General features: G+C 35.5%; 3 protein-coding genes across 7 annotated transcripts; 2 read left to right on the top strand and 1 right to left on the bottom strand.

The window, feature by feature from the left end:
• The first annotated feature begins 25,416 nt into the window (after positions 1-25,416).
• LOC145030897 (protein BUD31 homolog 2) lies at positions 25,417-27,723 on the top strand. 3 transcript variants are annotated; one of them, XM_078979340.1, is made up of 4 exons: positions 25,417-25,550; positions 26,259-26,360; positions 27,139-27,326; positions 27,424-27,723. In XM_078979340.1, the coding sequence occupies exons 2-4, from the start codon at positions 26,267-26,269 to the stop codon at positions 27,577-27,579; spliced, it is 438 nt and encodes a 145-aa protein (XP_078835466.1). In that variant the 5' UTR covers positions 25,417-25,550; positions 26,259-26,266; the 3' UTR covers positions 27,580-27,723. The 3 variants fall into 3 exon arrangements, with proteins under 3 accessions (XP_078835466.1, XP_078835467.1, XP_078835468.1); XM_078979341.1 differs by having other exon boundaries at positions 25,418-25,547; XM_078979342.1 differs by having other exon boundaries at positions 25,450-25,579.
• A 13,882-nt stretch (positions 27,724-41,605) lies between these two features.
• LOC145029666 (uncharacterized) lies at positions 41,606-42,940 on the top strand. The gene is made up of 3 exons (XM_078978160.1): positions 41,606-42,004; positions 42,112-42,573; positions 42,662-42,940. Exons 1-3 carry the CDS (start codon positions 41,606-41,608, stop codon positions 42,938-42,940), a joined length of 1,140 nt encoding a protein of 379 aa, XP_078834286.1.
• Positions 42,941-51,417: 8,477 nt separating this feature from the next.
• Positions 51,418-66,169, bottom strand: LOC145030896 (ABC transporter G family member 39-like). Of its 3 annotated transcripts, none has more exons than XM_078979337.1 (20): positions 65,864-66,168; positions 64,902-65,022; positions 64,700-64,788; positions 64,528-64,612; positions 64,076-64,366; positions 63,874-63,964; positions 59,216-60,119; positions 58,959-59,119; positions 58,751-58,854; positions 56,590-56,755; positions 56,423-56,494; positions 56,189-56,319; positions 55,691-56,023; positions 54,467-54,757; positions 54,257-54,340; positions 53,623-53,756; positions 53,275-53,502; positions 52,894-53,065; positions 52,011-52,265; positions 51,418-51,901 (listed from the first exon to the last, which is right to left on the bottom strand). In XM_078979337.1, the coding sequence occupies exons 1-20, from the start codon at positions 66,007-66,009 to the stop codon at positions 51,632-51,634; spliced, it is 4,128 nt and encodes a 1,375-aa protein (XP_078835463.1). In that variant the 5' UTR covers positions 66,010-66,168; the 3' UTR covers positions 51,418-51,631. The 3 variants fall into 3 exon arrangements, with proteins under 3 accessions (XP_078835463.1, XP_078835464.1, XP_078835465.1); XM_078979338.1 differs by having other exon boundaries at positions 56,189-56,316; XM_078979339.1 differs by having other exon boundaries at positions 51,747-51,901; positions 52,031-52,265; positions 65,864-66,169.
• Between the last annotated feature and the right edge of the window lie 5,920 nt (positions 66,170-72,089).

Raw genomic sequence — 72,089 nt, 5'->3', positions numbered from 1 at the left:
TTATTTGAAGACATCTGAAAGAGAAGAACAAGTTTAGTGTAGATATAAGAGAGTCCTTAATAAAACACCCAAATGTAATATTAAGGCTAGGATCCAATCACAATATAATATAACTTAGAAGAGGTATGCCGTAATCTAAGCTATACCATATTTGAAAGGTAGGTGAATGACGATTCACCAATTTCCACCACGAAAACCGAAATATTAGATATTAGGTTTTATTGGTTTTTAGAAATTCATAGATTCTTTGAGATTCAATGAACTTTTCAAAGGCATGTTTCAATCTCGAGAGTGCCCTCCAAGTTTTGTGACTGGGATACCGAGGATCACAAAACGAGGTGTGAAGTAACCATGCAAATCACTTGGTACACTTAAAGTTTATCACTCAATCGATGTGCCGGTAAACCACACACGCTCCACCGATACTATAATAAACCTTAAGTCACCCTTTACCTACCTTGTTAAGTCCAAGTTAGTGTGCCGGTTAACCACACACGCTCCACCAACGACTTAGACAAAGTGTAAAGTGTAATTTCATGGATTAGCACCTTATTCACATTTTCCTAAAGTAACTAAGATTGGGAATTTAATAAAACATTTAGTTACTTTATAATATTCATCATACTTTGAATGAGAGTTTATAAGTCCTTGTCTTACCCGTTCGGCTAACGACCCTCCACCAGTCAAGCAAGCGGTGGGTGAGAGTAGACACCCATTATGTCACCATTTTATAGGCAACAACCTTATACCCACCTTATAGACTGGCTTCGTGAATGAGGCGTACTAGCGGTAAGACGACTTTATTCTTATACATATATATATATAATTATTAAATCATCATAATATAAGTATAAGGGTTGAATTTTAACTTTTAAAATTCTAGGGGTTGGAACTTAAAGTTTTAACTTAACTTTTCTTGTTCCAAAACTTGAGGGCAAGTTTTGTAACTTTCAAAACTTTTCATTTCTTGTAACTTATGAGTTTAATAGAGTAATAAAATGAAGACTCTTCATTTTTCTAACTCTTGTGTTCTTTTAATGGTTTTAATTCAAGTGTGACTCTTGGTTTTTCATAACTTGAGGACAAGTTATGGACTCCATTAAAACACATTATGATCAAGAATTAATCTACCACATAGGTTACAAATAATTCCTATGATCATCTAAAACATCATAAGAACAAGAACATGAATATGAACACATTCATAAATTACACTTAAAACTTTGTAATTTTGATAACTAGTTGTTGTAAATGAATTAGCAAAGACATTACACCACCAAAAACAAGTTTTCAATTACCAAAACAATTTAGGGTAATGTTTCTAATTCATTTCCAGCAACTAAATCGAAATTCTGCAATCAGTCGACCCTACTCGCCGAGTGCATGAACTCACTCGCCGAGTTGGTTGAAGATACACATGAACTCGACGAGTCCCCCTATAGACTCGACGAGTCCACTCGCAGACAGCAAGATTTTCGACTTTTTTTTTCAACTTTTAAGCACAAATAAAAAACAAACAAGCCTAGGCTCTGATACCACTGATGGGTTTTGAGCATTCTAACACTTCCTAAGTGTACATGCAACCCTAATAACCTTGGATCTATGTTTGTCTAATTATCATGCAAAGTTGAATTCCAAGGTTATATTCCTATCTAGCATACATGGGGAACAATTTTAACTTAAAGTATAGATAGAATAACTTACCTTGTTGTTGTTTGTGTTCCTTGAAACCTTGTGAGCCTAGCACCCCAAGTGTGATGCCTCAAATGCTTCACACAACACCAAATGCTCTTGGAAGAACTTATGAGAGAACACACACTTCTCAAAAATCGGCCAAGCCCTCTTGTTTCTTAGTGTAGCCGATTTTGGTGGAGAATATGTTTCTTATATAGTGTTGACACATCTAGGGTTAAACCCTAATGTGTCATGACTCTTCATTTCCATGACCCATGGGTTTGTAACTCCCATGGAGCATCCATGGAGCATCCTATGGGTGGAACCCAACATGATAATCCATGGAGCCTCTTAGCCCACTATACAAGACATGGATGATTTACATAATCAACCCATATATTTAATTAGTTATCTTTTGATCACATAATTAATTCTAAATTAATTCTTGATCAAACTAATCAAATAATATTATTAATATATTAGAACTTATAATATATTAATAATCTCCAAGTGTTATTTCTCTCATTTAGTCTATCCAATTGCATGGTGCCATGCAACCCAAATGGACCATGCCGGGTCGGGTCAAGTACATACCAGAAATAGTTATGGACTTAGACACCTTATCCAACATTAGACTCTCGAGGACATGCTCCGGGCATGTGTCCTAGACTTCGGTGGCAGTTGGGATACGTATCTTCCGTTAGCGGAATTTTCGTATAACAACAGTTATCATGCGAGCATTGATCGACCTCCCTTTGAGATGCTTTATGGGAGGAAGTGCAAGACCCCGATTTGTTGGGGCGAGGTCGGTCAGTGAGTCATTGGGAGCACGGAGGTGGTGCTCAAGACGACCGAGTTGATTCAGCAGGTTCGTAGTAGACTGCAGACTGCGCAGAGTCGGCAGAAGAGCTACGCCGACAAGAGGCGTTCAAACTTGGAGTTCTAGGTAGGCGATTTGGTCCTTCTGAAGGTCTCACCTTGGAAGGGTGTCATCAGGTTTCGGAAGAGGGGCAAGCTGGGCCCCAGGTTCATTAGTCCTTTCAGGGTTTTGGCCCGGGTGGGTCGGGTTGCTTATCGGTTGGATCTTCCGGCAGAGCATAGCCAGATCCACAACACTTTCCATGTGTCTCAGTTGAGGAAGTGTTTGGCGGATGAGTCAGCAGTTGTTCCCTTAGAAGATATTCAGGTTGATAACAGCTTGAATTATATTGAGAGGCCGGTCGCGATTCTGGACCGGAAGACAAAGACCTTGAGGAACAAGGTAATTCAGCTAGTGAAGGTGCAGTGGGAGCACCGGAAGGGGTCTGAGTGGACGTGGGAGGCTGAGGATGAGATGAAAGAGCACTACCTAGAGTTATTTACAAATTCAGTCGAAGCAGACTTCGAGGACGAAGTCTGAGTCTAGTGGGGGAGAATTGTAACGACCCGTCTATGGTATGTTGTATTTATATTATTTATTTTCAAAGTTTACAGAGGGACTCGGCGAGTCTATGTCCTGACTCGTCGAGTAGAGACGGGATCTTGAGCAGCGTATAGATCGACGACTCGGCGAGTCCATATTCGGGACTCGGTGAGTCCACCAGCCAGGTAAAAACCTTAAATCCCCGGGTTTCCACCCTATTTAAACCATCATATGAGCCCCCAAACTCGTCTCCTTCACACTCAAAGAATCATTTAGCAAACCCTAACCATTTCCTTGAGTATTGAGCATTTCTTGTGTGAATCTTGAAGTTTTGAAGAGAAGAAGGAGGCTAGATCCAAAGGAGAAGAAGAAGATCCAAGGTCTTGCACCCATTTCAGAGTTTATTGAGGTAATAATCGGATTCCTTCTGTTTCTATGATTGATTCTCCTTTATAAGCATATTTAGCCCATTTTATCCATTCCTTAGCTTATTCATAGTAGAGAAATCATATTAGATTGCTTAGCCTTCAGATCTAGCCATGTTTCAATTCCAAAAACATAGATCTATCACCTTTATGGAGCCATTTTGCATGATAGCCCTAGATCTACTCTTCCAAGTGCCTTTTTAGCCTTTATATCCTTCTTCATGCATTTGTACACGTAAAGTTGGAAACTTTACGTGGTAAGCCAGCCTTAGGAACTCATATCTATAAATTGTATGCAATGGTTTTGAGCGGAATCGAGTTTTTAGTAACTGCATGCATGTGACTCGGCGAGTCGTTCTTCGGACTCGGCGAGTCGAGTCACGAGTCCCCGATCTTTCCCCTTTGAGTGATTCTGAGTGGGGACCAGTAAGTAGTAGCATGGACTCAATGAGTCGAAGGTTAGACTCAGTAATGGAGGGACTCGACGAGTTGTTCATACAACTCGGCGAGTCTAAGACAATCTTCTTAGATTCAAGAACAACTCGTCGAGCTGTTCGTACAACTCGGCGAGTCCGATGCAGATAGCCTGAGTTTTGGAATCGAATGGGAACTCGTCGAATTTATGCCATACTCGACGAGTAGCAGCGAGCAGGGTTGAGAAATGAGAGTAGGGACTCGGCGTGTTGGCGGCCCAACTCGGCGAGTCAAGTCAACTTTAAGTTGACTTTGACCAGAAGAGTTGACCTTGACCAAGAGAGTTGACTTTAGCCAGGGGTAAAAGAGTCGTTTTACCCCAATGCAGTTATTAGTATTTTGATTGAGTGTATTTGTGGAATTGTAGCTGAGGAGATACCGGAGCAGCAACAGATGGCTTCCAGAGCCATACACTCAGCAGCAAAATCACGAGGTGAGTTTCCTTCCAGTAGGAACGGGTCTAAGGCTACATTGCCGGCCTGTTTAGCTAGTAGTAGTTTCCGGACTTCGGTCCGATGCAGATGTTAGTATGTTTGATGCCTTTGTGGCTCAGACAGGATTTATGTGTTATGTGTTCCGGGTTACAGCCCGATGCAGTATGCAGTTCATGTATTCATCCTAGTTGATATGTTTATGCTATGCTATGTTCAGTAATTCCGGACTTCTGTCCACTGCAGTTAGTTCCGGACTTCGGTCCGATGCAGTTAGTTCCGGATTTCGGTCTGATGCAGAAGGCAAGGCCTCAGTAGTTCCGGACTTCGGTCCGATGCAGAGGGCAAGGCCCTGGTTAGTTCCGGACTTCGGTCCGATGCAGTTTCTGGACTTCGGTTCGATGCGGTGGGCAAGGCCTAGTATGTGTTTATATGTATTGTGTGGTATGTGGTAGTTTGGGGGAGCTCACTAAGCTTCGTGCTTACAGTTTCAGTTTTGGTTTCAGGTACTTCCGCAAGCAAAGGGAAGAGCTCGGGTTGATGGCATCGCATACACCACAGTTTCAGTTGTCCTGGGAGATGTTTTTAGTTTTTCATAATGTGATTTGATACAGTTTTGATATAGTTCTACATAACACTTTGCTGCTATTTTGAGATATTGACGTATGAGTTTTATTTTATGATATTATCTTAGTATTTTAGTAATTGTTAAACAAAAATTTTTGGGTCGTATTTTGGGATGTTTCAATCCTGCTACCGACTCTAGTAAAACAACGATGTAAGACGCCGTAAGAAATGACATTTGGCACCCATAGACTTGCAAGTCCCACTGTAGCGAGCAACAAGGTGTACGATAGTCAATCCAGCATAGATCTATACGTAAACTCATACGCTCCCCAATTAAGGAGATTAGGGATACAAGAACGGTCGTTGCAGGAAGTGCCAAGACCCGCTCAATGGTTCACATAACTGCATAAATGTACATGTAATGAATGTGCTAACTGAAAGTGAAATCTTTCTATGTCAAGCCTGTGTGTACTAAAATGTTATGCATGTGCTAGTTGTAATGTATGTTCTCTCTATCTAGCATGTATAGTGATGTACTGTGTGTACTATCTGTAATCTATGTTCTCTCTATCTAGCATGTATAGTAATGTACTGTGTGTACTAGCTATAATGTGTGTTCTCTCTATCTAGAATGTATAGTAATGTACTGTGTGTACTAGCTGTAATGTGTGTTCTCTCTATCTAGCATGCATAGTAATGTACTGTGAGTACTACTTGAACTGACTCATGAATGAACTGACTCATTGTATGTTTCATTGTGCTAGTAGTAGTATTTGTATCCTCCTGTGCTACCCCTATGGTAACTTACTAGTGATGTAACTGGTACGTATGACATGGAAGTATACCCTTGATACGCAAGGGTACCAAATGAACTGGAAGATTCTTTATGACTATATATGTACACATGATATGTAACAAATGTTTAAATGACTTTCGGACGGGTACCCGATATCCCACAAGACCACATCTCAAGCACGAAAAGGAAATAGGGTGGATAGCCTTCCTAAGTCCTTTAAATATTTCCTATATAACTATACATACATAGACATGCAATTGATAATAAGTAAAACAGTAGTTTAAGCAAATGTATTTAATAAGAATAAGAACTTGTAAAACAGTTTGAAGCAAAACAATTTGATAAACAATTTGAACAATAAAGAAATCACTAATTTTGTAGTTATTAATCACATGTGATTGATGTAATAACTATAAGCATTTGACTTGTATCCCCCCCCCCCCATAAAATCATTTAAAAACATTTAAACCGTTGTTTAAGGGGTATGAACTCACATGAGGTGAGCGGATTGGATTGAAGTGTCGGATATGGTGCTAGGTGACAAATGAAGACTTGCGCACACGCACGAGCCTAGTTATCATATAATGAACATATATATAACTAATTAACCAAAATGTAACTAATAAATTTAGTTGGGACACTCTAGAACATGAAAACACTTGTTTTCAAGTGTTAAAGGTCCCAAGGATTGCATCCAAGTGTTGGTAGGGCAAAACTAGGGTGTTTGGAGTTTAAGGGTAAACTCCTTTGGAGTTTATGGTTTTGATGACCTTAACCCATGGAGTTTACGGCAGTAAACTCAAGGGTTTACACTCGTAAACTCTACTCCTAGTAACCATGGGTTGTTTTGAGGTTCTACATGTCTTTTGATGCACTTGTACTTGGTGGTTTGGCCTTTGGAAAGGACTAGGGCAACAAAAACACTCCTTGGAGGAGTTTATGGCCTCATGGCCATTTCCCTTTGGGTTTACTACTGTAAACCCTTATGGAAAAGGGTATTGCCATGTTTTCTAGTCCTTAACACAACTAGGAAATTGTCTAGGTTAGTCTTTAGGCCTAAGGAAGGATTTTGACCCATTTAAAGTTACTTTAGGGTGTTTACGGTTTTGGGAGCTCCCCAAACCGTAAACACCTAAAAATGGTGATCTTTGGTGATTTTCAAGGCTTATACACATCCATGAAAGGTTTAAACATGTCAATGAAAGATTAAACATCAAACTAGGGCTTAGATAAAGACTTAGGCACAGTTTGGTGTCGTCTTTGGTGTTTACGGCCCAAGAACCTTCTTGGACCGTGAACACCCCAAGCCTTGTGTTCTTGGCATATTTCCTTGATGTTTACATGTAATACTAGTTAAAGAAGACTCAATGATGGAAGTACTTACTGTTAGGATTCTTGATTTGAGCTAAAAGTCCAAGAACACTTAGTGTGTGTTCTTGGTGTTTTTGGAAATCTAACCAAAATACATGAATGATTGGATGAATAGATGCACAAACCCTAGATTAAGCATTAAACCAACTTGAAATGGTTAGAACACTTACTAATTTGAAGATCTAGAACAAAATCTAGGATGATAGTTGAAAGGATATTTTGGAGTTTACTCTTTTGGGATCTTGGGGAGTAAACACATAATAGCTAGTCTTGGGGAGTAAACTCATACATATGATTTCACGGTTTTTGGGGGATTTTTCAACCCAAACGTAATAGTTTGGCCGGGAAATTCTAAGACACGGGGTGTTTGCGGTTTCTAAAAATCAAAACCCGAGACGACACTTTCTTTCACCCTTTCGTTTAAAAATAATATTAAAATAATCAAACGAACATTAAATTTCTTAAAAATAAGAAATAATTACATTAACTTATGATAAGAAGGGGGTTGACTTTTAGGGTTTGACCAAAGTGAAGTTTCGGGTTGTCACACTGTATTGCACCCGCATGGATGTCTGATATTATGTTGAGACTTACGTTTTTTATGACTATGTTTATTTCTATGTCTTATGGACTTTTTAAACAATTGATTACTCTAAATCTTTAGTGGAAATGTTTTTAGTATTGTTTAACTCTTTATTTTAAAAGAAAATTTTGATTGAAAATTTAGGATGTTATACAATGGACGAAGTATTGCAGAGGTTGTAGATCAAACTTATGTTGTTGAGCTTTGGGAGAGACTCACTGACATGTATCCGAAAGTGCCTAAGTAGTTAATCATTTTGATAACTTCAATAGTATCATATTGGATTTACAAGGAATTGATGTAAAGATCGAAGATGAAGATCCAGTTATGATTCTCTTATTTTCATTGTCGAATTCATATGAAAATTTGTTGATACCATATTTTATGGTTGGACAATGATCAATGTGAATGATTCTTTTTTGTCTACAAAATTGAAACAAAAGGTGTATGTTAGTGAAGATGTTTATGGTACTAGTATGTTCGCATGAAAGGGAAAACTAAATTACGTGTTACGTTTTTATCAAGCTAAATTAGAGCCCAAACTTTGATTTTTTTTAATTAAAACTAAGTGTTCTTAGTTTTTTTTTTCTTTTCAAAATTTCAATTTTTTTTTGTCAAAACTAAACTAGGTGTTATTTTTTTCGTAATTTATTTATTTTTATTTTTATTTTTTTTGTTTTAATTTTCAACAATTTGATAACTTTTTTTGATATTATCAAAAAATATAGAGTATATTTTAATTTGGGCATTTAAGTTTTTTTTTTTTTTGAGTAAATTACACAAACCGTCCCTCGTGCAGGTATCAAAATATACGTTCAATTCTTATTTTCAAAAATTAATTCATATTGTCGCTGATATGTTTAAAAGATATAGGTTTCATCCTTGGTTTCGTTAACCATACCTAAAAAGACAAAATTGCCCTTTCTATTTCTTTTTTGGTTTCTTTTTAATTTGTTTATATTAAAAAATAAAAAATAAACAGATCAGATACTAAACACCCTTCACATTTAAACTAACCCCACCCATACCTTTAACCTCTACTTTAACCCAACCTACACCCCTCATTGTTTAACGTCTCCACCATCAACACCTGCATCACTTCCGTCATTAGAGATTGACCAATATGCAATATGGACTTCCTTAGCAACACTGGCAATCTATCTAGAAATACTAACAACACTTGTGGAGCTCCTTGTTATCACCACAATCTGTCAAACCCATTACTTGGTGATCAATTTGCTCAAAATCCATCTTTAAAAACCCTAAAAAATACAACAACGATGATACCTGATCTTAGAAGGGCTCCGATGTACGGTAATTATGGTTATGAATTTATTTCCCCGACCACCAATTGATACCTAGTAAGAACCAGAGTGATACGAGCACGACCCACGTACGACCCAAGAGAGACACACGTCGACCCATCCGTTACCATGACTAACAAAGACTTGGAAGTAAAGCTACAAATTCAGTAATGGTTGCAGTAGTTTAGGACCCACTAGTTTAGATGAATAAGTCTCCACCATCTTTTAGTCGGTTACTAGTTTGGTGGAAGCACGTTAGCTTCATTTCATTATTGTAACGTCTGTGTTTCTGGGCTTGCCACTTTTAGCAATGTAATAGTCTAGGTTAACCTTTGTAACCCGTTTTGAAATACTAGAAGTGTATTATTTGAGTATTATGTGTTTTATGCTTAATTGCTTAATTATGTGGTTTGATTAATTAAGAATAAAAATAAGCGTCAAAATTTAAGTGTATAATAAACTTGATATCTTTAGATAATGTTGTAGTAGTTGAAACAAGGTTTCCGAAGATATAAAGAATGCCGAAATCCGAGTTATAACGAAGAAGTTATGACCTGTCGAAGTTTCGTGACAGAACCGGCACCGCTGAATGACGTAAAAAGTGAAATTTACGTTAGAGCGATATTTAGCCTTAGTGATCTAAATGAGAATCAAAGATCTCGTTGTTAGTATCAAAGCGATAAAAAGTTAGGCGAGAACGGACGTCAAACGAAGAAGTTATGGATTTATAACGAAATTTTCTGTCCCGGCCTATTAAAAATAAATAATAAAAATAAATTCAAAATTTGCCGACGGAGTCTAAATGAAAGTTGTAGAGCGTAGTTTCACCTTCGCGTGGATATAAAGAACGTCGAAAACGGAGTTCGTATGAAGAATATATGAATTTCTGAAGTTTATTAAATAATTAATAATTTAATTTAATTATTAAATCCGGCCTTATCCGAAGGCGAGTCACCGGGCTCATCCGGAGTACGCCCCGCGTACAGCGAAGAGTGTCGACACTCGCACTTGAGGACTTCGGATGACGAACGCAGTGACGTTTCGGAGGCAGTACGCCCCGCGTACTGCTGTACGCCCCGTGTATTGCGAGGCATCAGCCCCCTATAAATAGGATGCGAGGGCAGCCGGCTCCTTTGCTATTTTTCTCCCTTCTCTCTCCCATTTTGCATCGTTTTGCGTGCCAGAAATACCCCGAAGCCCCGGTAATATTCCTGAGTCCCGAAGCAAGTCCCGAGATCCCGAAGATCCCGAGAAGTGCGGTTTCCGAGCCGAAGCTCTGCCCGCGAGAAGTTCGATTTTTGTAGAGATCTTCCAGATCTGCTGAGGATTAATACTTTTGCAAGTCGTAGTGCTGTCCGATCGTCTTCTGATCAAGTGAGTGTATACTACCTTTCATAAACACGATAATAATACAAGTATGATTTGAGTGTACTAAGTATATTGTTGTTTATATGTGTGAGTGCATAGTTACTTTCATCTTACACATAGATATGAAGTATTTTATATATTATGTGCTATGTGTGCATATTATCTGTATACTTGTTATCTATGCTAGATGAATGTTTTTATACAAGTTTTAAATGATTTAAACTGTATATGTATTTTATATCTACAAAAATGTTGGGGTAAAACAAGGGTAGATGTAATAAGACGATGTGTGATAAAATGATGAGAGGACTCAATGTTGTTGTTGTTGATCCAGTCATCTAGCGGAGTATAGATGACGACCACGGACTCTTCTAGACAGTCCAGTGGAACGCTGGCAGGCTCGCAACCTGTAGGTGTTGTGAACGATGTGTTCACCGGTGTACTCCATCCCCCCACATGGTTGCCTTTAATTAGGACATTTATTGCTGAGGAATCCCCTTAGCAGTAGTGTCCATCCCGATGATGATCCTTAGGCTAGGTCCCTTATGATAGGTGTTTAGGGACGTAAAGTGAGGATAACGGGAACGGGTAATCGGGTTATTGTTGATCGATGAAATTAATAAACTTATTTATTGTGGGTTGAAAACCCTATGCGCTCACCAGGCTCCCAAGCCTGGCCCACTCAGTTTCTTGTATTACAGGTAGTGGCGCATGAGCATAGGTGTGATGTTTTGGATGAGGGATTACGGATATAGGCCTGTAGATATGAAATAATGTAGTAAGGCTTATATTGTACTGTTTATGCTTTTGATCTGTACGAACATGACATCCCAAGTCTTTTAATGAAATACATTTCTATGGAAATGCTTTTGATAAATCTTTATCATATTTTGTTTTGGGACAAATTCCGCAACACTTTCATTTAAAATGTAACTCTGATTTTTAAACAAAGCATAAACAAACCGGTCTTTTCTGGCCGTGATTTTGGGGATGTCACAATTATTTAGTTGTAATTTGATTTTGAATGGATTATCAGAAAAATTGCTCCAACTCCCTTCCCTTCCTGCGTGAAAATTTTGAGGAGATTGACCCTCTCGAACAAGGTCACATCAATTGGTGCTTTCATTGTCTTTCATCATGCCTCCCAAACTTGAATCGTTGTCCTCCCCACCATCTGTTGAATCATCCATGGCCGCCATGGTTGACAAACTTTCCCATCTCGTTACCTCAACCAATACCAATCAAGCCACGACCCAATCCCACCTTGATGATAATTGAATATCTCATTAATAGGAGCTCAACGAAATAAAGATAGTTGAAAACGGACATCGGATGAAAACATTATGAATTTTTAACGGATTTTAACAATCTAAGTCTATTAAAACATAACTTTAAAAATAAATCAAAATTAGTAGACGGAGTCTAAAGGAAAGTTGTAAATCACGTCGGTACCTATGCGTGGATATAAATAACATCAAGAATGGACCTCGTATGCAAATGTTACGGATTTTAGAAGATAATTAGTTTTTGGAGCAACCAGCGAGCGACACGTGGTGCGATCTGAGCCACTGCTTCCACACCACGGCTTCGCACCGGATGATGACACCTGACCACGAACGCCAAGCGTTCATCACTGAAACCCCCGCGTTCGAATCAGACTCAACCTATAAATAGAGGTGCGAATTGTAACACCCTAAAGCAAGTATAACTTGAAACCCTTAAAGAAATTTCATTTTGACATGATTGGTACCTTTAGTACGTTGGGCGTACTTATGAGTACACTTAGCGTACTACACATGAATGATCGCGGAGGAGTTGTATGTACACTGGGAGTACGTTGTCACACCCCCGAACCAGATGGCAGAAATGTCCGGGGGCTGTTGTGACTCAATTGAATACCATCACAATGAATATACATGAAACATAACATCATACATCACCAAGCATTGGAATAATACAACTGGTAGCGTTTACATTTAGTACATTGTTCCCTAACATTACATGCCCAAAAAGTAGATTGTTAGGTACTAATTTAACAAGCAGCAAAACGTCACTGAGTACACTTATCCCTTCGACTTATCTGCTACCTGAGAATACAAGTATTTTGAAAACTGTCAACATATGAAATGTTGGTGAGTTCATAAGTAATGTTTGAAATCCAATGTTTGTATCGTTTCGAAAACCACCAGAAAATCCGATATTTTCTGAAAATAGTATGGTAAAAAAATGTGAAGATCCGTAAGTATGCTTGTTTGTTTTCTATAGATGTAAGCGTACGGGTTGTAAAATTCGGCATGAAATTCGTAAGTGTATTAGTTGAAAACCCTAGGAAAACCCGACGTTTTCCTATCACTTTGCTTTACTTAGTTTGTGTACTGTTATTTCGTTGCGTTAGAGGTATTCGTTGAGCTCCGGAGGCATTGAGTATACAGTGGGTGGTGAATTGTTGTGACGTACGTTGATGAAAACGTCCAGTCGACAACCTTACAAGTGATCCCTTAGGCGTCACTCGCAGTTATTCACACAACTCAATCCTCCCGGACTTGTGTAGTCCCACGACCGGAGGGAAGGAGAGAAGGTGCGAAACCCTCGGTATTTCCCTGCGTCGTTCAAGACCATTGCAATTGCGAAGGGCCCGAAGCCCAACCCGCAATCGTGAGTTACCGACTTTACTAGCAGCACTGAAGGACCCTTGGGGACCAGCAACATGTTTGCCATTGAAAGTCTTTTTACGTTATGTCGGATCGGTAAAACCCAACACTTCGTAAGAGAGAGGTCTTCGGGCCTTAAGATCAGGTCATTGGGCTAGCTAGGCCCAACAAACAAGATTTTACACTTTGGGGCCCAAAGATGGTGCGTAGACGTCTGTGCACACTCGCATGTATAGTGACTTCCCAATCGTTATTAGTTATGAATCGTAATGTCGTAATGTCATAGTGTCGTCGTGTTAGTAGTTTCGGATTTTTATTGATTCGAGACCGAACCAATTTGTTTGACAACGACTTTTGGTATTGTAATGTATTGTATTTCGTCGATAGTCGTGGTACCATCATTTGGTCAAATTTCATGTATTGAACTAGCCTTGAGAATTTTCTATTTTCAGTCCCTCTTTGATTGTAAAATTTACTTTTTCAACCCCTTTATTTAAATACTTTACGGTTTGGTACTTAAATCAATTTTCTTAACATTTTAATACCAAAAATTTTTGAAATAAATATTTTCCATCATATTTTTCATAGAAAACAGCTTAAGCCCCTGAAATTTCAGTTTTCTCGGTTATAACCCATCCTTTTCGCAAGTTTGACAATTTTGGCCCAAATTGTAAAATTTTTGCAACTTTAGTCCCCTTTAAATTTAAAAAGCATTTTAAACCTTTGAAAAGGACTTGGAACACTTATAGTCCACTGTTTTACAGAAAAATACAGTTTTGGCCCTCCAAAACAGAAAATTTCGCATAATGGGCCTCATTGGGCCGAAAATGTCATTTTTAGCCCATTAAGCTTGGAATTTATGTTTTTAACCCTCCAAATGGTATATTTTCAGAAAACACATTATGTAAACTGTTTTGACTCATCTCACCCATCAGATTTCGAAATATTTCATTTTAGACCCTTCAACTTTGTATTTTTAACATTTTATGTCAAAAAAATGAGTTTTTAGCCCAAAATAAGTGTTGTCAAGCCATTTGGCTATTTTTCTTAGTATACTTTGCATGTAGTAGTATATTTTATGCTAGAATAAAATATATATCTCGGTTTTTAGCATTTCATCACTAGATCTAGCATCAAAATCATACAAAACATACATATAAGCATAGAAATCAACCACAACATACACATAATGATGGATCTACACCTTTGCTTGTATTCTCCCCCACAAAAACTTATAAAAACCGAAAATAAGGGGGTATGAAACTCACCTTGGGGTTTGGTTTGGTTTTGGTGAGAAGATGGAAGGAGAATTCGGCATAGCTTGCTTTTTGAGAGGAGTTTTCGAATTCAAGAAGGATCTAGGAGTCATGATCCACGAAAATGCATGAGTTAAGAGAATATTTTTGAAGAAATCAAGAGGCTAGACCATGGATCTAAGCATAAACTTACCAAGGATGATGATTTTGGTGAAGAATCCTCTTGAAAACACCCTAGATCTTCGAAATTTTGGATGGAAGGAAAGGAGGGTGTTCTTGATGGTTGAGAGAGTTTTCTTGAAAGATTTTTGAGAGAATGAGGTGGTGAGAAGATGTGTTGGCCGAAAATAAGAAGAGAGGGGGAGAGAGGATGTGATGGTTACTTAGATGTATGAGGTTTGGATATTACTTAATGGTTAATTTGCATTGAAGTCCACCATGCAAATGTGATGTGTCCATTGCTCATTAATTCCCTTCTTTCTTCATTGGGCCAAAATGGAGTAATCATGGAGGAGTTTGGGCCTTATCTTGGTCCTTACTCGAAATTATGAAGCACAAAAAAAAAAAAATCGGCCCATTGGGGCAAATGAAATCTTTTATGGCCCAACAAGGCTCATTAAAGATAAGATGAATTATTTTAGGCCCACATGGCCCAAAATGCTAAGGTTTTATGAATGTGGTCTATTTAGAGCCCAATTAGGGTTTCTAGGCCCAAGATAGTCAACTTGAAGGTTTATTGGTCCATTAGGCCCAATAAGAGAATCCTAGGCCATAGTAAACTTGAAATGGGATATCTAGGGTTTCCAACCCTTATTTGAGCATATGAGATGTATTTGAATAGGAATGGAGTATAGTATTCACTTAGAGTACAAGTTATCACACTAGGTGAATGATTGCATGAGAGTAGAATCTCCTAGCAAAAATGCTAGTTGTGACATCATCCCCCCGTTAGAGGGAATTTCGTCCCGAAATTCTTTTGAAAGATAGGTTCATGAATGAGAGAATAGGTACTTCATCTGGTCTTTGCGCTTCCCATGTGAATTCCGGTCCACGCTTTGTGTTCCATCGAACCTTCACAATCGAAATGTGGCTTTGTTTTGTATGCTCTACTTCCCTATCTAAAACAACTCGACTGGTTCTTTGATGAACATGAGATTCTTGTTTATTTTGATCCTTTATAAAGGAATGATAAGAATTTTTCCTGATAGGCACTTTTTCAGATTCGAGACGCTGAACACAGGGTGTACGTTGCTGAGCTCTACTGGTAGCTGCAGCCTATAAGTCTTTGGACCAATCCGAGCAAGGTTCTCAAACTGTCCGATGCATCGCGGGTCTAGTTTTATTGTTTCCTAAAGCGAATCATTCCTTTCCAAGGAGATTCCTTTAATAACACGCGATCCCCGACTTGACATCCTAATGGCTTACGCTGCTTGTCAGAATAGCTCTTCGGTCGGTCTCGCGATGCTTGAAGTCAAGCTTCGATTTGGATTATCTTCTCGGTAGTTTCGCAAATGGTTTCTGGTCTCATAAGAATACTGACGAGTGATCCGCATTTATGACTATAGAGAGTTTCGAAACGAACAATCTTGATGCTCGTGCGATAATTGTTAATGTATGAGGATTCAGCCAAGGGAAACTGGGTATTCCCTGACTTGTTGAATTCAAACACCCAGACTGATAGCATGACTTTAAGTGGTTGAATGGTTCGTTTGCCTTGGCTATTGGTTTGAAGGTGGTAAGAAACGATCATGTCTAGCTAGGTTCCCATAGCCCTCGAAGTGACTGTGAAAGTCTTGAAGTAATCCCGTTATCTCGATTCGAGATAGTAGATACCGATATCTCATGGAGTCTCACGATCTCCTTGATATAGATGCATGTAAACCTTTCTGTCTTGTTTGATTTTAGTATTAGCAGGAAATAGGCAGCTTGGGTTAACCTATCGACAATCACCCAGTTAACTCCCAATTTAACTTGCGTACCTATAAGCTTCGTCTTTCAACTTCGAGAGTTTTATCCATCCATGCAGTGCCTTCTTCGCGATATTCTCCGACTTTGATGTTTTCAAGGCTGGTCGTAGATGTTAACAGTGTTTCGTTCTTGCTTCGTGGGCCGACGAGTATGTTATTGATGAGAATAATGAAAAGGCTAACTAGGAATGGTTGGGAAAACTTGGTTTGTAGGGTCCATGAATAGTGTGGGAGCATTCGTTATACCGAAGGGTATCACAATGAATTTGAAATGGCCACGACGAGTTCGGAAGGCAGTTTTTGAAATGTCGCCTTCTCGGACTCGAAGTTGATGATAACCGATGCTTAGATCTATTTTTAAAGAAGTAACGAGCTCCTTGGAGCTGGCCAAATAGATCGTCAGTCCGTGGAAGTAGGTATCAATTTTTCATAAGGAGATTATTCGATTTTTTAAAATCGATGTACCTTCGGAAGGATCTGTCTTCTTGAGAAACAAGACCGGAGCTCTCTAGGATGAGAAGCTTGGCCTAATGAATCGTTTGCGCAACAATTCTACTCAGTTGACAAGATAACTTGTGAATTTTTGGTGGGAGTCAACCTATAGGGTGAATTGGCAATTGATGTGGTTCCCGATATGAGGTTGATTCGAAATTCGACCTGTCTCTCTGGGATATTCCTGAAAGTTCCTCGGGAAACACATTTGAAAAAATCACATGCTACTGGAATACCTTGTATGTCTACCTCTTCTTCGGTCTAGTCCACAACATGAGTGAGGAGAACGTAGTTCTTCTTGTGCAGGCACTTCTGCGCCTTGATGCACGAGATAGGAAGAGGATTGGCGCCAGGTTTATATCCATGGATTATTAGAGTTTTCATGATTAGGAAGGTGAAGGCAAACGGCCTTCTCGCGACACATAGTATTGGCACGGTGGGGGCTTAACCCAACCACGACGATTATCACATTAAAACTCCTAATCTTTACTGGCATGAAATCTATTTGTCATGAATGGTTGTTTAGTGTTAAGGTGTACTCCACATAAGTACCCTAGGTTAAGTCGGTTTTTCCCCGTTGGCCATGTCCATTGAAAGGGCTTAGCTTAGCTTTCGGGATGTTGTGTTAGTAAGTGTTTGAATATGTTACTAATCGAAACTTCGCTCGGGTTTACCATTAAATAAGAGGTAAGCGAAAGAGTTGTCAAGTGGGAACATACCAATAACAACCGTTGGGTCTTGGACTGCTTCGCCTTGAACCCAGGTCAGGACCATTTCTGATCCTTCTGCACCTTGATTGTTATCCTTGGGGAGACCACGCCTGAGGTGACCAGTTCCTCCATACCCATAGCAGGTGTGGATGGTCTCATCATTGGTGTTGTTGTTAGGGTTGCTGCGAGTGTTGTCATTTCCATTTGGCTGACGATTCTGGCATGGATACGTTCTACAGAATTTAGCGGTGTGATTCTTTCGGTTGCATTGTCACAATGCATCTCCCGGTAGGCTTCATTATGATGGAATTTGCACTGGTTGCATTTTGGAAGGATTCCAACATATGGTCTCCCGGTTGTTGGTGTAATAGGGGTCATGGTCTCATGAACAACAACAACATGTTGCTTCCTTGAGAACCCTTGAGTGGGATGTCCCTTCCTCTTACTTCCAGACCTCAGCTTCCTGCTCTTAAGCTTGGGGTTTGGAGTTCCTTGATAGGTTGTCACTTGTCGGTTTCCATGTTCGTTCCTTTGGCTGGAGTTGTCAATGCTATTCCTGCCTCCATTGGGGTTGTTTGCATTGATTTGTGCCATAGCAGCGGTTACTGCCGCCGTTACAGCAGCTTGAAATGTAGCAGGGTCCATCTGCAGGAGTGGTGTCTCACGAGTGTGATTGTTATTCTTGCGAGATGGCATTTTCCTGCTGCTCGTTGATAATCTAGATTGTAAGTAATGATCGTCATTCTTGGTTGTACTCTATAATACTTTGCATCTTGTTGTATAGTTCTTACTGCTTCCATCAACATCCCCATGATGTATTTACGGTAGTAGGTAATCACAGATTGGCACGATCGTCACATCTATCCTTAGAGTATATAGGGTGTTTTGGTTTCGAGATCCTTATGTCTCTAGTGGTCTCGAGGGTTTGCTTGTGCATATAATTGAGTCTTTGTAGTAATATGAAATCAATATAGCACATAATTGTTTCAGGGGTAAGTACCATCTCAGTACACGAAAGAGAGTCATGTCAGATAGTAGGGGGGAACTAGAAAAGGCTGATCCTAATCGTGGCGGGAAGTGTCTGGTAGTGATGCTGATGAAGTGGGTGCACCTCGGAGACGAGCTGCTTGTTGCCCGATACCTCGTAGGCGTACTTCTCACACTAACCGTCTCACTCGGGAATCTCCGCTCACTTCCAATGTTTGCCTCTCATCTCTCAATAGCAAATCGCAGTTGTTCCGTTCGATTTGGGGGTGTCTGAGCTTGGTTATCAATACCTCGGGTGCGTCGGACCAAGACTGGGAGGGCCTGGTCAACGGGTCCTTTATGGCCGATGGTCGGAGAGACCTCGGTTCCTGCCCTAGTGTGGTCGTATCCCCTGCTGGTGACTCTATTTCCAAATTTTGTATGCCCAAGGGGGGCATGGAGCCACTGGGGCCCCCACGATAAGTCGGTACTCTGGCTTTTCATGGATGGTTAATGACATCAGATTCTGCATTCGAGTCATCATCATCTCTGCCCTTGGGCTCCTCCTCCTCGAGGTCCACTTATTGACTTGGCGGGTTCACCGGCGAGTTCTACTTCGTGTTCCTCCTGCGGTTCTTCCTCTGGATCAAGCCACCCTACTATATCTTGACTAGGGAGATAGGGTTTCCTGACTAATGATACTTGTCTATAGCGTATTGCACGAAGGACTATGAATACTAGAATCAAATAGCATGCCAATTACTCCTATAATCCTACAACTATTGCATAGATTTAGTTGGGGTTCCCTTCTTGGAGATTAAGGGGTATGATTTTAGACTCCCTAGCTATCACGATTTCTTCAAGACATGTGATGGTTGTACCTTGGAGGGAATGTAGTTGATCAGGCTACATCCGCTCCTTGATACAACTAAGAAAAGTCCTGGATCAACCGAGATACTAGCATTATCTTGTTTGGTTCGGTGTTAGGTTCTCGTTCCTAATACAAGCAAGGGTGTTTTATTGTTATGTTTTACTTGTTTTGTTCCGAGTTATGTTAGTCCCTCTTTTGGTTTATAGTTGCATATCAATGTATGGTTAGATATGCTAGTTCACTATAAACAGAGCTCTGATACCAACCTGTCACACCCCCGAACCAGACGGCGGAAACGTCCGGGGGCTGTTGTGACTCAATTGAATACCATCACAATGAATATACATGAAACATAACATCATACATCACCAAGCATTGGAATAATACAACTGGTAGCGTTTACATTTAGTACATTGTTCCCTAACATTACATGCCCAAAAAGTAGATTGTTCGGTACTAATTTAACAAGCAGCAAAACGTCACTGACTACACTTATCCCTTCGACTTATCTGCTACCTGAGAATACAAGTATTTTGAAAAACGTCAACATATGAAATGTTGGTGAGTTCATAAGTAATGTTTGAAATCCAATGTTTGTATCGTTTCGAAAACCACCAGAAAATCCGATATCTTCTGAAAATAGTATGGTAAAAAAAATGTGAAGATCCGTAAGTATGCTTGTTTGTTTTCTATAGATGTAAGCGTACGGGTTGTAAAATTCGGCATGAAATTCGTAAGTGTATTAGTTGAAAACCCTAGGAAAACCCGACGTTTTCCTATCACTTTGCTTTACTTAGTTTGTGTACTGTTATTTCGTTGCGTTAGAGGTATTCGTTGAGCTCCGGAGGCATTGAGTATACAGTGGGTGGTGAATTGTTGTGACGTCCGTTGATGAAAACGTCCAGTCGACAACCTTACAAGTGATCCCTTAGGCGTCACTCGCAGTTATTCACACAACTCAATCCTCCCGGACTTGTGTAGTCCCACGACCGGAGGGAAGGAGAGAAGGTGCGAAACCCTCGGTATTTCCCTGCGTCGTTCAAGACCATTGCAATTGCGAAGGGCCCGAAGCCCAACCCGCAATCGTGAGTTACCGACTTTACTAGCAGCACTGAAGGACCCTTGGGGACCAGCAGCATGTTTGCCATTGAAAGTCCTTTTACGTTATGTCGGATCGGTAAAACCCAACACTTCGTAAGAGAGAGGTCTTCGGGCCTTAAGATCAGGTCATTGGGCTAGCTAGGCCCAACAAACAAGATTTTACACTTTGGGGCCCAAAGATGGTGCGTAGACGTCTGTGCACACTCGCATGTATAGTGACTTCCCAATCGTTATTAGTTATGAATCGTAATGTCGTAATGTCATAGTGTCGTCGTGTTAGTAGTTTCGGATTTTTATTGATTCGAGACCGAACCAATTCGTTTGACAACGACTTTTGGTATTGTAATGTATTGTATTTCGTCGATAGTGGTGGTACCATCATTTGGTCAAATTGCATGTATTGAACTAGCCTTGAGAATTTTCTGTTTTCAGTCCCTCTTTGATTGTAAAATTTACTTTTTCAACCCCTTTACGGTTTGGTACTTAAATCAATTTTCTTGACATTTTAATACCAAAAATTTTTGAAATAAATATTTTCCATCATATTTTTCATAGAAAACAGCTTAAGCCCCTGAAATTTCAGTTTTCTCGGTTATAACCCATCCTTTTCGCAAGTTTGACAATTTTGGCCCAAATTGTAAAATTTTTGCAACTTTAGTCCCCTTTAAATTTAAAAAGCATTTTAAACCTTTGAAAAGGACTAGGAACACTTATAGTCCACTGTTTTACAGAAAAATACAGTTTTGGCCCTCCAAAACAGAAAATTTCGCATAATGGGCCTCATTGGGCCGAAAATGTCATTTTTAGCCCATTAAGCTTGGAATTTATGTTTTTAACCCTCCAAATGGTATATTTTCAGAAAACACATTATGTAAACTGTTTTGACTCATCTCACCCATCAGATTTCGAAATATTTCATTTTAGACCCTTCAACTTTGTATTTTTAACATTTTATGTCAAAAAAATGAGTTTTTAGCCCAAAATAAGTGTTGTCAAGCCATTTGGCTATTTTTCTTAGTATACTTTGCATGTAGTAGTATATTTTATGCTAGAATAAAATATATATCTCGGTTTTTAGCATTTCATCACTAGATCTAGCATCAAAATCATACAAAACATACATATAAGCATAGAAATCAACCACAACATACACATAATGATGGATCTACACCTTTGCTTGTATTCTCCCCCACAAAAACTTATAAAAACCGAAAATAAGGGGGTATGAAACTCACCTTGGGGTTTGGTTTGGTTTTGGTGAGAAGATGGAAGGAGAATTCGGCATAGCTTGCTTTTTGAGAGGAGTTTTCGAATTCAAGAAGGATCTAGGAGTCATGATCCACGAAAATGCATGAGTTAAGAGAATATTTTTGAAGAAATCAAGAGGCTAGACCATGGATCTAAGCATAAACTTACCAAGGATGATGATTTTGGTGAAGAATCCTCTTGAAAACACCCTAGATCTTCGAAATTTTGGATGGAAGGAAAGGAGGGTGTTCTTGATGGTTGAGAGAGTTTTCTTGAAAGATTTTTGAGAGAATAAGGTGGTGAGAAGATGTGTTGGCCGAAAATAAGAAGAGAGGGGGAGAGAGGATGTGATGGTTACTTAGATGTATGAGGTTTGGATATTACTTAATGGTTAATTTGCATTGAAGTCCACCATGCAAATGTGATGTGTCCATTGCTCATTAATTCCCTTCTTTCTTCATTGGGCCAAAATGGAGTAATCATGGAGGAGTTTGGGCCTTATCTTGGTCCTTACTCAAAATTATGAAGCACAAAAAAAAAATCGGCCCATTGGGGCAAATGAAATCTTTTATGGCCCAATAAGGCTCATTAGAGATAAGATGAATTATTTTAGGCCCACATGGCCCAAAATGCTAAGGTTTTATGAATGTGGTCTATTTAGAGCCCAATTAGGGTTTCTAGGCCCAAGATAGTCAACTTGAAGGTTTATTGGTCCATTAGGCCCAATAAGAGAATCCTAGGCCATAGTAAACTTGAAATGGGATATCTAGGGTTTCCAACCCTTATTTGAGCATATGAGATGTATTTGAATAGGAATGGAGTATAGTATTCACTTAGAGTACAAGTTATCACACTAGGTGAATGATTGCATGAGAGTAGAATCTCCTAGCAAAAATGCTAGTTGTGACATACGTGCCAAGGGTCCAAACCCTAATTTGCAGACTTGTGACCTATTTAAATGCCCTTAACTCACTTGAGCCTCACCCTCATCAGCTCCTTTCACCTTCAAACATTCCTGGAAACCCTAATATCCTTTGTGAGTGTATTTTGAGCCGTGAGAGAGCATGTGTGTTCCTTTTAGTGTTCATCCAAGAAGAAGTGGTTAAGGAAGCTTGGAGCGTCTTTTGGCTTCAAGAATCTGCACATAGATGACCTTGAGCAGTTCCTGGAGGTAAAAAGCTTGGATCTTTCCACTTAAATCACTAGATCTAGCTAGGGTTTTCTAGTTTTGTCCCTTTGGTTGATTTTGGACCTCCACTTGTGAGTTAAGCAACTTCAAAAGATGGAAATGACAGATTCGAGGTACCTTGGTCCTTTAGTAACATAAAAATGGAGTCTTGGTGGGAGTTTTGACCTCATGCATGGGCTAAGAACCATGAAAAGGTCTCAATAGGGGTGTTGTGTGCATATGGGACATGAAAAGGCATAAAGTTGCCAAATTTATGCCATAGGTCATCTTAATAACTAACATCAAGCATATATGGGTGCTTACAATCCCCTTCGGTGTATTTCAACCGGATATCGGGTCTATTTCACCCTTACTACTACCACATACTATCATAACAAAGAATCACAAAGTCATCAAGAAAACATAGGCATAACTGAAAATTTTCATGAATACAACCATCATACTACAACATAAACTAGTGGGCCGACGATGATGCCTTTGACCCATAGATACAGTGAAGGAAACTCACCCCAGTCTGAAGGTACCATGTAACGCTCTGTTCCGAATTGACCTCTAGTATGAGGCGATGGCTCGAAGGTAGGTCATTATAAGGATTATGGCTCTTGGTAAGGTAATATCTAGCCCTTTTGGGTGGGGGTGATGTATTAGAAGTGATTCGGGTGTTCGGTTCGTGTTTTGAAGCCTAGGGGTATTTCGGTAAAATGATAGTTCGGGTTTTTGTGGAAAATGGACTTTTGTTCAGAAGGTATTTAGGAAGATATGAGTTGATATAAGTTTAGTGCTTCTCATTACCTTTCTGTTGATATAAGGATCATCGAAAACAGATTTATAACGAAGAAGTTATGACATTCGGAAGTTTAGTAGTTTCAGGCTTACCCGAGTACGTTGGGCGTACACAAGGAGTATGTTGGGCGTACTAGTGAAGAAGGCAGTATAATGGGCGTACTTTTGGAGTACGTTGGTGTGACAACCCGAAATTTTCATGTTCAATATATCAATTCTATCAAAGTTAGACTAATTTTGCTATCTTGTAGCACTATTTAGGGTCTATTGGAGTGTTCTAAACGTAATACAATCAAGGTAGGAGCTTAGAAATTGGTTAACTTGATGCATATCAATCAAAAACAGGCCAAACACTCCAACATATGGAGTGTGCGGCCATACACCCATTTCAGCCACACTCCTTCATATAAATAGAACACTTAGCCAATTTTGATCACTTTTCCACTCCTTCATGGCTAGAACTCGAGATTCTCTCAAGTACCATCCACATCTTCATCTTGATCTTCATTAAAGTAAGTAATTCTTCCTTTGAATAGTTGATACTTCAAATTATCTAGCCTTCTTCCCTATTATGATCCATGAAAAACACATTTTGGTGTTAGATCTCCAAGAACACACACTAAGTTTTGGACCATAATCACCCCTTTCAAGCCTCTATAACGTATGCACACTTATCACAACTAGTTATATACTAAGAACACTTGAAATTATGCATGAAAAACATCATTTCGTATGATCTTCAAGTGTGTGCGGCCGCACACACCTCCATGGTGGCCGTACACACCCTTTTTAGGTCCCCAAATGGCAACAAACTTCATTTAAGGCTAAGGAATGAAGAATGAAACCTTCCTAGATGTCCCTTATAGCTTAAAATCATGTTTTGACACATTCCATAAGGAGTGTGCAGCCGCACACACTTCCTGACCGCACACCCTGGCTGCACACACACATTTGTTGTGCATTTTGACCATACACTCCCTTGTATAGTCATATACCACTCATATACAATCTTATATGGTTGTAACACTTCATAATATGTGTTTACTAGTCCCTAAGGTGGTTCCAAATCAATAAATAGTTGTTACATACACTAATTGTATACATATATATGTCATTATATGGTTAATAGGATTCATTTGTGCTCAAGTCTTCAATTGACACTCAACTTCCTATATCGATCTTACATTCGACTTATTCACAGACAGGTGAGTTCATACCCCCTTAAACTTATATTTTAAATGATTTTAAATGCTTTCATGGGGGGGGGGGAATACAAGTAGAAAGCATGTTAGTTATAAGATCAATCACATGTGAGTTATAACTGTGTTTCAATCAAGGATTTCATATACTTCAAACTGTGTTTCAATACAAACTACTTTTAATTCGTTTTATAAATCGACATCAAGTCATTAGTTCTTCATTATTAAACTTTTCAAAGGTTTTACAAAATTACTTTTATACTTTTATATTGTCAAATGCATGCCCATGTATGTATAGTTGTATAAGTAATATTTGCTTTTAGTCAAAAACCGATCAAACCCGACTCATACTTACCCCATAAAAATTTCACAAAGTTCACATATACATACATAAAAAATGTTGCTAGGATAAAGTTGTTATTTATTTATTTTTGAAAAACTTAAGAGTTTTCTATAATAGTCCTTGTAATAAATCAAAAATGAATAAATAAAGATATATAATGCGGAAGCACTAAAAATGTACTTTATTTGTTTGAAGACAAAACATGAACATTAGGAGATAGTAAAGGGACTCGTATTGTAACTTAGACGAAACAAATCCATATACGATTACCAACAAATAAACCCTCCCACCTCTTCACAGAATCCTTGTTCAGCTTGAACGAACAATCACGACTCTAGCTTCGGCGCCACCTTCAAAGGAGACGGTTCTTGTTCCGGTGGTAACCAACTTCCTATTTTCTACTAACAAGTGATTCTTGATCTCTTCCTCTTTCCCTCTCAAACTCTAGATGTCCGATTTCATCTGCAACTTGTTAATTTCTATTGTGTCGAACATATAAAATGCGAAATTAATTTCATTTTTGATTTTCATTATTTTTCACTTTGTAGGGTTAATCGAAAGATTAACAATGAAACCCTGGATTTGAACTTTCATTATTTGGTGCCCTAGCTTACTAGATTCGTAACCCTAGGTTTCAATTTTAACATTGTAAATTATGTCTTGTGGTTAGTGTAAAGTATATTCGTGAATTAGGGTTTAACAATACAGGATTTAGGAACATCATGTAATTTCCTTTTTGAATCATGATGGAAATTTCTTACATTTTTTCAAACTGATGTTCTCGACACCATGGAAATTCCTTTTTGAATCCCAATTAGCCCAGGGTTTCTTAGTTTTGTTATATGTAGCTTCCTATCAATTTGCTTGAGGCAAATCAATTATATCAGTTTTTGCAATATCATGGCTTTCTAAATCTAAACATACAGTGTTAATGTGTTATTATTCTTTCCCTTTTCTGTTCATATGTGTATCAGTATGACAGTATCTTTCATATAGCTTACATGTTACAATGAATGACCTTTGTTTCTTTATTCATGTCATATAATATAATGTTATTCATTTATTTAATTTGGATTAATCATTGTAGTCAGAAGAATGCCTAAAGTGAAGACAAATCGTGTTAAATACCCAGAGGGATGGGAGCTCATAGAACCTACCCTTCGTGAATTACAAGGAAAAATGAGAGAAGGTATTTTGTTTCTTTATATTAATCTCCCATTTGTTACACTTACACATGACATGACACATGAAAATGACATAACAAGTTGTACTGCATAACTAAGACTGATGTCCTAGTGCAGAGACTTATGTGTAAAAGACGTAAATGCCCTTTTCATCCTCATTATTGAAAATAACTTTATCTTAACTAGGATTGAGACCGATGTCAATAGAACAAAACTTCACTTTTTTTGCCCCACTTAAAAAGGAGGGATAGAGACTTATGTGCAAAAGACGTAAATGCCCTTCTCATCCTCATTAGTGAAAATAGTTTTATCTTAATTAGGATTGAGACTGATGTCGATAGAACACTACTTCACTTTTTTATCCTACCCAAAAAGGAGGGACAAAGACTTATGTGCAAAAGACGTAAATGCCCTTCTCATCCTCATTATTGAAAATAACTTTATCTTAACTAGGATTGAGACTGATGTCAATAGAACAAAACTTCACTTTTTTGCCCCACTTAAAAAGGAGGGATAGAGACTTATGTGCAAAAGACGTAAATGCCCTTCTCAATCCTTATCATTGAAAATAGCTTTATCTTAACTAAGATTGAGACTTTGTCAACAGACCAAAACTTCACTTTTTTGTCCTACCCAAAAAAAGGAGGTACAGAGACCTATGTGCAAAAGATGTAAATGCCCTTCTCATCCTCATTATCGAGAACAACCCTATCTTTTCTTTAATTATTGGTTCTTATCCTCACCATTTTACTAATGGAAAAATTTGTCATGTATTTTTTTTAGCTGAGAATGATCCACATGATGGGAAGAGAAAATGTGAGACACTATGGCCTATTTTCAAAATTGCACACCAAAAGAGTCGTTACATATTTGACCTTTATCATCGAAGGAGAGAAATCTCAAAGGAATTGTTTGAATTTTGCTTGGATCAAGGGTATGCTGATCGTAATATCATTGCCAAGTGGAAAAAGGTGTGCAATTTTGCCTTGAATTCCATTTCATTTTCCTTCATATTAAAACATTTTATAAATGATTGTGATATATTTTGGTTGTGATTTTCATTTTCAGCCAGGATATGAACGACTTTGTTGTTTAAGATGCATTCAGCCACGTGATCATAACTTCCAAACAACATGCGTTTGTAGAGTCCCAAAGCATCTGAGAGAGGAAAAGGTTATAGAATGTGTGCATTGTGGCTGCAAAGGTTGTGCAAGTGGAGATTAACAACTTATCTTTCATTAAGTACAAACCGATGCTTAGTTGCTCACATTTTGTATTATGCTTGAATTTATTTAAACTTTATCACTTGTGATGATGTTAAGAAGGTGGTTAACCTTTTGGTATAAAAATGGTTGTCATGTATGCTAATGTGGTTGGAAATTAGTTTATGTATGGACAATAAATTACAAAGACAAAACAACAGTTGTACTCTATCTGGTATGTATTGGACTGAGACTGAAAACAACAGATAGAACTAGAACTTTTGTTGATATGACAAAAATTGCAATGTTTTGTCCAACTTATAAGGTAAAAGTAACTACATGTTTTTAACTCTATTGTTGGCTATATACATATATTAGTACAAGGAATAACAATGCATTTTTATTAATTTGTTATTATGAAATCCTACATTTTTTTTTGTTATACATCGAAAAATCTATTGTTATTGCAATGTCATCTAAATACAAACCAATTTTCACTAATAAGAAAAAGAATATAGGAATAGCAAAAAGAATACAATGATATGGGTATATGTTGAAAACATGAAATCTTATTTATGGATTTTCATCTTCTTACAACAAAAGTGTCTATAATAGTATAATACATAGATAAACAAAAATACATTGTGATATATTTCATTTGGTCTTTTATACATACAAATATACAAACTAGTAATATCCACCAACGCTTCTCCTTCCAACCGCTTTACTTCTACTCCTCGAAATATACGAATCAATTCTTATATTAATTTCTTCATGAAACTCATACATCTCATCTTCATAAATTGTACCCACCAACCCTAATGAGCTATAACTATAACGAACTTCATCAAGAGCAGAAACGTCAAATTCTTGACTTGAAGTACTCGTGATCTTTTCAGATGTTGATCTAAGAAGGACCGATGGATTACTTGGACAATTACTATGATTAATGGTCCAATAATTTGAACCAAACGTGGGTGGTGGTGGAGCTTGTGGTGGAAAGCCGCTCATGTTTCTAATCGGGCCAACTTTTTCATCAAGAATGACCATATTTTCGACATATACCGCTTTTGCTCTTCTGAATAATCTTCGTGGTGCACCTATGTATTTTGTTAGCTTCATTTCTTATGATCCATTCATATAAGTGTGGTAAAAGGTATAAATAGTAAGTTGGGTATTTTGGTAATTTTGTTATGGATGGAAAAATTTAAACGAGGGAATATTGAAGTTTGTTTGTAGGTGTGGGAGTAAGTTAAATATCCTTATCTCTTTGTTTTATAAAGATGCTGGTTCTCGAATTCTTGCTTAGTTTGACTCTTTTTGCTTCAATTTTTTTTATTAATTTTTTTTTATTATGGGTAAAATTTGCAAAATAGTTATGTATTTTGTCAATTTTTATTAATATAGACACTGTATTATATGTTTACTATAATAGCACAATATGTGCAATTTTTAATAATGGAATTCAAAACCAACAAATAGAGCAAGTTTTGACTTTTTAATGCCATGTCTTGTGATATATAACATTCCACGCATTTAAAACAAGATGGATCTCTAATTATTTTCGCAAAAATCTAGATATGTCTATGTTCATAATGAACAAAACAAAAATCCTAAATGTCCACATATGTTCATACATGCTCGTAACCGAATGTTTATATAAAAACTCGATATGAGTATTGTTTTGGTAAAAAATTAATAAACTAATATTCGACCAATATGTATGAGAGACTGTGGTGTTTGAGACAATAAATGTCGAATTATAATCAAAGTGAGACAAAATGCATTATAAGGAAAACCCTTGATCAATTATAAGATCTCCGGCATAAAATCTTAGGAGGTTATGATGATCATCTGCCTTGTTGTTTTTATTGATTTCAATATAAGATTACAAAGATGATGAAGATAATATGAGTACAAATGTAGTAGTAAAGCTAAATGTGTGTAATACGGATGTATTTATAGTTTAGACCAGTGTTGTAAAACTTACCAAATTGGTTGATTACTCGGCTGAGTACTCCCTAGTCGGCCCGTTACCGAGGCGAGTTATAGAATTTGAGTACTTCCCGATCCGTGCCTTATTGAAGCGAGTAATGTTGTAAAACCCGGTCAACTCAGCGATTAATATGTATAATATACTTAATGATTTATTATTTAACACATACACATGCGATTATTACTACATATATATCTTAAATTTTCATTAATTATTCACGAAGTGAAACCATTGTGTGTTGTCTAGTTTTTATGTATTCACATGTATCTAATTTTGTTATATATTTCAATCAACTTATGGCTTTAACTTATGATTTTGACATATATTATTTCCCTAAAAATATTTCTACATGAATTACCGAATCCGAGTACTCCTCAAGTACTCGCTACTTGGTAGGCAGCTGAACAGCGAACAAGTATCGAGTAGCGAGTTCTACAACCATGGTTTAGACTAAGTAACAATAAGTCTGATATTTCCTGGATCCTCTGGAATGAATATATGCACGTTGTGTGACTTGGTACTCCCACATCTTTAGCCTGGTTGAAACGATTCTTCATGGAGAATGGATCTTATGTTGACTAATTCTACACATGTGGGAAAAAGAAAGAAGAACATAACCATTAAAGGTGTTAAGAAATATTAATGTTAATAATCAAGATGCTGAGATATGATTAAGGATCCGGAAGCTTGAAAAATATTAAGGATCCTAAATATGATTCTGGAATCCTACCCCTAACAATTTCCCTCAAATTATATGTACGTAATATTAAGGTTAATTTTTGAATATTCAAAGGTATAATTTAAAAATAAAAAGATAAGGAATTTGAATTTCGAACCCTAATCGGATATGATTTATCCACTCCATAAGCATCATTACACAGTCAAATCTCTCTGTCTCTCTCTCTCTCTCTCTCTCTCTCTCTCTAGGTTAAATAGGGGTAATCGGCTCACGGTTTTCTTTATTTTCCCTAATTTTTCTCTTGATCGTCTCCGATCACCTTCATAGGTAATTTCTTTTTCCTTTTTTTCTTCGTTTTTCTCTTTATCTGATTATGGGCAAGAAGAAAATTCACTCTCGTACCAGCGTTACAGTCCCTTCTAAGAATGACTTCATTGATCAGGGGACCTGACCTATGATGAGGCTTGTTCCTTTGACGATGAAGACACACAGTTTCTCAAAGTTGACAAAACTTTTCCTTCTGATGTAATCTTTAGATCTTTTAAGGCTTCTATCAGCCCGGTTTTGTTTCTTCTTCTTGGGTATGCTTCCCTGAGTATCCTTTTTCTTTGGGTGTCAAATACCCTTTCTAAAGCATTGTTTCTGATTTCTTCCAAGCCATAAACCTTTCGTACATTCAAGCTATGTCAGTTATCTGGAGGATTTTATCTTGGATTGATTTAGTGAATCGCTATCATAACCTAGACATAGATCTTGCCGAGTTGTCTTATGTTTATGATCTTTCTACTTTTTGGATTTTTTTTTCTCAAAGTTAAAACCAATAAATCCCCTCTTATCCTAACATCAAAAGATAATGATGAATCCTGGAAAGAAAAATACTTTTTTTTGTGAGGCTTGACTTCATTGCCGGTAGAGATCTCTTACCCAAAGCTTGAGTTAAAAAGGGTAGGATTTATTTTTTAATCTTGAGGATCCAAGTATTTACTTTTCATATTTTGTTCATTTTGATGTAGGTTTCAATTTTGGAGAAGCTTTTTCCATTACTGAGGATACTAAGGATAAGATCGTGTGTTTCCTTTCTTTAATTGTAAACGTCAGATCATTCAAGTTTTAGTACCCTAGCCTTCAAGAAGGTTCATCTCTCACAGCTTCAATGGCCACCGATAAGCATCCTTCCTTCCTAGTGTATTTATTTGTTTTAAAAATAGGATCCTGAACTTATGAGGACCCTTCTCAATATGTTGAATCTAAGCTACTCGTTATAGTGCTCGATTTGATTTATCTGATCTTGAAGATGACATGTCTAGTGGCCTGCTTGTGGTGAAGAAGGAAAAGATACCTCCCTCTCTCCCTCCTAAGAGGACTCAACTTAATCTTACTGTGAAGACCCCAACACCTTGTAAGAGGAAATCATCTGATGCTTGGGATCTTGAGAATCTTGGAACATATGAGGCGCTAAAGAAGCTGATCACGTTCTCCCGATACGCAAGTACTATTGTGTTCTATCCATTTATTTATTTTTATTTTTTACTTATCGTTTCTCTTCTTATTTGGTTGATCACGTCTCTCACTCTAATGAGGATCTCAAGGCCAAGCTTGCTCAAATGGAGCACACTTTGAGAGAGCTTGAGGAGATCAACAAGGAGCTCTTACAGAGGGTGGAGAATTTGTCCTAGGAGAAATGTAACGTCCCAAAAATAAGACCCAAGACTTTTCATTTTTAAATTAATAAAATGGTAATCCAAAACATCATCATAAAATCAAGATGGATCACAGTGTATCACTACATCATAAAATATTAGAGTAAATCATAAAATGCGGAATAAGGTGGTGTATGCTCTGCAATCATCCCAGGCTCTTCCCTTTCGAACTAGAAGTACCTGAAACATAAATTGAAAATCGTAAGCACAAAACTTAGTGAGTTCCCAAAAATATTACATACCATACATAATAATCACATACTGGGCCCCCGTCATTCATCGGGACTCGCCCAACATCGGGTCTCTCCCGACATTGGGTCTCGCCCGGCATCGGGTCTTGCTCGACATCAAGCTTCGCTCGGTATACAAATCTGCCAGTCATCAGGCCCTGCCTGGCATCGGGCTCCGCCCGATACACATATAAACATATAATCATACGAATACATGTGATAATAACAAAGACAATAACATACAATATAGTTGTCGAGCCCCACCCAACATCAGGCCTTGTTAGGTAAGCACACCATCACATAACACATGCAAGATTCACACAAACATCTAGCACCCTAACATAATAAATAATAGGCCGGCATTAGTGCCTTCGACCTGCTAAACATAATGAGAAAACTCACCTCAAACTGGTGAATCGCTCAGATAAATCTGTGCTTGCTGGTCCGATAATCCCCATGCTATCATTACTAATAACATCCAATTAATAATTGAATTCCAATCTATAACCACAAGTCTAATCTATTAGGACCATAACTAGGGAAAAAGACCATATTACCCTTTACCTTACTTGGCCCAAGGCCAAGGTGTAACATCCCAAAATTCAAGACCAAAAATTTCATTTTTAATTTAATAATTCATAAAACAGATTATCAAAATCCCATATCATAAAAACCACAAGTCATATGTCTCAAAACAAGTCATAATAATGTCACAATATCATGGTGCGGAAAATAGTGGTGTGATGCGTTGCAGTCGCGCCAGCTGCTTTCCCGTCGAAGAAGAGGTACTTAAAACCAAAACTAAAAACTATAAGCACAAATCTTAGTGAGTTCCCCCATCATACCACATACCATACAATAAACATACTACCAGACATATCTAGGTGTCAGGCCTACCCTGCCGAGCATATCTAGGTGCTCAACCTACCCTTGTCAGGCATACCGGGGTGCCCGACCTACCCCTATCAAGCATATCTGGGTACTCGACCTACCCTACCAGGCATATATGGGTGCCCGACCTACCCTCTGATTTATTTCAAACGGTTACGGGGACTATTTCACCCTACCACTACCACATAATAATATAGCATAACATACTGTCAGCCATATCTGGGTGTGCGACCTACCCTATTGGTCTTTACAATCGATACTGGGGTCTATCCCACCCCTCATACCGCTATCACATAACAACATAGCACTCTAGTACATAACTCATAACAGATAGTGGCATACCAGACAATTATCACACAAACAATTATCTTAACTATAATCAACTACTAGTAGGCCGGCATTGGTGCATTCGACCCACTTCTACTGGAAGGTAACTCACCTCGATAACTTGGAAATAGTTGTAAAGGCTCCTACTCTAAAATCGACCCCTCTCCTACACCTATACATACGCATTTCCTTTAACTGCCCTTTCCATACTCATAACCACTTAAGGGTCAACTTTGGTCAAAGTCCAAGTCAAAGTCAACATTCTGGTAAAAGTCAACATTCTGGTTGACTCAACTTGCCGAGTTAATCCATCAACTAGCCGAGTTCCATAAATCAGAGAACCCTAAACTCGCGATCCAACTTTTCGAGTTACCCTTTAACTTGCCGAGTTCTTCCTGATGACAGAATCGAGACTTTTCGCTTCAACTCATCGAGTTCTCCAATCTTCAGAACCCTGAAAACTTAGCATACTCACTGAGTCATCTCCTAGACTCGCTGAGTTTGCTCATTAACCAGAAAATATTGGGGCCACGATCCAACTCGTCGAGTTCATGAACAACTCATTGAGTTCTTCTTGGTCTATATCCATTAAGTCGCTTTCTGTTGGGCTCAATGCTTCCAAGCCATAGATCTAGTCACCTAGGGTCGATATATCATGTAAAGTTTCTAACTTTACGTCCATTCATGGATTATTTAGCTCAAAGACCCAAAAAGGTGGTTCACAAGTTGCATGAGATTCCTATGGCCATAAAGTTGACACCCTTGTCCCTCAAAGACTCTAGATCTGAAGGTTCTTTCCACAGGGGACGTCCAAATCCCAAAGGCTACCATTAATGAACCAAAACATGGAGAAAAACCCTAAAGCTAGATCTAAACACTTAATAAGCAAGGTAAGAGCTTTATACCTCAGATGAACCAGAAATGAAGCTCTACTTCTAGATCTATTATTCTCCTTCACTTCCTTGCTCCTTCCTCACTTCTTTTCTTTTTCAAAACCTCAAGAAAGCACAAGAATGACTCAAAAACTCTAAAAAAATGTATTAGGGTTTTGTGGCTAGGGTTTGGGTTGATGGAGGTTGTAAATGAGGCCAGCCTTTGGAGGTTAAAGTGTTTAAATAGGGTGCTAAACCTTGAAAATTAGGGTTTCAATTTGACAGTCCTACTCGTCGAATTGAGGCTCTCAACTCGTTGAGTAGACTTTAAATCCCACATCCCAAATTTCCATTCCTACTCGACGAGTTTGGGGCCTCCAACTCGTCAATTTCTTGAACAAAATGAATAAATATTATTTAAAATACATACTAGGAACCGAGTCTTATACAAGGCCCAACTCAACTACTATGAAGGCCCAAACTCTACTTGGCAACCCAAGGCCCACTTATGGCCTAATCTTCCAAATTGGGCCCAAACCCATCATGGGCCTAAAATCTAAGGAATCCCAATATGCTAGTCCAAGGTTTATCATAGAAGTTTGATGTTCTAATAAGTCTAAAACAATGGAAACACAAACATTGGCCCAATACTGAAAATGTCAAGTCCAACACTCATCTACTAAGTACACGAGGCCTACTCAGCTTGTACGCTTAGCGTACTCCTTCTGGGGCTAGTATGCGCAACATACTAGCTAGGAACACCCAACATACTCCCGGTGTTCCATCCTTCTCCATTAAGTACTTAATTGGTTTAGTCTTTCCTCCAAACTCACAGACCTTTTCCCTAGAGGCCACTAATCACGTAAAGTTGGCAACTTTACATACATGCATGGCTTAATGAGGCTCAATAGCTCAAAAAGTGTTTAACAAATGTCTTAATACATGAATGGGTTCAAATACTTCATAAAAGTTGACACTTTTATAAACTTGGGGAGTATATGGAGCTAATATCTAGCATCCGTTGCCTCTGGAGTAGACCAAAAGCTCTCCATTAACACAAAGGACTCAAAAGATGCACAAATGTTCCAAGAACTATATCTAGCATAGAAGAGCACAAAAGTGTAAGATTTTTACCTCAAAAAGCTTGCAAATGTGGAATTGATCATGGATCTACAAACTCAATCAACTTCTCTAAGGGTTTCTCTTTTTCTTTTTCATCTTAAGACACCAAAAAAATCTCTTTCTCAAGCCCACAAACTAACTAACATACTTAGGGTTTCATTTTCTGGGACAAGGAGGATGGAGGTTGGCTAAACATGACTAAATGAGGCTGTCATAAGGTTTAAATTAGATGAAAACCCTAAAATTAGGGTTTTCTTAATACTCACATACGCCATGCATACTCCACGTACATGGTTAAGTCCCATGATCAAGACATTGGGCTAGTACGCCAAGCATACCACCTAGTATGCCCCACATTCTAGCGAAAGGACCAAAATGCAAGTTTTTTCGATAAAAGGTGTTAAATGAAAAACTTACCAAACTTGAGTGTTAAAAAAAGTTGACAAGGAGGAGGAACATGTGGCTGAGATGGATGAGGTGATTGCGAAAGCGAAGATAAGTGCTGCTATTGTTGTTTGGGAAGTGAAAATTAAGCTTGCGGAGGATCTTGAGAATATGGGATCCTAGAATGTGACCAGATGGTGTGAGGCCCTGGACAAGTTAACTAGCAAGCTTGTTGATACTTTTTAGGATCCTACATTGCAGCCAAAGGAGGAAGGAGAGAAGAATGAGACGAATGTGGCTTTGTGTAACACCCAAAATCAGAAAGGTCAAGAAAGGAAAGAAAACCTAAGTCAAAGGGTCAACTCATCGAGTCCAAGGAGGAACTCGGCGAGTCCGAGCGGGATCTGGGTCGAGGAGTGAGTGACCGACTAGGCGAGTCGGCAAAGGGGACTCGGCGAGTCTAGTATGAACGAGGAAAACCCTAAATACGGGACTTTGTGCACTATTTAAGCACCTCATTCTCTTCCTTAGGGTTCCTTTACAGCTCCTCTCATCCAAAACATCAAACCCTAGCCACCATATCCGTTTTTGAGAAAATATCTAGCCTTGGTGTTGTGATTTGAAGCTTGGAAGAGGACGAAGTTCATAGGGTGCAAGAGGAATCCTTAGATCCAAAATTGGTGTGACTTTTCAGAGCATTTGAAGGTAAGAAGTCATTACCTTCACTCCTTTGCTCATAGTTTCCTATTTGTCATGAGATGTGGGGCTTTTATGCCATGTCCTAGATCCAATTGGAGTTAGAAGTCCAGATCTGAAGTTGCTACCTCGGATCTAAGAGTATTCTGGCCTAGAGAGTCATAAAATATCAGCCTTGGGGGTGTAGGTGACATGTTTGTCTTAAACCCGAGTATGGAGTGTTTTGGGCCTAGATCTCCTTAGCTACACGTAAAGTTTGCAACATTACGTGAGGAATAGGCCTTAGAAGGGTGGATCTACAGTTTGGAGTCACTACATGACTCAAAAAGCCTCTGAATGCATGAAGGACTGAGTAGACTCGGCGAGTCCTTCGAGTGGACTCAGCGAGTAGTATGAAGATTGGGAGGAACTCGACGAGTTGGATGAACAACTCGCGAGTCTGTTAAAGATTGCCTTGGACTCGACGACTCTATTCTTGGACTCGGTGAGTCAAGTCGCGAAACCCCAAACCCTTCGAGTTAAGACTCGGATCAGTGAGTTGAGTGGGGACTCAGTGAGTTGGACATGTCAGGACTCGGAAATCGGTAGACTCGGCGAGTCAGGGGTTGACTCGGCAAGTCGAGTCGCGAATGAAAGGATTCTGAGCTAATGAACTCGGCGAGTCTGTAGGCAGACTCGGCGAGTAGGGTTGACCTGGAAGGTTGACTTTGACTAGGACTTTGACTTTGACCATAGTTGACTTTTGGAGATCAGTTAAGCTAAGTGATATATGTTTTGATATTGGTAGCTCGGGGAGCTAGTGGAACAGCGGTTCAGGGAATTCTCGGTCAGCATCCAGTGGGGTTATCAGCAAGTTTAGTAGTACCAGGTGAGTTTCCCTTTGTGTGAATGGGTCTAAGGCCACAATGCTGGCCCATGTAGTTATGAGTAGAAGACCCGGGGGTTAGCCCTAGGCACTATATGCTAATATGATATTTAGGACGAGGTCCAATGGTAGCGGGCGGGTGCCCAAGGAATGGTTTATGTGATAGTTTATACTTGTTGTCTGTGTGATACATGTATATGCCTGGTAGGGAGGTGAGTGTGGGCGAGGTCCTGTATCTCACCAATAGCAGAGTGTGGACGGTGTTCCATATCTCATTAGCAGCAGGGTAGGGGCGAGGCCCAAGTTAGGGAGAGAGTGAGTGTAGGCTGGGCCTGTAACTCGCTACCAATAGGAGCATGGACGGGGTTTCATGACTCATCAGTAGCAGGACAAGGGCGAGGCCCAAGGTAGGCGAGGCCTCACGATAGGATTTATTAGTATGTGTTAGCTTATGTGTTGTTATATGCTTATGTGTTATTATATGTTAGCGGGCAGGGCCCAGTAACAGGCGAGGCCTAAGTGAAATAGATCTGTACCCGAGCGGCAGGGCCGTTGTAGCAGGCGAGGCTCGGGGTAGGGGGCGAGGCCCAGAATAGCGGGCGTGGCCCAGTATGTGCAGTATGTGGTTATGCATGGTATTGGTAGGTTGGGGAACTCACTAAGCTTCGTGCTTACGGTTTTTAGTTTTGGTTTCAGGTACCTCCGGCAGCGGAGGGAAGAGCTCGGGGTGATCGCATGGCACACACCATAGATTAGTCAGCCTGCGATGTTTTACTCTGATAATGAACATGTGTTTTGGAAATTAATACTCTAATTATGTTATGGATTGATAATTATGTTTTAAGTAATGCTTTATAAAAGAAATTTTTAGTCTTGAATTTTGGGACGTTACACTTTGGGTGGTGGTGATCAATCTACAACTTAAATTTTATTTAGTTCAAATCAACTCTAATATTTTAGGTATGTAAGCCAATATTCACTTTTCTATAGGGTTGGTGGGCAACCCCTTTCAATTTCACGTCATGGTTGTTTTATATTTTCTTGTTTGCATGGTTGATATGCTTGACATGATCGTAAGTCTTCTTAGGATCCTTATGTGATCACCATACTAGAGAGTTCAGTCTTTATAAGAACTCTCAAGATTTGAATAACCTGAAATAATTAGTAACCAATTTGGGATCTTAAAATAGTTAAGATTTTTTAGGATAATCAACCTTCATCATTACATAGGAAAATAGCTTTAAAGATAGATAAAACTTAGTGATCTTTGGCTTTTGTAACCTTCTTATTCAGGGGAAGTCTTAAGTCATGATCCCATATGATCTTTAGAGCCTCCTTAGAGAAGGATTCCTATCAAGAGACTTTTGAGGGTCCTTACTTTGTTTTTTAATCTGATTGGCAGATAATCAGGGAAGATACCTACTAGGGAAAATCTTACTGTAAACAATAGCCGTGAAAATTCCATTATAACTAGGGAAAATCCCACTTCAAATAATAACTGTCCCATTACAACTAGGAAAAATACCTCATCTGCAACACCAGGATCAATATTTTCAATATAAGCCTACATTAACAAATAAGAAAGAATAAATTTATAAAAGAAAGTGGACACAAGAGTATTATTCAAATTTCAAAATACCCACACTTATAATTCTATTCGATACTGATTCTCATGGGTGTAGTTAAGCAATAAATTATATTCATTTCACTCATGGAACGATTTGTTTCCATTTGATCTGCAAATTTAACAAAACTGTATCCCTTTGAGCGTTATGTTTTGGCATATGTGACAATGTGGGCGCCTCTTACAAATGGACATTGAATGCCAAAGGTTTCTTGAACATTAAATGCCAGGGCATCTTTCTCACAAAACTTTAGGAACTATATGAACAATCCCCACTAATTGATTGCAAAAGTTATCACAAAAAAATGGATAGCCAAGAAACTTGTCTAAATGAGTGGATAAACATTTCTTTTCTCTTTGCATCTAGGGAATCATCAACATTAATCAAACTGTAATAACTTATGAAAACATCATGACGTCTTTCTCATGTTCTATATAAATAGTACACATTAATCGACTGCAAAAGTTATCACATAAAAAATAGACAGCCAAGAAACATATCTAAATGAGCAGATAAACATTCATTTTATCTTTGCATCAAGAGAATCGACAACATTAGTCAAATTGGAATAACTTCTGAAATATTATTATTAAAGTAAATAAAATGTCAAATCTGGATTGTTTGAGCTATAAAAATAACAAACAAAAAATTGATTAATTAGCACATTATTCGTTGTTTTTGGTAGTTGTTCTTAACTTCTTCTATAAATTTTTTATTTTTCTTAATGTACCCCAATCACTTTCTTTGACAAAACTACAAACGTTAAAAAGCATTTGATGAGTATATTCTTCTTTATTATCAATGAACCAATAATTTTTTTTACAACAAGGAAGAGGGTTGGACGGAGGTTCGATGCTGTAAACAAAAACGAGATGACAAAGACGTTGTGACCACCTTCTACGTATCATGATTTCAGGATGGAACAAGTAAAATGGAGTTACATAGATCATTTGACAGATTCAGCCTTGTAGTAGACATATATATTGGTGGGAAGAAGAATCAATAGAAGCAGAACTTTGCGTTCATCAGATACGTTGGGATAAAGGATGTGAAGGCCCTGGAGGCAGCCATACAGGGAGTTAGAATAAAGGGCATGCTACTCTCGTCAAATTTGTCCAAATACCAGAAGGAAAGTATGATTACTAAAAGACCCTCAACAAGTCGTCACGGTAAACCTCATGTAACATCCATCTCAAGGAATGGCACTAGGGACTTCAGAACTTTTGCTCAAGTCACATCAGGGAAGAAAGGTAATTGCCTGAGTAATTCTCCCCCCATCATTCTTAATCCTGAAACTACTATGAGCAAATGGATACGGAAAATTATGTTGATTGGAGAGACACATAGCCTTGACCACATTTCCAACCTACCTGCACCCACCCTCATGAACGAAGGCACAAAATATTTCGGTGGCTTGAGAGTTGCCATTCTATTTGATTCATCGAAGGATGCCCGTGAATTTTTAGAAGACAAAGGCAGATGGCAAGAATGGTTTAAGTGGATGATACTAGGTGAACAAATGGATTCCAGTTATGAAAGATTGGCATGGTTGAAAATTAATGGTGTGCCCCTCAAATACTGGGATGAAGATAACTTCTCCCGTATTGCCAGTAGATTTGGGAAGGTCATATGCCCATTTGATAACATACATAACAGGAGAGATCTCTCCATGGGCAAAGTCGAAATAATCACAGCAAGAAAGAAGTGGATCAATGAAGAAGTTGAAGTTACGGTGAATGGTGTATTACACTCCGTCGGAGTAGTTGAGTACACAGACGACTGGTCGCCATTTAACCCCTGCCCATTTGACATAGTGGCTAAGGATGGTGACTCGGAAGCCACTGATGGCGAGGACGAGGATGAGGGTGTATCAGAGACATGGCTATAGGAAGACGATAATGAGATGGAGGAAGGAGAATTCCAGCTGGACGCCACACCGGAGGTACAACCGGAGAAGTCGAAAAGTCATGATAGAAGTGTAAAGCCTCCAAGGAACATTGTGAATGTAAATGTGGTGTGAATTGAATCCTTGAAGAGTGGTTCCCAACATAGGGAACTTGGCATGGAAGGCATTAATGATAGGTCAACAGATGTTAATATGGTGTTTGGAATTCCATTTAGAATGGTGAACGAGGAGGCAAATGGAGACCTAATGAATACAACTATTGTTGGTATCAATAGTCAGGAGGTTGGACCCACTCAAAATGGGAATGCGCCCAATAACAATCTGCTACCTCAAGATTATGCTGGACTACCCTATATTGTTACCACTCCAGCCCAAAATATATTTACAGCCCAAAAAGGTGATTCGATATCAGGTACTGAGCACAACAGTAATGAAGCCAAGATTAAAAAAAGAAAACACGCAAGAATCAGTAATCGCTTGTCCCCAAGAACTTTCACACCATCAACCAGCAACAATCTATCGTCTAAATGTGGTGATATCCATCAATCTCCCCATATAAGTGCATCGCTTGATCTTAATAAGAACCCTATAAACTCCTCGCCGGATAGGATTAGTAGAAAGAGATTAGACGTGACCGGGTCAGATGGAATCAGGAAAATTATGGAAATTGGGGTAGAAATCGGGTTTCAAATGGATGCTGACAATCAAATACTGGTTGAGGCCATGGGTTGTAGGGGAGGCTGTATACCTAAGCCATGAATTTCCTATCACTAAACATAAGAGGTGTAGGTGAAGATGAGAAAGTAAATTGGGTTAGAAGGTTGAAGGTTCATCATAGAGTAACTTTTGTTGGGCTCCAAGAAACTCAAATATCTGATTACTCAAGCATTAACGTAAATGGTTGCTGGAATTCCAATGAATTTGATTTTGATGGTGTTGGCTCTAACGAGCGATCTAATGGTCTCATTTCTATATGGGATACCAGGTGTTTTCAGAAAAATGAGGCGATCAAGAATCAACACTTTCTTATAATAATTGGCAAATGCAAGACCATTGAGGGGAACCTGAATATGGTTAATGTTTATGGTCCGCAATCATTGGCAGACAAAAAGAAGCTGTGGGATAAGCTAATAAGGATAAAAATGAAAAGTCAGGCATGTGGGTTGTTTTTGGGGACTTTAATGCTGCCAGATACCCTAGCAAGAGATGTAATTCAAAATTTTGCCCCTCTAGTGCTTTTGCCTTCAATAAGTTCATACAGGAAGCGGACCTAAAGGAGTTCAACATGGGTGGTGAAAGGTTTACTTTTATGAGTCGGGCGGATGCCAAACTAAGAAAGCTCTATAGATTCATGGTTTGCTCGAGCTATCTCAATTCTTTTCCCCTTAGTGCAGTGACTGCTCACCCTCGAGAATTATCCGATCATAGTCCCATCACACTACAGTCTGCTATCATAGACTTTGGGCTGATTCCGTTCAAGCTATTCAACTCTTGGTTATTGAGAGAGGGTTTTGATCAGATAGTAAATGATGCATGGAACCGATTCATGGGTTTTGGCACTCCAGATGCTTACTTGGCTGCCAAACTCAGGTTTTTAAAGAGCTCGATTAAGAAGTGGAGGAAGGAAGAAAGCCAAAAAGAAATGAAGAATCTTAGTGACACAAAATTCCTGGTCAAAGATCTTGAGAAGCTTGCGGAAGTCAGACCTCTCATAGCTTTGGAGGTGAGTAACTGGAATAAGGGAATTAAAAAGATATTGGAGTTGGAACGATGGAAAGCCATGGACCTAAAACATAAATCTCGAATTAAAGTGGACTGTTGATGGGGAAGAAAATACTAAGTTCTTCCATGACTTCATCAATGGTAAAAACAGGAGGAATTACCTGCATGGCCTCATGATTAACGGTCGCTGGACAACCAAGGTCAACTTGATCAAAGAGGAAGTACTTAGATTCTATGAGAAAAAATTCTCAGAAGACTATGTTTCTAGACCTAAGTTCATAAACTCGTTGTTTAAGACGATCTCAATGATGGATGCCATCAGAATCGAATCTCCCTTCAGTTTGGAGGAGGTTAAAGCTGCGATTTAGCAATGTGGTAGTGAAAAAGCCCCACGACCTGATGGTTTCACATTTAAATTTTTTAAAAAATTCTAGGACATCGTTAAATACGAAGTGATGAATTTTTTGAGGTATTTTGAAGAGTATGGTGCTTTGTCTCATGGATGTAACTCTTCCTTCATTACACTTGTTCCAAAAGTCAAGGACCCTATTTCTTTGAATGACTTCCGTCTAATAAGCCTAATTGGTTGCTTGAGTAAGATCATAAGTAAGATACTCTCAACCCGTATGAAGACTGTCATTGGTGGGATAATTGACGATGTTTAATCGGCATATGTGGATGGGCGTTGTATACTCGATGGCCCCCTCATGATCAATGAGATTTGCTCATGGGCAAAGCGTAGCAAAAAAGAGTCCTTATTTTCAAAGTAGATTTTGACAAAGCATTTGACTCGATGAATTGGGAATACTTAGATTCGATACTTGCTCAAATGGGATTTGGAAACAAATGGAGGATGTGGGTTCGGGGTTGCTTGAAGTCTTCTAGGGCATCAGTCATCATCAATGGCTCTCCAATGAAAGAATTTTCTATAACTAAAGGGGTTAGGCAAGGAGATCCTCTCTCACCATACTTATTTATTATTGCCATGGAGGGCTTAAATGTAGCTCTTAAATCTACCCGGGACAAGGGGATTTTTAAAGGAATTCAAATACCTGGAAACGAACCAACTTTATCTCACTTATTCTACGCGGATGATGCGTTGTTTATTGGTGAATGGTCTAGAGCTAGTCTTAAAAACCTTGCGCGTATACTTAGGTGTTTCCATATATCATCGGGCCTCAAGGTAAACTTCCACAAATCAAGAGTTTTTGGTGTAGGGTCCACCTTGCAAGAAACAACGAATTAAGCAAGCTTATTGGGATGTGAAGCTGGAGTTCTGCCATTCGATTATCTTGGGGTTCCGGTGGGAGCCAACATGAATCATAAAAAAAATTGGAAGCCCATACTTAAGAAATTTCATTCCAAACTATCACTTTGGAAGGCCAAAACCCTCTCTTTTGGGGGTAGGCTAACGTTAATAAAGTCTGTCCTTGGTAATCTTCCCACCTACTATTTATCGTTATTCAAGGCCCTGACTGGTATGCTAAACGAGATGGAAAAAATTAGAAGAACTTTTCTATGGGGTGGATGTGATGATAAGAGGAAAATACATTGGGTAGCATGGGATAAAGTCCTTGCAGCTAAAAGTGATGGAGGACTAGCTGTGGGCTTGATAGAAGCATTAAACATTGGGCTACTTGTGAAATGGTGGTGGCGTTTAAAAAATGAGGGGCACTCTCTTTGGGCTCGAGTAATATGCGGGGTCCACAAATTGTCAAATAAGCCTTTTGATTACTTATCTAGATAAAATGTTAGTGGGGTTTGGAGTACCATTGGAGGAATTAAAAATCAACTGGTGAAGCAAGGATTGGGAGTTCATGATGTGTTTAAGCTGGGAATGAAACTCTATTCTGGTACGATCCTTGGTTAGGGCCGGTGAAATTAAAAGAAAAATACCCCTTCCTATTTGAGTTGGAAGCTAGGAAAAAATGTTTAGTCGCTGGCAAACTTTCAGGATCAACCATCTCATGGAATTGGAAGTCTCATCCTCCTAATCTTGGTCAAGGGTCAGTTGTCCAAGAACTCACTAATGACCTTTCATGTATTCGCCTATTCCACGGTGTTGATCACTGCAAATGCAAATTAAGAGGTGGTGGTATGTATATTGTTAGCTCAGTCCGAAAAATCTTAGATAAACATCCCATCTCCATTTCGGGCCCTATGACAATTAACTAGTGCAAAGTGGTTCCAATTAAGGTATTATGTTTCATCTGGAAAGCTGCACAAGGTAGAATACCTGTTGCTGTTGAATTGGAGATGAGGGGTATTAAGGTCAATTCACTGTCGTGCAGCTCGTGTATTGGACAACAGGAGAGTGTCGACCATGTTCTCATTGACTGCCCATTTGCGTCCAGAATCAGAGAGAATATTATGAGCTGGTGTGGAGTAATGCTTGATCAAAGCTCATTACGGACTACTGGGATCTTCTTCATGCTATTTCTGCATGGGGTAGCTGTCCAAAAAAAAAAAGGAAACAACTAACAATCATGTGCTATGGCATGTTATGGAATCTATGGCGGTTCAGGAACAAACAATTGTTTCAAAACGATGGAGTTTCATTGATTTAGGGGACTGAGTCTATCGAAACTATGGTCTTTCATTGGTGTAAGCACAGGGGTAAAAAGGTAATTTGTAACTGGGACGAATGGTTAGTGTCCCCGTTTATTGGATTGTAATCCATTGTACTCCTATGTATGTTGCTTTGGGTCCCTCATCTAGTTACTTGCCAGGTGGGGCTCCCCTTATTAATATATTTGTCGTTTCAAAAAAAAATTACTGGACGTTTTTTCAAGATAATAATAAACACTCTATCCAACTCGTTATCTAGGTTTTCACAATTATTGGGGATTGTTCATATAGATCGAGCGAAATAAAATGAAAGAAATAGGGTTACGGAGCAGACATGATTATAAGGGATTTTGATCCGTGATATAAACGATTTTCTAGATATATTGGAACTTAATTTAGGTGTATAAAAGAAAATTACTAAGATACCCTTATTCAGGGTTTTGAATTGATTGGTCTATAATGAACCATACATCTACACAATAGATAGTTAGAACACAATTATATATATATATATATATATATATATATATATATATATATATATATATATATATATATATATATATATATATAGTCAAGATCAAATAAGAAGGAAATTTTTGGTAGGAAGGTAAGAAGTTTTTTTTTCTACATATTTTTTTCGCGAACAAACAAAATGAATCATTAGATGATTCATTTGTAAGATGATTCACAAGAAAAAATTCTCAAAAAACATCTAGATTATTCATTTATATAATGATTTTGTTGTTATTCACTAAAATTATCATAAAAGTGAATTTTTTCTTAATTTACTTAAAAATGAATCATAAAGATGTTTTTTTTTTGAGAATTTTATCTTGTGAATCATCTTACAATTGAATCATCTAGTGATTCATTTTTTTTGTTCGTCAAAAAACTATGTAGAAAAAAAACTTCTTACCTTCCCACCAAATTTTTTTTTTACCGGATCTATATCATATATATATATATATATATATATATATATATATATATATATATATATATATATGTGTGTGTGTGTGTGTGTGTGTGTGTGTGTGGATTGTTCATTTTAGATTCTATAAAAATTAAAGATCTTGAGATTTTCTTTTATTAATGTATAAATAATCAAAAAGAAATAAATATATTTGAATAATCATAATTGATTTAATCAAAACAGAATTGACATATTTATGAATAAAAAAAAGTTTTAAATCTTCCAATTTTCAACGACATATTCATATATTTAAGTCCATTCATTAAAAAAAAATTAAAAAAAAAAAAAGAAAAAAAAAAAAAAAAACTCGACAAAACAAACGTGCATTTACGAAGGAGTGCACCTTTTCCGAATCTATGCATTTTTTACGTTTGGTGCATATATGTAATCTTCATATATGCATGTTTTCTTAGAACTTTTTTTTTTTTTTTTTTTTTTTTACAAATGGTCTTTAAATATAGCTAACTTAATGCATTAAATATAGTTATTAAAAATTAAATATTTTTTGTTTTGTTTTTCTATAAATGTGCTTAGTAGTTTATCCGACTCCAAAACTTTGCAAACAAAGTTTAAGTAAAAGTGTTGGATCATTTTTATGCGGTATTAGAATGCAATAACAAGATAAATTATTTATTTAGTGTGATAAATTTTATTTATTATATAATTAGGTGTCATAGCTACAGATTGATTAAAATAAAAGTTAAGAGTAAATTACACGAATGGTTCCTTTGGTTTGGGGTAATTTGCATGTTTGGTTCCTAACTTATTTTTTGAACTCGGAAGGTCCCTACTATTTGTTATTGCTACACACTTGGTCCTTATTGTTTGTTTTTGTTACGTATTTGGTCTCTATCTTACGTAAAAAGATAATTATTTAAATAGAGAAAAACGGTATGGTAGGTAAGGTAAGAAGATGGGATGAGGTTGAGGGTGTGTTTATTTAAATAAATTAAAAAATCAAGAGAAAAATAGACTTTTTATATAAGATAGGGACCAAACGTGTAACAAAAACAAACATTAGGAACCTTCCGAGTTAGAAAAATAAGTTAGAAACCAAACGCGCAAGTTACCCTAAACCATAGGGACCATTCGTGTAATTTACCCAAAAGTTAAATATCAAAATATGAATATTAAAACATCAAGAATATGTTTTAACTCAAGATTAATGATACAATTATCATATCATACTATAAAATATAAATTTTAATATAAAAAAAAAAACTATACTCATATATAGTAATACTAGTGTTTTATTTAAAATATTTATAATGAAATAATTTAGTTTGCTAATAACTTCTCTTATTTTATTATTCTTAAAAAGATGCTTAAACAAATTTTATTTGGAAAATAATAAAACAAAGAACAAAAAATCTAAGAAAAAAAATGTTAATAACATAATTTTAAATCCGTATAATATATATATATATATATATATATATATATATATATATATATATATATATATATATATATATATATATATATATATATATATATATATATATATATATAGTGACATCCCCATTTCTACGGTCAGAAAAGATCGATTTTGTTTATGCTTTATAAAAATCAGAGTACTTCTTTTCATAAAAAAAAGTTGCGGAATTTGTGCCCAGAAAAATACGATAAACACGTTATCAAAACAAAACATTTTCCAAGAAACATATTTTTATTTATGTTAAAACGTTTTGGATGTCATCGTCAATACAGAAACATAAGCATAAACGGAACTTACATTTATTTACACTAGTGATCTACATCTCTTTAAGTTCTCAGTGTAATGTGACTTCATATCAATACCTGTGATGTAAATAAACTGAGTGGGTTAGGTTGGGAAACCTGGTGAGTACATTGGGTTTTCAACCCACAATAATATAAATTATTATGTTTAAATATTTAAGCAATCAATCCAATTACCCATCCCCATTCTCTTCTTTATTCTACTCTAAGAAATCAACTATTCCTCATTTATTTATTCCTAAGGGTTATCCTAAGGAATAGGCACGAAATCCATCGTTGCCAAGGTTTACTTAACGGGTACTAAATCCATAGTTCCCAAGGTTTATCTCGTTTATTGACAGTATCGTTTCCGAAACTCCTCTCGCAATACAGGTCAATGGGTTTTATCTCGTTTATCGACGATATCGTTTCCGAGACTCTACTCGCAATACATGTCGATGGGTTTTTAGAGTACACTTAGTGAATACACAGTTCAAAACACCTACAGGTTGCAAGCCTGCTAGTGTCCACTGGACTGTCTAGAATAGTCCGTGGTTGTCATCCATACTCTGCTGGATGACGAGGCCATCAATTGGGAAAAAGACTTCTCTCATGGTTCACCTCTCACCCTTACCTCATGGTCTATATTACCTCTTCCTCATTTTATTTTTGTCACACAGAAACTATTTCATCTACCCATGTTTTATCCCAACATATTTGTAGATATAAAATACATATACAGTTTAAATTATTTAAAACATGTATAAAATCATTCACCCAGCATAGATAGCAAGTATTCGGATAATATGCACACATAGCACGTAATTTATATAAAATACTTCATATCTATGTGTAAGATGAAAGTAACTATGCACTCACTTGAAAGGTGGTGACTTACTCGAACATCGCTTCGATACTCTCAAAACAATTTCCTTCGATAAAACCTAGTACCAATACCACTAGGGTTTAGTCTAACGATAACCGCGACAAATTAATTAGCCTGACTATTATTATTATTATTATATAAGCATTAATAACACTCAATATAACACATAATAATAGCCCAAATAATTATTTTAAGGACCTAATAACATTCCTATAATTATTCGAAAGCTATATTAAAAATTGCGTAAGCGTAGCACACTTACAGAGAATTTTATCGAAAACCGGAACTTATTTGGAGCAGCGTTTCGAAACCGAAAGACTCTTTTTCTCGGGACTCCGGGAGCCTCGGGGCTTCCCTCGGGTGCTAGGTATTTTTCCTAGGGCTTAGGGGTGGTTTGGAAACTAGAGAGAGAAAGTATTTTAGAGAGAGAAGGAGAATGGTGTGCAAAAATGAAGGCTGCCCTCGCAACTATTTATAGGCTGCCGGCTTCAGATTTACGTTGGGCGTACTCCTCGGGTATGCATGCCAGCTCGCAGCCAGCTGTCTCGCATTCCGATTGGTTCAGATTGCAGCTACGCGGGGCGTAATTCGAGGGTGGCGTGTCACAATCCGAAGCGAAGCCTTGGTCAACAAGCGACGGCCCAGATGCGGCCACGTCATCCATCTCGCATCAGATTTCGCAATTTGCACACTCAACTTTAAAACATACGAGCTCCGTTTTCGACGTTCTTTATATCCACGCGAAGGCGGGAACGTACTCTACAACTTTCGTTTAGACTTCGTCGGCTAATTTTGACTCGATTTAAAATTTTATATTATTAATAGACCGGGATAGGATTGGTCCGTTAAATTCTCATATCTTCTTCATCCGACGTCTGTTTTCGCCCATCTTTTTCTCGTTACACTACTCTTAACGAGATCTTCGATTCTTGTTTAGGTCGTATCGGCTAAAATCGTTCGATCTAATATTCGAATTTCGGGTTGTGCACCGCTAATCTGAAACTTCGAAAAATCATAACTTTTTCATACGAAGTCAGATTTGAGCGTTTTTTTTTATCGATGTTCTTAGTTTAACATATTCTAAGACTTTCGTTTAGATCGATAAGGCTAAATCTCGCTCTATCGTAAATTCACTATTTACGCTTCCCGGTATCGTACCGGTTCTGTCGCGAAAGTTCAACGGGTCATATCTTCTTCGTTATAACTTGGATTTCGGCGTTCTTTATATGTACGGAAACCTTGAGAAATATTCTAGAACTTGGTTAAGATTATTTATTCTAAATAATCATTTGTCAAAAAGTCGTTTTCGACACTTATTGCCTCTAAATTGACTAGCCCGGATCTGCGGGCGTTATATATATATATATATATATATATATATATATATATATATATATATATATATATATATATATATATATATATATATATATATATATATATATATATATTGGAAAGTTTCTAAAAAAATGGAATATTCGTGAATTTGAATGTCAAAGAGTAGCATAATTTTAGGCTAATAATATCGAATAAGAAAAATAAACTGAAAACTGCTTTAAATGACCTTAAATGTAGGAATTGAAATTTGGAAGGAACCTGTATTCTTAAATCCATATAAATACATAATTAGATAGCATTTTTAAATAAACTTGATATACAAGAAAATGACATGAAGATTTTATTAAATTCAAAAACACCATAAAATATCAAGTGTTATAATTCATAATAAAATGACATATGACAAAAAAAAAATAATAAAATAAAAAAAAAAAAAAAAAAAAAAAAACTCTTCATTTATTAGGGAGGATATAACCTAAAAAGGTAAGGGCACTTAATGACTTGAAATCTTAAATTTTGAATCCTGGCTCGACTCGTAAAAATCACGACTCAAACGATCACAATAAAGCGTGTCTAAAATAGGGTTATAAGGAATAGACCTTCTGAATAGGTTCATCTATTATATATATCATCATCATGTTTAAACAAAATATAAATATCCTTCCAATTTTTCTTTGTACCAAGTGCCATATTTAAAGAAATTAAAAAAAAAAAGTCAACAAAAAATTCAGATAAAAACAATAAAAACACCAATTTTAAAGTTCGACCTGAGCCACCGTCTGTAAAACCTTTCCCCACTTTTGGCTAATCATTTGTTGTCTTGGCTTTCCATAACATATAAAAAAAAAATTAAACCAAGAGAATTAAACAAGAGAGAAGCATGAAGAAGAAAACTGTCTCCCTCCCTCTATTTTTCTCTATAATGTCCATATTTTTAAATTTTGCATCTGATTTGTTTCGTTAAACATGCTCCAAAAAATGAAGTTATTAATCACTGGGTAATCTGATTACCTGCTGAGGGATACATTACTCATCCGAGTCACGAGTTGTCTCGACTCGGTACGAGTCAAGCAGTGAATCGAGAATTTTGACCGAGTCAGACTCAAATCCAAGTCACACTGCCAGTCGCCTCATTTTAGGTTACAAATGGTTCGACTCGTGACTCGTATGACTTTGACAACTATGGCAAAGGGTATAAGGGTAAATTGGCATGTAGGTTGCTGGTCATGAAAATTGAAAACCAATGCAATGATCCATATGATTTTTAGGGTTTAAACAATAAAAAGAAAAATTAGTTCTCCAAATACAATAAATAGTTTCAAATAAAGTTACAAGTAAACAAACTATCAAAAACGGCTTATTTAAATCAATACACTTTCATATTATTCCATAAATGCGTGTCTTCTCTAAACACAACCAATCATTCAATTCTCATTTTATGATTACAATAAAATGAAAATGTTTGTTTGTCACATATATAGGAATCAAACAACAAAACAATAGTCTAGCAAGGCTTCCTTCCTTCATTTTTACAAAAGTTGATGAGATTTTCATTTAAACAAGTCTCGAAGATCACCGTTGTTGAAAATTAAGGTACTTGATACCACAAACAAATATGAAGAAAAACAAAAAGATCCAAACAACATGAGCTGCAGCCACAACAGGAAGAAAGTCATACTCGTATCCAAACGCCTCTTTAATGAAACCTTTTAGGGTTACATTTGCAACACCAGGAACCTCAAAACTATGATTTTGTTCTCCAACTTGGCTTGTTAGAAGGCCATACATTGTCCAACTCAAAGGTGTTAACCAATAACACCATCTACTCCATATTGGTATTTGCTGCATTGTCATTGTTCATGTTTGTTAGTTACTTAGTTTATATTATTAATATAAAGTGGTTGATTAACAAAAAGAAACATAAATGTGCTTAATGTATATATATATATACCGGTTTAGGAATAATGAAACCTGAAAACAAGTTCCAAAGGCAAAGGAAGAAGTAGATCAAAACAGCTGAAATTTGTGGATTTGGTGTCAATGACATTGTCATCATACCAAACATGGTGAAATATATGTCACTCATCAACATATAAAAGAAGAACCATAAAAATTTTGAAGTTGTCCACTCGAATCCAATCAAAGGGTATAAAAGGAAGACGTAAATTATGGTTTGAATTGTAATGTAGATCGATTCTATAGCCACCTGAAAAAAAAAATATCACGATTCTAGTTAGTATATTTGTAGTTGAAAATTGGAGAAACATTTTAAAGTTAAAATGACCTATTTAGTACTTTGTAAACGTTATAGTTTGCAAAAGGGAAAAATATAGAACAATACATGGCATCATTTTATTGATTTAGCCGATTAACTGTTTTCTCTAGTGATTAATTTTAATTATATAAAAAAAATATTTTCCCAGTTACCAGGTTTTAAAAAAGGTTTAAATACAAAAAGGATTCATGTGCTTTAATTATTTTATCAATTTAGCGATAGAACTATTATGTTTTTATGATTATTATAGATAGTTCAATGGCTAAATTAATACAAATAATATTTTTATTCTGATAATAGAACAGGGTAACTCGGAAATGTTTTTTTTAAACATTCAGAAAAAAAAAAAGATAAATAATTAATCACTACAAAAATTAGTTACTAGGCTAAATCGATAAAATTGTGAAAAGTAAAAATACATGTTTTGCAAAAAGAGAAATTTTGAACTTTTTTTTGCATGTTCACAAATTTGGAAAGAATCAAATCAGTTACACATGATCCCGTTAGTTATGATTATTAAAGGGTATTTTAGACATTTGATAAATAGCTTTGTGTTTACCTGAGCAAAAGCATATGGTAAAGACGAATACATCCCTGCAGCCCTTTCACGATAAAAAACCGTTCTTTCAACAGCAACAATCGGTTGCACAGCATTTTGATTTATTGCTCCAATAAAAACAACACCAGCATACAAAGCTCCCAACATGTTTAACAAATCTTGTTGCTTTTCCCTAAATCCATTAAAATCACCATTAACATTAAATGCATTTATTCAACTCCTTTAATATATGTGATATATTGTAAGACGCTACAAATAAAACCCAAATGCCATAACATAGGCAACGTTGTAACAGTCACATATAACATATAACAGACAACAGACAACAAACAACAAACAACAAACAGTAATATTTTGATATAGATAAAAAAAAAAACTTACATTTTTTTGCCTTTGTTCAAGAAAACAGCACCAAATATAGCAGCAATGAGGATAGTGGTGACAAATCGAGTGACATTATATTGTGGGTTTCTCCAATAAGACAAATGTTGTTTCCAAAAACAAGCTTTGCATTGAACAAGAAAAGGTTGAGCATACTCGGTGTGAAAAAAAAGGTCCTTTGAACCACTTAAAGGTGTACTTAGCTCTTTGATGAGTTCTTGATTTCGCCTACAAAAAAACATATAAATATTCTAGTAACATGTTAAAAGACCAAAATACCACCAACGTGATAACTGACTATAAATAAAACTGAATCGTATTTCTTAATATAAAAAAATAATAACTTACTGATAAAGAGAGGAACTGAAATATATGTCCGCGTAGTCAACATCAAGTTGACTCTCAATTCCCAAAGAGGTCACCTCCAATACCCACGTGGCAGGATTATAACCATCCTTAATCTTAGGCACTCCTGAAATTGACTATACCAAAAAAAAAAATAGACGAATATAAATTATTAAAAAAAAGTGTAAATTACACAAATGGTCTCTATAATTTGGAATAATTTGGAGTAATTTGCACTCTTGATCATTAACTTATGTTTTTTAACTCGGAATGTTTTTACTGTTTGTTTTTGTTATGTATTTGGTTCCTACTGTTTATTTTTGTTATACATTTTATCCATATCTTACATAAAAAGACTATTATTTAAATAGAGAAAAATGATGGGATAGATACGATAAGGTAAGGGGGTGAGATTGACGTTGTGTTTATTTAAATAAATTAGAAAATAAAGGGCAAAATAATATTTTTAGGTAAGATAGGGACCAAATGCATAACAAAAACAAACAGTAAGAACCTTTTAAGTTAAAAAATAAACTAAGATCAAATGCATAAATTACACTAAACCATAGGGACCATTCATGTAATTTACTAAAAAAAACATTTCACAGCTCAAACAATATTCAAAAACAAAACTCACTTCAAAATACTCCACCAACTTATGCGAATTTTTCCCTAAAGGTCCCGCATAAATAATCTGTCCTCCCATCTTCATCAAAATCATCTGCAACACAAAAAGAACCAACAATTAATCAGTTATACCAATAAATAATCAATTATACCTAAAATCAAGTCATGATTCATGAAAAGAAAGGTTTAATTAAAAGTTTTTAGATACAAATAAGAAAACCTCATCGAAAGATTCGAATATGTCGATACTTGGTTGATGAATTGTGCATACGACTGTTCTTCCTGTGTCGACTGTGTTTCTTACAGTGCGCATAACAATGGCAGCGGCTCTAGCATCGAGACCAGATGTTGGTTCATCTAAAAATATTATTGACGGATTTGCCACTAGCTCTACTGCTATTGTGAGCCTCTTTCTTTGTTCGATTGAGAGCCCATCTACTCCAGAAAGCCCGATTATTGCATCGCGTATTGAATTAAGCTCCATCAATTCTATCAATTCGTCTACAAACATCTAGGGTTTAAAATGAACAGTTTGACTTAGAGGATATAAAGGGATTAAAAATGTGAAGATGACTGAAATAGGGACTAAAATTGTAGAAAAGGTACCGAATTAGTAACGAGTTGATCACAAAAAAAGGGTGGGTAATATCACAAAATTTATCCACTTATGTCGTGAAAATTTATTACAAAACACCGATTTTTTTTTCTTCACAAAATTGCCTTGAGTGGGGCTTTTTAGTCGTTTATTTTTCATAAAAAATGTTATTTTTGCGAAATTTAAAGAAATTGGCTAGCGTAAGTATTTCTTTCACGTGTAAACAAAATTAGGTTAGTGAAACAACCTAAAATTGTATGTGTATTTTGTTTGTTTGTTTGTTTGTTTGTTTTTTTTTTTTTTTTTTTGTGGTCTCTTCTATCAAAATTCTGGTGTTTTTTTTTTTCGCTAATTTGCTTTATATGTACTTTTTTCACAAAAAATATTATTTTCAGAAAATTAAAAAAAAAAAAAAAAAACGATATTGGGTATCATAAGTATTTCTTTCAAGGTATTGTTTGGCTCTCGTGTGGTCCCATAGAGGACTATTTTATTTCCCAAATTTAGCTATAAAATTTTCTAATGCTCATTAAAAATATAGAGGACTATTTTCTAATGCTCATTCATATGTAAAAATGTATTAAAAAGTTGACTTCAAACTTTGTTAACATTTAAATAAAAAAAAACGTACGTTAACCAATTTCACGAGTTTATTTTATTCCATAAAAATGACATCACTTTCTTGAAAAAGATATAAAAATTTGCAAACCATGATGTCAGAAAAAGCAATTTCAGAAATTGAAGGACCTTTTTTCCGAAAATTAGACGCTCATTTTGTGATAAATGACCCATTTTTTGGTAACTTTTTGTGATTAACTGATTAATAATATACTAATAATAAAAAAATACCTTTCGTGTGTTTGAATTTACATCCGAAGATAACCTCAACCAAGCCGAATACAGAAGGGATTCATAAACAGTAACATTTGGTGAATGGATATCATTTTGTTCACAATAACCACTCACACGAGCAAATGTTGTTTGATTTTTTGGATACCCAGAAATAAAAATACTTCCTTCGATACTTCCACCTGTCTTTCTTCCCGCCAAAACATCCATTAATGTTGTTTTTCCGGCCCCACTAACCCCCACAAGCGCCGTCAAAATCCCCGGCCTAAAAGCACCACTTACATCCCTCAACAATTGAAGTCGTCCACTTTCACCCCCTCTTCCCTTCATTTCCTAATTAAAATTTTTTTAACTTTATATTCTTTAACATGATTATTTAATAATGTTTGATATGTTTAAGAGATAAATGCTAGAAATAGTTGTTTAGTCGGTGTGATCCAAGGGTAAAATGGTCATTTTTTAGAATATATTTATTTTTCAAAAAAAGAAATGACTCACATTAGGCATATCAATGGTGTAGTTGATGTGGTTGAAAGCAAGTGAAAGGGGTCGAAATGGTAAAACCATTTCTCTTCTTTCTATTCGATCACCATTTTTCCTTGAACTACTTCTCAATGTCATCTCACCTTCTAAGTCAATTCACATGTCACAAGAATATAAAAAATAAAATAAAGTTATAGATTCAAATTTATTTCTAAAAACCCACAAATCTTGTAGAGATTTTAACCAAACCTTCATGGAGTTCATTGTTTGAATTCATGAAATCACTTTCATCTCTGATAACAGTTTTAGTATCACCACGAGCTGAAATGATTTTTGAAAAATGAGACATCAATTTTAGAGACTAAATTCCAATTTATAAATTTAGAAAAAAGATGTGAGAGTTAGGTGACACGTACGATTTAAGAAAGTTAGTGCTATGATAAATAATATGTTGAAGAGGATTGAGAAGCCAATGAGTACTCCAATAGAAATATAGAACCAATAATCTTTGGTGAAGAAACTTCTTGATTTAAGAAGAGCTTCTCCAATGGTTGATGCATTAATTCTTGGGTCTATATTGGGCTGCACTAAGAAAATATGAGATGACACGTGGGACTTTGAATACATTGCAAACGGAATTGGAATTCAAGATTCCATTCCATGATAAGGAATTAGAATCCGTGATAGTTCACAGTTCCTTGCGAGTTTGGAATGAATTCAACTCCATTCCTTCTATTATTGATTAAAAGACCAAAATACTAATTTTCAGAACGTCTAAGCCATATCTAGCCTAAAAAAAAAAGATTTAACGATTTTTTTTTTGGTTTTTTTGAAAAAATGTGTATTTATGCACAATCAACAGTTATATGGATTACTGATGAGCATAATCAACAAGCATATGACTGTTGACAAGCACAATCAACCGTCATAACTGTTGATTGTGCTCATCAACAGTCATATGCTCATCAACAGTCCATATAACTACTGATTGTGTATGCATGCAAATTTCCAAAATAAATAAAAAAATTTGTCAAATCTTTTTTTTAGCCTAAATATTACTTCGAAGCACCATTTAGAGAAGATTGTTTTTTTTGGTTTTGAAAAATAATGAGCTGACTATGAATTCATAAGTGCACACGTTTTTTTAGTTCTCACAATAACTCAGCCTCTCTCTCTCTCTCTCTCTCTCTCTCTATATATATATATATATATATATATATATATATATATATATATATTCTAGATTGGCAAGTTATGTCAATATAAAAATAATTTAAAACATTGATATATTAACAAATAATTAGATTTACCTATATATATATATATATATATATATATATATATATATATATATATATATATATATATATTCTAGACTGGCAAGTTATGTCAATATAAAAATAATTTAAAACATTGATATATTAACAAATAATTAGATTATATATATATATATATATATATATATATATATATATATATATATATATATATATATATATATTCTAGACTGGCAAGTTATGTCAATATAAAAATAATTTAAAACATTGATATATTAACAAATAATTAGATTTACCATATAGAAAAAAATGCTTTAAAATTTTATAATCATATGCAGAGATAAAATATGATGAACCTTAATTAAAAATAAAAGAAAATTACAAATTTGGTTTCTGGCTTACTTTTTCAGTTTTGGTCCAAGGGCCAGTCATTTAGAAAAAAAATTAATAGACAAGTAGTTAGATTTAATGATCCAAGGATCAAAACCGATATGAAACCTTATAAGAAGGACCAGTGTTGATAAAAAGAAACCTTTTGGAACCAAAATAGGGAAAAGTGCTAAAGTAAGGGACCAAAATTGTAATTAACTTAAAATTTGTATCATATATCCTTTGTTCCTTACGGTAAATAAAAACCTTAACTATAAACAAATTAATATATATATATATATATATATATATATATATATATATATATAGAGTCAAGATCAAATAAGAAGGAAATTTTTGGTAGGAAGGTAAGAAGTTTTTTTTCTACATATTTTTTTGACAAACAAAATCAATGAATCACTAGATGATTAATTTCTAAGATGATTCACAAGAAAAAATTCTCAAAAAAACATCTTTATGATTCATTTATACAATGATTTTGTTGTTATTCACTAAAATTATCATAAAAATGAATTTTTTTCTTAATTTACTTAAAAATGAATCATAAAGATGTTTTTTTGAGAATTTTTTTTTGTGAATCATCTTAGAAATGAATCATCTAGTGATTCATTTATTTTGTTCGTCCAAAAAATATGTAGAAAAAAAACTTCTTACCTTCCTACCAAAAAAAATTTCTTACCGGATCTATATCCTATATATATATATATATATATATATATATATATATATATATATATATATATATATATATTCAATTCCTTTGATTGCTTTTATTTATTTCACAAATTATTCTGCCAATCAAACACCTCCTTAGATTCAAACAAAAATATCTATAATCATGAATATACATTTTAATCTGTAATTTACTTGATTATTTAAAAAAATTTAAGGAAAAAAAAAAAAAACTTACAGCACTCCATCTCTTATCAAGAAACTCATTTATAACCAAAGCAGTCTGTGCATACATCATAGGAGAAGCATAAAATCCCCACGACATCCATGGCTCTGTATCATCTGATATTATAAAAATTTAAAAAAAAAAAAAAAAAAAACATTTCAAATTTTATGTTGATAATATTAAAAAAAAAAATTAAAAAAGAAAGCTAATTAGTAATTACCCTTGGCAACTACAAATCCTCCAAGGACTAAAATCAACAATAAAACAAAAGCACCCAAAGTGTTTGCAAGAACATCTGTTCTTGCAATTGCCGCAATTAATCGAAAAAGGGAAAGAGCCATTTGATGTATTGAAAAGAACGTCAACAACTGCTTAAAGAATCTGAAACAAAAAAAAAATAAAATAAAATAAAAATAAAATAACAAAAGTTTAACTCAAGATTAAAATATATGAAATAAAAATTAATGATTTATTTACCTAGTGGCATTGGGTGCATATCCAATAGTATAATACGTTAAAATTACCCAAATTCCAGATTCCATAAAAGATAACGGAATTTTAAGTACCCAAATTGGAATAGCAAAAGCCCATGCAGGATACAACAAAGAATCCCGATGTTTATAAAAAACCGGAAGCCTTATAACTATTAAAACAAGCTCAGCCATTCCATTAAACATCACTATTAAAAGCCCAAAAAAAAGCGACCCAAAAAACTTCCCTCCATTTTCAAAATTTCCCGCTTTCATTTCGCTTCTAAAAAAAACACTCATTCCCACTAACGACATGAAAGTCAACTGGAAAGTCTTGAAGATATAAAGCAACGAGTTTCTCTTTGTCAACAACCACTCTTTATGAAAACACGCCTTTAAAATCTCAAGATTTGATATTCCGAATTTACCCTTCTTCGCTAACCCATCAGGGTGGGATTTCGATTTGTCGTAAGGAGTATGGATTTCGGCCTCGAGTTTGTTTCCGACGTGGAAGGATTTGAAGGATTGTGAGAATTCGGAGATAGGGGTATATCGGTAAATTTGGTCAGGGTTGAAAAAGTATTGCTGTTGGTCTTTTCGTGAAGTTACTTCTTGAAGAAAGTCGGCTACCCCTTTTCTTTCGGGACATTTGAATCCCATTAATTCGAAAAATTCTAGAACGTTTTGAGTTGGACCTTGGTAGACTATTTGACCTTCTGACATCAGGATGACGTCATCGAATAGTTTGTAGGTTTCTGGGTCGGGTTGTAGAAGAGAGATAACCATGGTTAAGTCCATTATATTTACTATTTGTTTTAATAACTTTATGATGTGGTAAGTTGTGGAACTATCTAATCCGGTTGATATTTCGTCCATGAAAAATACTCGTGCGGGACCCACCAACATCTCTCCTGATTCATATTCAAAGGTTCAAATTAAAATGTAGCAATTTAATAATAAAAAAAATCATGGATATGGATTTTTGATCATGTAAATGTGTACTTTCTGTATTGAAATGATAAAAGTAGTGTAATGTTTCAAATATTAAATAACAGTTTTTAACATTGAAAAAAATATTCTATAGATAATATTATTGTCATTTTATATTTATTATCCATTTTTGATTTTTGAAATCTATAATTTTGACCTCATTTATTTTTCTTTTTTTTATAGATAACTAGTTGTGAGACCCAGATATTAAGGTTGTGTTTGGCGTGCCACAACTAGCTAATAAATTAGCTTATTTTTCAAGCTTTTTTATGTTGTCGTGTTTGGCAAGCCAAAAAGTAACTTATAAGCTAGCTTTTTGAAAATCTACTTAGACTAGTTTTTTAGGAGTTTTTTTAAAAATTTTCCAAATACACCCCTTAATTAATTATAGAAACAAATACTCCTACATGTCTTTTTATGTAATTTTATATATTTCAGCTAGCTTTTCAGCTAGTTTTACTAAACGTTATTTTTTATCAGCTAGCTTTTTATTTAACAGTTATCTTTTCAGCTATCAGCTAGCTTTTCAGCTAGTACGCCAAACATAGCCTAAATGAGTTAATTTTTCAAAAAAAGTTAAATATAAATGTTAAAATATTTAAGAACTTTGAATTTAAAAGAAAATAAAAAAAATACTGAATTATTATAATGGAAATGTTTTTTATCTTTTAAATTTACATAAATAAAAGAAACTAATGAGCTTTAATTTTGGAAATTTTAAAATTAAAAAGTAAGTTCATTAATGAATTTGATATCAATTTATTACTACATTTATTGTAATTATTACATTAAAATTGAATTTAATAAAAATATAAAAACTCATAAAATGACACGTGGAAAAAAAATTAATTCAAAATAATCATAAAATGATATTTGACAAACTAAATAAGAGTGACAAAATTGCAAAAAAATCTTCATTTATTAAAAAGGATATTTGATACAAAATATATGAATGGATTGTGTTTTAGTTGTTATAAGTTTTATTAAGTAATCTATAACACAAATAAAAATATTTAAGATCAAAATTGAAAAATAAAAATTTTAAAAGTCAAAAGTGGAATAAATATGGAACCGAGGGAGTAAATTTTTTTTTGAACTTTTATTGATGTTCAAAAACCACCCTTATATTTATTAGTTGACAAAGTTGCAAAAATGATCCCTGCAGTATATATTTTTTCTGAGTTTTAGTCTAAACTTTCGATTTTTTTGACTTTATAGTTCTTTTGACCATGTTTCTATGTGTCCTTACAAATATTTAAATAATGTAATATTGATGGGGTATTTATTTTTTTTATTTTTCTTTTCATTTTTTTAAATCTATTACTTTTTTATTTTATTTTAATAATTAAAAAATAAGAAGTGTCCCCATCTCTCTCTCATATAAGTGTGTGTGTATGTTCAAGAATCTATAAAATATGTGTATGTTCAAGAATAACGACACAAAGGGGGTGTTTGGCTTGTGTTTTTGAGAGGCAAAAGTCCTTTTTGGAAAAGATAAAAGCTAAAAGATGTTTGGTAGAAACATTTTAAATGCCACTTTTGGATTTTAGATAGAAGGAAAACTGACTTTTTGATAAAGTTAGGAAAATCTGACTTTTTGTAAACTTTTTCCTCTAAAAAAGACAAGCTAAACACCCCCAAAGTCTATTCTTTCCTATCAATCTGGAACCCAAATCGATATTCTTCACAGTTTCCAAAGGGATTTCTTGAGCATGTACATGTTCAAGAGTCCAGAACAAAATCAGATTTTGACCCACAAATCTGGAACACATTCATTATGATCCACTTTAAACCATCTTCTCTCTAACTCTTCCTGTGTTTCTTTTGTGAGACAATCGACATCCGATTTGCTTACTAAGCGGGAAAAAAGGTTAAGGGTGAAGAAGATAGGTGAAATAACTCACCACAGAATCAATGCTTCCTAGAGGTGTGGTTTAAGAGAAACCTAGTGAAAACCCAAAGGGTGTTTGTTTTATCTTTTAAAACATCTTTTAGGTTTTAGGAAAAGATAAAAAGATAAAAGATGTTTGGTAAAAGCAACAAATCTTGTAAAAGCTACTTTTGGATATAAGGAAAATGAACTTTTTGGAAAAGTCAGGTAAACCTGACTTTTCGACTTTTTGCAACTTTTCCTAAAAGGGCTTTTGCCCTCTCAAAAGCTAAGCCAACCCCCCCCCCCCCCCCCCCCCCCCCGATTCCCATCTCGCAATAGAACGGATTTGAATAATTTCCCATATATCTTGAATCGTTTGATTTACGTGGTTTGCTAATGGTGGTGCTTCGGGTATTGTAACTAATTTCATATCGTCTTCAAATCAACATCAGATTATGTATCAAACCTAAACGCCATTGATGCTCTTTTTTTTTACAGAACTTCTCACAAGGACTTTTTCGTCTTCAAATCCACATTAGAAACTTATGGATTCGAGTATTGACCTGCAGAGATTTCAATTGGGATCATTGGGTTCAAAACCCAGACCTAAACTGTGATTCTAGAATCAGAAGCTGAAGAGAGTTTACCATATCCGGTTGAAAGAGGAGAAAGAGATAAAAAAATAGGTATACACGGCTGGGATAATAAGATCATTATGTTTCTCGCTTAAAGCTCTCGCCAAAGCTATCTTAGCACTTGCTACACCACCTCCTACAATACGCTAAGGGGGGTGTTAAGCAAAACTCGTTACCTATATAGTGAGATGAGAGAGGAGAGAGAAAATGAAATTGTGGGTTTTGATTGGGTGGTTCTTGTTTCTTTTCTTTTTACTAAAATAAAATATATTAAACTAACACACCACTACTCTTTATCTTTTTACAAATTGGATGCTAGCATTCTTTCTAGCTTACGTGGCATGAAAAAAATCTAATATGACACATGCTAAACATGCTACCACTCCCTTTAACTTTATGAGGTCACAGATAAGGGGATAAAGATCAGAAATGGGTAAACTCACCTTTTGATAACGAAGATCAGATGATGAATTTGAACAGGCTAGAGAGAGATATTTAAGTTTGTATGTGTTTTAGAGAGAGAGAGAGACCTTATTTTTAATTATTAAAATAAATAAAGAAATAATAGATTTAAAAAAAATGAAAAATAAATGGTCCCAGTGTTTTCCAAAAATCAGGCATATAGGAACTAAGTTCAAAAAATCTTATAGATGGTTTATGTGTTTTCAAAACTTTTAACAAACAATTATTTTTGTCAACTCCATTACTTCTGACCATTAACTAAAATATTCAGAGGGTATTTTCGTCATTTCATAACCACAATGACCATTTACGAGGTTTTATCTTATTTTAATCAAATAGTAATTAACGGCCCAAAAGCTTTTGCAAAACTGACCGTTGTTAAAGTTTTGAAACCACAAGGAACATATGGTTGGTTTTGTGAACTTAAGACTATATATGTCACATTTCCGGAAAACACATGGACCATTTATGAAGGTTCTTCTTAGTTTTATTTTTACAACTTATTACAATGACTTTATGAATTATATTATTAGACTATTATGACCAAAACAAATTAATATTCGTCTATAATTAATTATTGTTTTATTAAAAAAAATCATTTTATATGTCGATTATGTTTTCATCTAAAGATGTATTATGTTTAAAACGATCAATGGGAATTACTTTTTTAATATGTTTGAAACATAAAAATTAAATTAAACATACCAGTAGTAACACGTTTCTTTTCACCACCAGAAATACCTCTTCTCATTTGATCACCAACCATAACATCACAACAACTTTCCAATCCAAGAATCTATCATATAAAAAAAGTAAACCATCATATTATCATAAAATTTATAAACTTTTTCATGTTCAAGATTCATAAAATTTATAAACTTTTCACATCGAAGATTCATAAACAAACCTTGAGGATATAATCGGTGATCAAACTGGTTTCTTGACCTGAAACAGCTATGGCTTTCATGAACGCATCAATATCTGGATCTGGTTCGATTCCTGCTTCTTTCTCTTTCTTCAAGATCTCTGTAAGCAAACGCGATCTTTCCCCAATTCCTAAACATCTTCCTGAAAAATCCAATGTCTCTCTCACTGTCATCTCCCCAGTGTGAAGATTATGAGGACTTATATAAGCACAAGTTCTTTGAGGAATAAACTCAAACAGTTGGTGTCCACAATAAGAAACGTTCCCAGATACCTGTTTTCAGATACCAAATAAGAAATCTAAGTGATTTGAGTTGAAGTTTTTCGAGATTTGAATGAAGAACACGAAAAAAATGACTTAAATAATAAGTCTAAGCGATTTGAGTTGAAGTTTTTTCGAGATTTGAATGAAGAACACGAAAAAAATTGACTTACTTTAAGATCATGATCGAGTTTCCCTGCTAGTGCGAGCAACAATGTGGTTTTTCCTCCACCTGGTGGACCTAAAAGCAGTGTCAACCTGCATTAAATTACGATTACCATGAATACGACGAAGAAGAAAAAAAGGAGCAATCAAAATCTTAACAGAAGAAAGATTGATTAAAACCTTGATGGTTTGACAATGCCGCTAATGGAATGAAGAATTTTGACTTTTCTTTTCTTGGAAGGGACGATCCCAATTAAACCCAGTGCGCTCTAATGAAGCGAACACCATGAACATGTGATTTTAATACACCAAACTTGTGTCAACTCTTCTCTAGTGGTTTATGATCGATGAAAAGTTTGGAGAAATTAAACGAAATTCGTACCTCGATTGAGTTGAAGGTGGTGTTAAAGAGAGAAGGAAGAGCTCTGCGACCAACATAAACATCTCCTTCCACTGATAAATTCTCGTACTTTACTTCAATCTTTGGTGTCTCGATTCCAACCCTGCAACAAGCTCATCAAATCCCAACATTCAAATTTATAATTTATCATCAAATATATTATCTTGAAACTTTTGTTGTTGATAAATGTATTACATCTACTATATTCTAATAATTCTATTTTTTTTTCTCTTTTCTTATTATATATTGTTAGAGTGTTTAATTAATTAATAACAAATAAGTGATAATATAATAAATAAATAAATATATAAAATACAGTAAAAATTGTTTTGTTTAACCCGTAATGTATTTATTGCAAGTTACATACCTAATTATTCATTCAAGAAAAACAGTAAATATAAACAATAACAATCTAAATTGTGATTCTCAATTTCTCATTCATGCAAACTAAGGAATATTTTAAAAATATAATAAAAAATAGTTTACAATTTGTTTATGAAAAACTATGTCATAATATAATCAAAATATAATTAATTGGTATTCTCATTTATGAAACAAAGATGATAATATAATAAAATAAAAAAAAACAAAAATTTACAATTTGTTTTATTTAACCGGTAATTTATTTTTTAGACGGAATGTATCTATAATTCTATACTATATATGCAAAATAACAAAATTACTTTTGTCACTTTATTTTTGCTAAGAGGAAACATTTTAATTCTTGTGACTATCAAATTATGATACAATATATATATTAAAATACAAAAGTATTACTAATGATATGAAAATTATAAAACACGTTGTTGTTTTATATAAAATGGCAAAAGTATTGTATGAAATGAAAAAGTGATTAATTATACGCTATTATTATTTGTATTTAACCCAACAAACTAAAAATATCAAAATTAAAGAAGTGGAAAAGATACAATTGTAAGTCTCACCTATCTATCCTTTCTCTTATTCTTTTTAAAAACTTTTCATGATCTTCATCAACAAACTCCAGTACTCTATCAATCAACTCCTGTCGTTGCTTACTAATTTGACTCAAATCATCCATGAAACCACCGATCCCCGCCACATGACCCATCGATTTCTCACCTGCTTAGCCCACAGCCGCCACAGGAGTAAGGTGCAGCCGCCACCGGAGCAAGGTGGTGGCCGGAAGTTCTAAATGGTGTGGATGATAGTCTATGATATATGATATATAGATATTGTAAGCTAAGAGAAAGAGAGACGCATAAAACTTAGGCCATAGAATTGGTTATATATAATGCAACATTGCATGCATGAGCTGCTGAATCAAAGGAATAGGAAAAGTAAAAGGGTAAAATAGGGAATAAACAGTTAGTTTTCTCTATATTATATATACAAAAGGTAACAGGTCGATTTAACTTGAAAAAAATGAAGTTAGAGTAGAATAAAATAGAAGAAACCAATTGTTTATAGATGAATAAAATTTGGAGTAGATTGATGTATCTTTTTTATAAAAATACAACAAAACACGAAAGTATTGGTCAAAAGGAACAAGTTTAAAGAGTAGTTCAGTTTTTGAGTATCAATGTTTTGTAACGTGTTAATTGGGTTATGAGTCAAAATAGGTAATATGTTATATATGATTATAAAATTATATTATTGAAATAGAAAATTATAAATAACGCCAATTTTCTTAATATCAAAGTTTAACTAAAAATTAACCAAATGTTGAAAATAACTCACCACACAACCATAATTTTGTCATCCTCATCGATGATTGATTTCACAACATGGAATGCGATTTCCCCTCAAGGTGGTTCATTAGATGGTTCATGTCATCTATGATTTCACCTCAAGGTTTTCTAAATATACAAGTTTTTAAGCATAAATTACAAGTAGGACATATGAGGGTTTAATAATGTATGATATCTAAGAACACAAACATAACAAGAAAAAATTAGATAACTTGCAAAATTACCAGAAGAAGTCTTTGGTCATTAAAGAGATTACAGTGAATTATTTTCAACTTGAAAATGTAAAAATAAAGTTCACTTTCTGATTTTAGGGTTTAAATACTATAGGCATATGGGCAAAAATGAACCGAAATCACAGTCGACATACCGAACTCGGAAAGGAGGCTGATATCATAGATTGTGTGCCTTACATGTGATTTTATGGTTATTTTTGATATTTCAAAACTTATAAAAATCATTAAAAAACTGATTAAATTTATAATTTTCTCTTAGTAAAATAATTGTCTAAGCATTTTTAAATAAAACAATTGTAGGATATTGTAAATATTTTAATATATATTAATTGACATTCCGCAAGTTAACATATTTTGGGTGTGTTTGAGAGATTCTAGATTGTAGCATTTGATAAAACGTTCTGTTTTGAAAAAACTAACACTAACTTTTAGCGTTTAATTTAAATAAAACGTTCTAAATCTAAAAGTTATGTCACCTAGTGTTTAACAAAACACTAACACCTACCAGTTAGTTTTGCCGAATACGCTCAAATTTGACTCATTTTCTTAACTTTATCTATTCTGCACCTTTTAAGTCGTTAGCAACATAATATAATCCGAAACTGAAACTTTTTCTTCTAGTCAAATACCTAATAGTATTAGTTGATTTGATAAAAAAAAGGTTGAAGAATATGTAATTGATATAACTATAAAAGTATGAGCATATGGTTGAGAAATAATAATATTGATCCCATGTACAGTTAAGAAAGGCATGAAGTATGTCTCTTAACTATTTCGTTAATCAATAAATGACTCTAACCACTCTTACAACCGACATTTGATCACAGTTTTCTCATATTGTCCAAGATTGAATTTGAGGTGAATAATAGATTTTTACTTTCTTACCACAGCAGCAAGCATGTATGTTCAAATTCAATAATGTTAGCAAAGTGAAACTTCACTATTTATAACAAAATCATAGCAATTCGAAACATTCGGATTAAGCCTAGAAGCAAGAAAGATAGACCCATCAATATTAATATAAATTTGTTAAAAGTTTTCATGTCACGATGAATGCAAAACTTTATTAGAGATCCCTAAGATACAAATTTGTTATTTCCTAGAACATTTAAGATGGAAAAAAAGGAATGACCTTGAATCACAAATTGTTAATTTCAAAGAAATGCAAGGGAAACAAAAGGAGCGGATAACATGGATATCATGAGGATGTAAAGACAAAATATGCAATAATATTTCTATCATCTTTTTTTCAATTTATATAGTAAAGTGGTTTTGTAAACAAAATATACTTTTACATATAATTGAAGGTTAGAAATGTGTACTATTGTAATCTTGTAACCTAACCTCACAACATGACATAGGCTTCAGTAAACTACATAATTCATTTACTGTTTAATTGTTAAATTGCACGTTTAGTTTTTATTTTTAAAAATTAACTAAGATTGTCCCCAAAATATTTTTTTTTCTCATTTTGGCCATAACTGAAGAACATAAAATGACTATTTACCCTTTCGTTTTCTTTTTTGATGTATTTTTTTTATTTTTTTGTTATTAAAAATTAAAAGAAAAGTAAAAATAAATAAAAACAAAAAAGGGCTCAACACGACAAACACTTATCCTATGCACTAACCTCACCCACACCTACACCCTTCAATCATTCATCATCAGTTTATCTTCTACGATTCGTTTTATACAACCAGACCATCGCACAACATCGTTGGACCATCGCCTCTTTTTCTCTTAGAAACACCGTCGACGGCCCGTTCTTCTTCCCAGTTAGTCCTTAAGCTACAACTGTCGGCCACTAGGTCATGTAGAAACACCAGGTGGAGTAGAGAAACACAAACACATGTTTTTGGTGTTTACTGATGTGATACAAAGAAATAGAGAGCAAGAGAGACAGAGATGGAGCCCTTATCACAACCTGTTTGCAGATCTACACTCTAAGTGGTGATTGTCAGATGTGGCTTCAATTTCTTCACTCGAACCCATCTTCACAAATGTATAACCCAACTTATATGTTGGCAATCCAATAAATCCGATGGAGATTGATAGTTCTTTCACGTACTTTCAACAGATCTGCTACACGTGAGATCCAAACCTTAGCCGACGTAGATGTCAGCACAAATGGGATGAAACCCTAGTTTAACACCCAAAACTTGAGGTATATTTTAATTTGTCAAAGTTTGACTTTTAGGAGTTGCCACCGCATGGTGAAGGATCACCACGTTGTGGCAAGTCATTTTGAGTCACAAGCTTATTTGACCCTCTACAACATGGCAGGTATAGGCCACGGTGTGGCAGCCATTGATAGCTAAACCCTACTTTTTTGGATTTTGCACCTTATTTAAAGGAATGAAGAGGCTAGGGTTTTCTCACCCTCAGCCTCCGAAAAGATCTGATGAAACCTTAATTGTGACAACTGTCAACTTCCGGTCAAGTCAAAGTCAAACAAAGTCAACAAGTCAAAACAGTCAACTCATCTAACCCTTGTACATTAGGGCTTATAACATGATACTATTGTATAACTCGCTATTTTAATAAGAAGTTATCACTTGGAAGGTTTGTATGCTTAGAAATTCTAAACCCTAATAAGGGTTAGTGATGAAACTATTTGATAAAACCTTATTCCATACCCCCCGGGGGTATATAGCAATCATAATGAGGCTTAACGGAGTGTACCGACCTTGCATTGCGAAGCTAAACACCTAAAAAGGTCACGAACGAAGTCTCTCTCAATCTCTCTTTATTGATCTCTCTCTTTCCCAAATCTCTCTCATAATCTCCCTCGACTTTTTATAATGATTTGGGGGCATCCCGACCCTTAACTTAGCCAAAAATTATGCAAAACAGAGAGTTTACGCGAAAAATAGCCTAATAGGGCCGAACCTATTGGATTAGTGTCTAAGTCCATAAGTATTCTGGGATGTACTTGACCCTGATTATGAGCATGGTCCTTTTGGGTTGCCTTCACCATAGCAATATGTAGGATGAATTAAGGAGATAAAGGTTTACTTATGATTTATTAATATATTATGAGAATAATATATTAAAGGAGAAATCATATTGTTTAATTAATATTAGTCAAGGATTAATTAAAAATTAATTTTGTGGCTAAAAGAGATTAATTAAACTTAGGGGGCTAAAATTGTAATTATAAGATAATTGCAATTGAGCTATGAATCACCTTGGAATATAGGTTGGACGAAATCTATGGGAAGCCCATCTGATTTTCGTCCAAAGCATGTTCCAGAAGGGGTCCATGGGCTGCTTAGGGCTTAAGCAGTCAAATTAGGATTTCCTTGTTAGATAACCCTAATAGCCTACCTATTTAAAGACCCCTAATCCCAAAAAACGTGGCCAACATTTTCAAGAGGGTTTCTGGACGTTTTTGGAGTTCCCATTCTCTTTCTTCTTCATCTAGTTTCTTAGTGGTGTTTGTGACTCCATTAGAGGTGCAACACTTGAGGCACTAAGCTTTCTGAAGCCAATTACAAGAAGGATTAGATTGTTATTGCTATATAACAATCAAAGGTAATTACTAAACCCTTATGTCAGTTCTTATATGATAGGTCTAGGGTTTATAGCTTTGGATATTCAATTGCATGTTTATTAGACAAACTAGATCCAAAAACTATTAGGGTTTGCATATACACCATAGGAATGATGTATTGCTCGAAACCCATCAATGGTATTAGAGCCTAGGGTTGTTTGTTTGATGTATTTGATGCTATAGTTGATTATTCATGCTTAAAGTTGAAATTTTTTGGTTTCTGCGGGCTGGACTCGCCGAGTCCATAGCTGAACTCGCCGAGTCCACTGGGAACTTGATGAGTACAGTGCTGACTCGACGAGTCAAAGTCGCACATGCATGATTTCGTAGGATTTTGACATGTTTTGGCTATGGATAATTACCTAAAACGTTTTTTATTAATAAAATCCGAATTTTTTTTCAATATTTAGAGATTATCCTTGCCAAAATACAAGATAATTGTCAAAAATTTAGATAATATTTTGTTTTATTAGATAAAGATTGATTATTTGTAATTTAGATTTGAATTATCTTGTGAAAAAGTTTCAATTTTCCATTTAGCTTTTATAGTTTAAATTTGAACTTAAAAATTTTGTTTTGAAATTTAAATAGATAAACCCTAATGTTTTGAAAAGTTTCAAAACTTGTCCTTAGGTTTTGGAATTTAAATTTTGATTAAAAGGTTAATTTTGAAATATTTAAATTCTAAACCCTAAGTTTGAAAAAGTTTCAAAACTTACCATCAAGTTTTGGATTTTAAAATTTCATTAAAAGTCTTAATTTGAAATTTTAAATCCTACAACTCAGGTAATTTGAAAAGTTCAATTTACACCCTTATGGTTTTTAATTAATTAATTAAAGTGTATATTTAAAAGATAGTCAATAATTCCATAAAGTTTTGGTTTACATTTAACTAAATTAAATGTATAATTTATTAAATTAGACCACCTAGTATTTTGAAAAGTATAAAATACACCCTTATACTATATGTAACATTAAAACTCTAATATTATATATATGTATGAGTAAAAAGTCAGTCTTACCGTTAGTAGGCCTCATTCACGAAGCTGGTCTATAAGTGGTGTTTAAGGAAATTGCCTATAAAATGATGATTGAATGGGTATCCACTCATACCCACCGCACTGTTGACTGGTGGAGGGTCGTTAGCCGAACGAGTAGGATAGGACGAAACCTTCCATTATAAGTATAATGAAGTACAAAGTAACTAAATGTTTTTCAAATTCCTAAATCATAGTTACTTTAGGACAAATGTGAAATTGTATGCTAATCCATGGAATGACACTTTGTACCCTTGCCGAGATGTTAGTGGAACGTGTGTGGTTAACTGGCATCGTAATTTGGGTTTGGCATTGGTGGCGAAGGGTGGCTTGATGTTTATCATAGATCAATAGAGCGTGTGTGGTTAACCGGCACATTGATTAGGTGATAGTAGCATTGAGTGCAACATGTTGATTTGCATGGTTATTCACACCTTGTTTGTGATCCTCGTCATCCCAGTCGCAAACTTGAAGGGCATAATCGAGATTAAATATACAATTGAAAGGTTCAATGAATCTCAAAAGATCTAGGAATTTCAATTCATTTAAAACTTAAACTTCTTTTTCGTTTTTCATGGTGGAAATTGGTAAATCACCATTTACTGTAACGCTCGTGT

The sequence above is a fragment of the Lactuca saligna genome, chromosome 2 (genome assembly GCF_052625555.1).
Source record: "Lactuca saligna cultivar CGN05327 chromosome 2, ASM5262555v1, whole genome shotgun sequence".
In the NCBI taxonomy this organism is placed as follows: domain Eukaryota; kingdom Viridiplantae; phylum Streptophyta; class Magnoliopsida; order Asterales; family Asteraceae; genus Lactuca; species Lactuca saligna.
Note: the sequence above shows the minus strand (reverse complement) of the source record. Positions and strands in the feature narration are given on the sequence as shown.

What these genes read in the sequence shown, in the direction of transcription:
- LOC145030897 (XM_078979340.1), top strand. Translation starts at nt 26,267, where the DNA reads ATGCCTAAAGTGAAGACAAATCGTGTTAAATACCCAGAGGGATGGGAG. An exon ending in ACAAGGAAAAATGAGAGAAG is followed by an intron (nt 26,361 to 27,138) that starts GTATTTTGTTTC and finishes TATTTTTTTTAG; the next exon opens with CTGAGAATGATCCACATGAT. An exon ending in TCATTGCCAAGTGGAAAAAG is followed by an intron (nt 27,327 to 27,423) that starts GTGTGCAATTTT and finishes TTTCATTTTCAG; the next exon opens with CCAGGATATGAACGACTTTG.
- LOC145029666 (XM_078978160.1), top strand. Translation starts at nt 41,606, where the DNA reads ATGAATTTCCTATCACTAAACATAAGAGGTGTAGGTGAAGATGAGAAA. An exon ending in GGATAAAAATGAAAAGTCAG is followed by an intron (nt 42,005 to 42,111) that starts GCATGTGGGTTG and finishes AAGTTCATACAG; the next exon opens with GAAGCGGACCTAAAGGAGTT. An exon ending in GACCTCTCATAGCTTTGGAG is followed by an intron (nt 42,574 to 42,661) that starts GTGAGTAACTGG and finishes CTCGAATTAAAG; the next exon opens with TGGACTGTTGATGGGGAAGA.
- LOC145030896 (XM_078979337.1), bottom strand. Translation starts at nt 66,009, where the DNA reads ATGGGTCATGTGGCGGGGATCGGTGGTTTCATGGATGATTTGAGTCAA. An exon ending in AACTCGATCATGATCTTAAA is followed by an intron (nt 64,367 to 64,527) that starts GTAAGTCAATTT and finishes ATCTGAAAACAG; the next exon opens with GTATCTGGGAACGTTTCTTA. An exon ending in GTTTCATTATTCCTAAACCG is followed by an intron (nt 51,902 to 52,010) that starts GTATATATATAT and finishes ATGACAATGCAG; the next exon opens with CAAATACCAATATGGAGTAG.